Genomic DNA, 72,089 nt, shown 5'->3' on the forward strand with positions numbered 1-72,089 from the left:
GCATGCCGCGATGCGAGCAGCGACCGTCGGATCGTCCGGTTGAAATGACAAGTAGAGTTGTGTGTCGTCGGCATTGCAGTGATAGGCGAAGCCATGCTTCTGAATTACCGAGCCGAGGGATGTCATGTAAATGGAGAAGAGTAGCGGTCCAAGCGCTGAGCCCTGTGGCACCCCCGTGTTGAGCTGTTGGGACGCGGAGACCTCATCTCTCCAGGAAACTCTGAAAGACCTACCCGAGAGGTAGGACTCAAACCATTGCAACGCCATTCCAGAGACACCCATAGCACTGAGAGAAGCCAGGAGGATGTGATGATTGACAGTGTCAAAGGCAGCAGACAGATCCAGTAGGATGAGCACAGATGACATGGATGATGCTTTTGCCAGTCTCAGGGCTTCGATTACTGAGAGCAGTGCAGTCTCTGTGGAATGACTGGTCTTGAAACCAGACTGATTGCTGTCCAGGAGGTTGTTTTGCATGAGAAAGGAGTAGAGCTGGTTGAACACAACTCGCTCCAGGGCTTTGGCGATGAAGGGAAGAAGGGAGACAGGCCTGTAGTTTTCTAGCAGTGTAGGGTTCAGGGTGGGTTTCTTTAGAAGCGGTCTGATGCGGGCCTCTTTGAACGCTGTGGGAAATGTCCCAGTGGTGAGCGAAGAGTTGATGATGTGGGTCAGAGCAGGCACAACCGTTGGAGAGATGGCCTGGAGGAGATGGGTGGGGATGGGATCCAGTGGGTAGGTGGTAGGGTGGTTGAAATCAATGACCTTGGAAACATCAGCTTCAGACAGAGGAGAAAGGGCGGGGAGCACACACGTGTCAGGGATGTGGGCAGGTTCGACAGGTGGTGGCGTAGAGAACTGGCTGCTGATGGTAGTAGTTTTCTTTACGAAGAACGATGCAAAATCAGCAGCTGTTAACTCCGATGAAGGTGCGGGAGCAGGTGGACAGAGGAGAGCAGAGAAGGTTTTGAAGAGCTTTCGAGAGTCCGGAGAGTTGCAGATCCTCGAGTGGTAGGAATCTGTTTTTGCAGAGGTGAAGTCTACAGAGAAAGAAGAGAGAAGAGATTGGTAGAGAGAGAGGTCTGCAGGGTCTTTTGACTTGCGCCATTTTCTCTCAGCTGACCGGAGGCTGGCGCGATGCTCACGCAGTACACCCGATAACCAGGGAGCCGACGGGGATGCACGGGCTGGTCCAGATACAAGAGGGCATAGGTTGTCCAAGCAGGATGAAAGCGTGGAACACAGAGTGTCTGTGGCATTGTCTGTATTCAAAAGAGAGAGCTCATCAGAGGGGGGGGAGTGCAGGGAAGACAGCAGAGGAAAAACAGGAGGGAGGGAGAGACTGCAGGTTGCGCCGGAAGGTGACCATCGGTAAGACATCTGCGATATGAAAATACACAACCTGATTAACTTATCTAACCAATGAGTCCTACCTCTCGGGTAGGTCATTCAGAGTATCCTGGAGAGATGAGGTCTCCGCGTCCCAACAGCTCAACACGGGGGTGCCACAGGGCTCAGTGCTTGGACCGCTACTCTTCTCCATTTACATGACATCCCTTGGCTCGGTCATTCAGAAGCATGGCTTCTCCTATCGCTGCTATGCCGACGACACACAACTCTACTTGTCATTTCAACCGGACGATCCGACGGTCGCTGCTCGCATCGCGGCATGCCTGAGTGACATCTCGCTTTGGATGAAGGATCATCACCTGCAGCTAAACCTTGCAAAAACGGAACTGCTTGTGATCCCAGCCAACCCAAAGATTCACCACAACCTTGCCATTCAACTAGGCTCATCAACGATTACACCGTCCAGCACAGCCAGAAACCTGGGAGTGGTAATCGATGATCGGCTTAACCTCACAAGTCATGTTGCCAGCACCACCCGGTCCTTTAGATTCATCCTCTACAACATTAGGAAAATTAGACCTTTCCTATCGGAGCACTCTACGCAAGTCCTAGTCCAGGCTCTTGTCCTGTCCAAACTGGATTATTGCAATGCGCTTCTGGCTGGACTTCCTGCTTGCACAATCAAACCTCTCCAGATGATCCAGAATGCGGCGGCAAGAGTGGTCTTCAATGAACCGAAGAGAGCGCATGTAACTCCGCTCTTCATCAGGTTACACTGGCTCCCTGTTGCCGCCCGCATAAAGTTCAAAGCTATGCTTCTGGCCTACAAGACCAACACCGGGTCTTCACCATCGTATCTTCACTCGCTAATGCAGATCTATGTTCCTGCCAGATCACTGCGGTCTGCAAAGGAACAAGGACTAGTGGTACCATCCCAAAAAGGAAAAAAGTCACTCTCCCGTACCTTCTCTGGATCTGTTCCACATTGGTGGAATGATCTACCAGCTGCTACAAGATCAGCCGACTCGGTTGCCATCTTTAAAAAACGCTTAAAAACGCATCTCTTCCGTCAACACGTCGCTGATTGATTTATCCTAATTCTCTTCCCTTTCCTTCTTTAAAAAAACTAAAAACTAATAAAAAACCTTACTAACCTCACTATTCTTAGCTTTGTATACTGTGCTAGGCTTTAATGGACTAGTTTGATGCACTTATGTATTTTGTTGCCTATGTTGTTATAATTGCTTCCAATGTTTACTCATCTGTAAGTCGCTTTGGATAAAAGCGTCTGCTAAATGACTAAATGTAAAATGTAAATGTAAACCACTGTACTTACTGTCAAGCAAAACATTTTTGTTGAAACTTTATAAACTTGGATAAATATAACTTAAGATCAACCATTTATATTAAATTGCTGGTGGGCGCCAAAGCCCCCCTAAAAACCAATAATTTGTAGAGAAACTCTCATTGACATGATAAAATCGACAGTGTCAGGCGAGCGGGATTCAGCAACCATTCAATTTATATTCATATGCAGCGATAATAAATCAATTCACACACTCACTTCACACATTTCACTGTAATTAACTTTCCTCTCTGTGAACTGCATGATTGTATGTGACTCATTTTTCTCAGATTGCTAACAAATGAACTAGGCGTGCTAAACTGCCAATGATTTTACTGGCCAGTATTGAAATGCACTCACGCAGTTAATATACTGTATAAGGTGCACGCACGCATGCACACCTTCATCTCCTGACTCAGTTGTTCTGTGTTCATGTCTGTGGAGAGACGTTTGACATTCTCTGCCATTCCTCTGGCCTCCATTAAACAGTCTCAATTAATAACCAGAAACTAAACCTTTTAGGAGAAACTCAGAGAAAAACTATTAGCCAATAACAGATGCACACAATATAAAAAATTAATCAGCCAAATACGAGATATAAACTCATAAAACTGTGTTGAGAGATGTTCACTTTACAAAGTGAGGTAATTGTTACAGTACATTACCTCATAATATAAAATGCACAAACAAGATATCATCTGGACAATTTTTAACGATTCACCCAATGTGAATGTGCGATATTCATGAGACAAGAGTTTTCATGCATTGTGATTTAAAGATACACATACACAGATGTGTCATTGTTGTCAGTTTTCTATCTGTTTCACATAAACACAGTTTTTTGGTCTTTCATAAAGTTACCCGTTGTGTAGTCTTTAGATAATGGATGTGTTGTGTTGGAGCTTTACAGAGTATCATATTTTATGTGACTGCCGAAGAACTTTATACCAGGTACTTGAGTTTCCATGACAACACTACATGTTCCAGTAGTGCAGGATATCTAGGAATCATCTATAGATTTGTTCTGATGTATGCTCACATGAGATGAACTAGAAATCCCCAGAGGAGAATGTTATTGCTTGGATGTTTCTCTTTCAAAGCTAAGGAGATTTTATTTAATGAGGATTTGTGTACATTCGATGAGAAATGTTTGAGTACATATTGAGATATTCAATAATATTGACTGTTGATTGTAGACTTGACAAATCTGAGCTCAGTTTGACACATTGTTGACATCTCTTCTGAAACTCTAATGACAGTGACATTTCTGACTCTTTTTATATAATATATGAGACACAGATGAGACTTATGCTAAAGTTTAAATTTCCTTTAAATTTAGTCTCATTGATAACTGAGAAATGTCGAAATTTTCATAGTGTGTTAGTGATGAAATGGAAAAAAAGTTTATAATAAAAATAGCAAAGTTTAATTCGCTCTGCAAATACAAGAGCTGAAGTGAATGTACACGTCCTGACTAATGCTCTCTGACGGTGTCGGGTCAGATGCAGGACTCACGGCCTGTTTCTTTCATCGATCATGTCAACACTCAACATACGGCCCGAGGAATCCGCTCACAGCGTGTCAAGTGACTGTTACCGCATATATACCTCACGCACGTGACACGTCTTTGCTGCCATGGTGACAGTCAGAGGAGGAGCTGTGCTACCTCAGTGGGATGTGAGCTTTAATCAGAATGTCATGAATTATGCATGAGCTCGTTCTCATCTCATGGGGCTAATGACTGAATGCTCACATGACCTCATAAAACTACAGCTGCTGGGATCAGAACGACACCTTGTCTTTATCCATCCCATAATTCACAACCATTCATTAGACTTTCTCAATATCTGTCACAGCATATATTCTGCTGTTTCATGAGTTTTAGAAGCGTTTTTTCAAGTGTCTTTAAGATTCGATCTTCGATCTTACAGTCTGCTCAAAATAAATGACATCACCCGTGTTCTAGACCACAAACAATGAAAAGATTGACATGTGTTCAGCACACATACACACCTGTTAGCTTCAATCCCACAATCCATTGCTCTGTGTTATGTCTGTGACATCAGACCAGTGTGTTCACAAGCAGACGGGATGGATCGCTGCCATTTAATTCCACTCTTATCTAAATTGAAATGACACAGAACAATAATGAAGTTATCTGAGTGTCTCAAAGAAACTGATGAACAGTGCACCTCCATTGTATGAATGAAACAATTCTGAATGTGTCAAGCATTTGCAAGATACAATAAAATAATTTCTCCTGACGTTTGTCCCTTTTAATAAAATCAAAGCTTGTGTTCACTTGATTCACTTTAGGACAAATGTGTTACATTAAGACCTGAACCCAAAAAGTTTAACCTCTTAAGCGCTTCAATTCTTAAAAAATAAATGATGCAGAACACTGATAGATAAACTGATCACAGCTGATATCATTGGCCAAAACATAATAGATGACTTGAGAGGAAAACTGTAGAAAAAATCTTAAAGGGGTGGTGCAAAGGTGTGTCATGCATTCTGACTTCTTTCCAATGTTAAACGTGTTGTCTTCTCATGCTTGACATGGTCAACTTGTCAAAAAATGAGTTGGACGTATGATGTAGTATTTCTGTGCTCAGGAGCATGTGCACAAGTCACTTACATTTGTGTACAGGAGAGAGAGAGAGAGAGCACTATGTTCGCGAAGTTCAGCTGTTTTTTTTTGTTCGCTGCATTTGGATAATGAATGTTATATAAATGGTGGATATAACGCTGGATTTGGAGATCGTTTAAACCTGATAGATGGAGCAGCAGTCCCAGTGCTAAAAGACTCTGGATATGAACCGTACACGGTAAGTGAAACATGCTTTAGTTCTCCCAACACACGTAACATGTTTTCGGAAATAATCGTACAGCTATATCTGTCTTTTATAAATGTGATCAAACTAAAGACTCTGCGGTATCTGAAGGGTGCGATACGATTCTGTAAGTACTCAAGATTAACATGAGATATACAGAAACTGTCTGAATTAGGGCCGCTTTAAGGAAGGATTTGGCACTTTTGTGATTAGATGTGCGAGATAAATCAAATTGAACAATTTTGACACATTCTTCGAACAGCAGATTTCAGAAGCTCTGAAACGGCTTCTCGTGATCTCTGGACCCAGCGGACATGTTGATGCGGACTGTAAGTTTTGTGACAGCTGCAGGATTCAGTCATGAGGCTAGTAATATAAGATAAGGTCAAAACATTTTGCATCAATACAATGCAAATGATCTAGAAAACTTAAACATATAAACAGGAACAGCATTTAGGAAAAATGCTATTTTAACAGAGAACATATTTCAGTTTTTCAAACTTAAGCGACTTACAAAACACATTTGCGAGATAAAGATTTGCCGTGTATGAGTTTTAGGCTATGGATATTTAAAATACCTGAAAAACATGAAAAAAATTCAAAGGTAGTCTGTCAACATATGTTCGTAAATTAGTTTTTAATGCCACAGAATGTGGCTCCAGTAGAGCTGCAATATTTATTGCAATTATGAAAATACAGCAGATATGCATAACGCAATGGTTTGCAAAAATTTTATTATTTTAATAGTCTACAGTTAACAAAAAGTTCAAAAAGCTTTATGTGAATCAAATAAATGTAGTTTTTAAATATATTTCAATTTGATTCAAATTGATCTTCATTATCATATAGCATATCACATTTTTCTTCAGTATGGTTCAGCTCCACACCGAACTGGAGAGGTTTTTAGTGATTCATTCAGGTGTCACTGCAGGAATAATCCTGGAAAGTCAAATTGAAATTTGGCACCACCAGAAGAACAAGGAGGAGGTCAAAGACAAACACCTCCTACATCACATCATCATCTGAGCCAAGAATAAAACTGAACCCATTATGGCCTATGAATGTACTTCTCATCATCGTCTGTCTGTGAGCTGTGAGTCGTCTGACGCTGATGTTTTGTACAAAATGCCACTCTTGATTCCCAGCATGCACCGCTGCTGTCTGAACCTCAGTCGTTTCATTCACTACACCAGATCTTCTATTAATTTGAAAGAAAAACTATAGTTCAAGAGTCAGACGCTTCATGAAGGATTCCTCATATTTTACTAAACTATTGCTTAACCGTTCCAAATGTGCTTTTTATTCTAAAGGACAAAATATTTTTTCTTAGCCTCAGAAATGACTTTGGTGTCTCTTGCTGTTGATTCTACAAACAGCAAAAAGTAATTCTTTTACATTTTCATTCATTAATTTAACAGACACTTTTATGTCAATGTCAACACATTGATAAGAACAGTCTACAAAGCCATGTTTACACATATGACAAAATTTGAAGCTATAGAAAAATGAACAACACAGTAAATTATTTTGTTTTTAAAAGACGAAGTTAAACAGTGAAAAACTTAAGGTTACTTATTCAATTTTGTCAAGGTTTGCAGACCGAACCCAGACGCAGGCAGCAGTGAAGGGTTAACACAAAATATTTATTAAAGGAAACCAAAAACTTCCCACTAGGGGGAAAAACAAGAACTATGCAAAACCAACAAAACTCACCATAAAGGGATAAGGCAGGAACAAGGCAAGGCAGGAAGGAGGCGAGGCGAGGCAAGACATAATGTCTAAACTCTTGCGAACAGTTAATGCCAGTTATTGTCTTTGCAAAATATGAATAGAAAATGAAGATAAATAAAATAAAGTTTTACTGGCATACGCTCCAGAGGGTGAATTTAACCTTTATATCTGTGCTGCTGCTGGGATTTCTGGAGGCCGGTAAATCTCCCAAAATCCCCTACAAATTCACAATTGGTAGATCACTGCTTTAGCAAAATGGTAACTTTGATTCCTACACAACACAGATACTGATAGAACAAACATATACATTAAATCATTACATCCACCGTATGTCACTTTGGATAAAATCATCTGACAAATGCATAAACAGTCATTTAGTGTGTTTGAGTGTATTCATTGAAAGTGTCAAACATCATCTTTTTCTCCTCCTTTTGTGATACAGTGTTTGTAAGAGCGGTAATTGTGTCCCGGCTGTTGCCATAGAGATTTGTGTTTGAAGGAAAAGGCTGTGCATCTCTCAGAAGGATGGAAGTGAACCATTATATGAGAAACTGGAAAAGCCTCCACTACATCATGAAAATTTATGGTTCTAATCAGACAGATTGAATTTCACACACTACTTCCTCTTCCATGCAGGGAAAGATACATAAAAATACCTGACGCCCCATGAAACGTGACACCCCCTTAACATATCAGCAAGAATGTTTTGGTCTGGGGGTTAAGTGCATGTCTGGAGGGGTCAGATCTCTCTGTACACTTCAACACTATCGATTCAACTCCATTTAGACCTGAACCAATAACACTCCACACGAGAAAGAGATGAGCAAAATAACACTCTGATCTGACTTTACCAGACATGGAAATTCAGATTTAAAAATGTTTTTTTACAAAGTGTAAATCTTCTTAATATATTTCTGAGCAAGCTGTTCTATAAACGCCGCAGGCCTCTGGTTTTATCAGCGCAAATATTTGCTTTAGTACTAAAGAGGCAAAGCCACAAACGTATCGTGAAATGTCTCTATTTTAACATGAAAAACTCACAGAAGAGAGATGCTGCACAACATTGACATATTCTAGAGCAGTGTTTCTCAGTGTTTCGTTAACGACAAAAAAACATTATTCTATCGTTATTTTGTGATCTGAAAGGATTTCAAACAGATGCAGGCATGACTTTATTTCTTCTGAAAAGGTAAGACATTTTAATATTTCAATAGATAACACAAAAACCGTATAGCTCGTTTGTTGTGTTAATACAGATGGGTACAGTTTTATCGGTTGTTCTTTCTCTATTTGTTATGTTCATTATGATAAATGTCCCTATTCGCACGGGATTAGTATTATCTGGGGACCTCGTGTGATTTAGAAATGACCTCCCCACATCTGTATGGTATGTGGCACGAATTAGAACGAATAAGTGAAGCCTGTGATTTTACTCAAATTTACGGATTTATATCCCGGATATGATGGCAAGGCTTTGCATATAGTATATATTGTTGTATGATTTACAATGATTTATGATCCTACTTGTCAGCATTTAAACCCCGTGTTCTGGGATTTTCTGTCCGGTTCGCATTACGGGAGACATAAAAACTGGAGACTCCCGGCCAAAAGGGCAGGTATGGAAATGACCCAGCACCCGAAATAATATCAAAACACTTCAACACAGCCCCCATTTGCGCAATTTGGACTATTTATGTTCTTATTAGTTTCGTGTTATATCATCTGCCTTGTAATCTGTGTTTATTATGCGCTACTGATGTACAGTGAAGATTCTCACTGTTGCACTTTCACAGGCCACGACTCCACGTGATTAAAAAACAATCTTTCATTAATCTCATTTTGGAGTTTTTTTGTGCATATGTTAGCAAGGTTAATTGTGAAGCTCTACTGGAGTAATTGACCAAATTATGACACTTTACTTTCTCCCAAACAATTCTGAAGAAACACCAGAGACCTGGCTGATTTTTAAAGAAGAAGTTCTCTGCAAACAATTACGCAAACAGAATTTTAAACTTGCTAGCCAGTTTTTCAAACTAGGGCAACAACACGCAAACAACACGCCTGAAAAAACAACAACAACAGTCTTTGTGTAATTCAAAGAGAGAGAAAGAGAGATAATTCTTGGTGTGTACTGACTGTCAGGCTTGCACGCCGCGAGCCTTCGAGCTGATGTACGTGACCCATCTGCCTGCCACATTAGCAAAATGACCATAAACATGTTGTTTATGCTTGCAGCCATACCCTTCAGTTCATACACTGAAACAAATCTCTGTGAGTCAGAACACATCGCACTTTTCCATCTCACTGCTCGAAACCCAAATAATTTTACGTCATGCATGTTTAATGCCTTCTTTATTGCAGTGAGAAACTTGCATATCGCAACAAAAGTTAATGACTCTTGAAAATGAGCAAGGAGGATGATGGACGTTGCTATTGGCTAAGAGACAACAGGATTGACTTATATTAGAGGAAGAGAGAGATGGAGAGACGACAGAGTCTGATTCCTGTGCCTGGGGACAGCACGACATTCATCCTGAGGCCCTGCGGTGAGGATGAAATGAGACGAAGCGTTTTGCACTCAGCACTGCTGACCTGAGAACAGATTCAGACCTTGTTCAGAGTTTGCGCAATGCAAACCAAGCAGGTGTGTGATACCTGGAGAGAGCCGGCCATTAGCTTACTATTCATCTCAATGACAGCTGCTCACCTGGAAGCACAAGACCTGCTCACTGCCATCTGTGTTCACGACCACTCATATTCAATACTCTGTTCTTCTACATTTAAATTGACTCATGGCAATATTTCTATATATACATAGAATATATATATATATATTTTTTTTTTCTCTCTCTCTATATATATATATATATACAGGAGCCTGAGTCCGTCCATCCGAGGGGGAGGAGCAGGGGGCGGAAGAGCCGGGAGGGGCCACCGCCTGCCAGAGGCCGGAGCCTGCGCCTGTCTTATTTCCACTCTCTTCTCTCTCATTCCAGTCGCTCTGAGTGCTCCCATCTCCATTCTCTCGTCTGTGCATATCCCCAGGGGATAGTCTGCCGAGGCTGGGCGACCACAAGCACAATCTTGGGGTACCCCCGGCCTGTGAGGGGCGATGTATGTAGTGAGGTAGGCGGGACGAGAGCCGGGATTCGTATCACGGAGGAGATTGGGAGCACAAGTACGAGCGACCGGACCGTCAGTAATAGAGGACCAGGCCTGGACTTTATGTTATGGTTTGTGTGTGGGCTGCCGGCTGTCTATTTACGTTTGATTTTATAAAGTTTAAAAGTCTATTTTGTGTTCTCCGGTTCCCGTCTCCTTCCTTCCCTTTTTATTGAACATGTTACATATATATATATATATATATATATATTTTTTTTTTTTTATGTATATATATATTTTTTTTACATATACATGGCTAAAATATGTCTGCCTAATTATTTTTCTATAGCCTAATGAAATAATATTAGATTAAAAAATTTTTTTTTTTCATCAGGCTATTTTTGGTGCCAGAAAAACAGCCCCAAAGCATGATGTTTCAACCCCCATGCTTCACAGTAGGTACGGTATTCATTGGATGCAACATTCTCCCAATCCTCTTCTGGATCATCCAAATGCTCTCTAGATGGGCCCTGACATGTACTGGCTTAAGCAGGGGGACCCATCTGGCACTGCAGGATTTGAGTCCCTGACGGCGTAGTGTGTTACTGATGGTAGCCTTTGTTACTTTGGACCCAGCTCTCTACAGGTCATTCACTAGGTACCCTCGTGTGGTTCTGGGATTTTTGCTCCCCGTTCTTGTGATCATTTTGAACCCACAGGCTGAGATCTTGCGTGGAGCCCCAGATCGAGGCAGAATATCAGTGGTCTTGTATGTCTTCCATTTTCTAATAATTGCTCCCACAGTTGATTTCTTCACACCAAGTTTCTTACCTATTGCAGAGCTAGTCTTCCCAGTCTGGTGCAGGTCTACAATTTGGTTTCTGGTGTCCTTTGACAGCTCTTTGGTCTAGGCCAGGGCTATTCATTTGGCGGCCCGCGGGCCACATGCGGCCCAGAAGCAACCTCAGAGTGGCCCCGCAATAGAAAGTATAAAAGGGAAAATAGGGTCCCGTCAGCGATATTTTTCTCCCCACTATGGCCACGCCAAGACCCGCCCTTCAATAGCATTCACACACTACTATTGGCCAGGTGTCCATGTGAAATGCCTAACCCCAACCAATCGAGCTGCTTCGTAGGGCGGCTCTTGGCGTGGCCATAGTGGGATTGGTAATTTTGCGTCCCGCCAAAACTACCAACATGTAAACAATGCAGAGCGTGCTGTGCCGGTAGTAGCCTACATTACTATCAATATGTCTTTCTCAACACTGAAACGTAAAATTGACAATGAAAACCGTCAGTTTAACCCTGCCTGGACTGACAAATACTTGTTTATTTTACCGCCACATCCAAATGCCAAACCGATGTGTTTAATTTGTAATGAGTGCGTTGCAGTAAAGATTACAATCTGCGGCGGCACCACATTGAGAAACACCAGACTTTCCGCAGCAATTTTCCTGAGGGATCTCAAGAGAGGGCTGCAAAAGTGCAGAGTTTGATTGCATCTTACAACCGGAGCAGTGTTACCATGGTACGGTCATTTACAGCCCAAGAGAGAGCTACCGCAGCATCCCTTCGTGTTTCCTGGATATTGGCAAAAAAGAAAAGGCAATTCACAGACTCTGAAACCGTGAAGGACTGTATGCTGACCATCGTGGATGAGGTGATAAATGACGATAAAATTAAAACGAGCGTGGCATCTGCTATAAAAAACGTACCCCTGTCAGATACTTCCAACAGTCGGAGAGTTGAAATTCTTGCTGCAGATGTGTATGAAACTCATAGCAGCGGCGAAGCAGCTCGTAATGACACATTTTAAAACCAACACAAACAAATTTATTGAAAAACATGTAAGGCTTACATAAATTTGTTTGTGTTGGTTTTAAAATGTGTCATTACGAGCTGCTTCGCCGCTGCTATGAGTGGCCCAACTAACCTTTCTCGGTTTGAAAATCTGGCCCAACTGAATTTGTAATTGAATAGCCCTGGTCTAGGCCATAGTGGAGTTTGGAGTCTGACTGTTTGAGGTTGTGGACAGGTGTATTTTATACTGATAAGGAGTGGAGGACAGAGGAGCCTCTTAAAGAAGAAGTTACAGGTCTGTGAGAGCCAGAAATTGAGCTTTTTTGTAGGTGACCAAATACTTTGTGATTTTCTGGATTTTTTTTCTTATTCTGTCTCTCATAGTTGAAGTGTACCTATGATGAAAATTACAGGCCTCTCTCATCTTTTTAAGTGGGAGAACTTGCAAAATTGGTAGCTGAATAAATACTTTTTAGTATATATAACACTTTATATATATATATATATATATATATATATATATATATATATATATATACACTGTGATTTTTACTTTTGCATCTCATAAATTATAATTATAACAAAATAATTATAATAACAAAAGAAAAATAAACTGTACAATATCTACAGGCTTGTTCAGCTAAACCCTATGGACCTGATAAGCTTCTGTAATTTCCAGTTCAAAACTATCTTGACAAACACTCCAACCTACTTTCACCTCCCTGAATCAGTGTTTGGGAGCCATTTTATATTCCAGGCCCAGCCCTTGGATCATACCATCTTGGAGCAAATGGAGGTAGGTATATTTAGTACATATAACGTTCAAACATTCTAAGTTATTAAACCAAATACAAGCTAATAAAATAAACATACACTTTAACATACAACTAGCCATAAAACACATATGCATATAAACAACTAACAAATTACTTTTGCAGGTATGGATGTTATGACCTCGATGATGTAACACCTAAAATGGCTGCTAGTGTTGTATAAAAACCCCAGAAATTATATCAAACAGGTTGGTTCTGCAAAATGGAAATTCGTGAATGTATGCAATTTTCTTGTATTTCAAATAAATGAGGATAGATGAATGAAACATGTGTCTGTGGTTATTTCAATGTGCTATCCGTAAGTATGCAATGTAGTTTGAACTGACATGGTTACAGAAAACACATCACATGGTCACAAAGCAACATAAAGTAAAGCAATTAACAGACATTAAACATATATTCATTACACAACACAAATCCGTATTTGTATATGGGTAAATGTGTCTGTGTGTGTGTGTGTGTGTGTGTGTGTGTAGTCAAAGTGCAGTCTCAATGTAGCACTGTGACAGTGATATAATACATTTTAGTTATTTTTTAAGAGTGGACACTTGTGACTGTTACTGTCAAGTCCTGGTGATGATTCTAAACTATAACAATAAAAATGTCAGGGAGTGAAAAATATACAAAAAGTAAAAAAAGTAAACCAATTATAAAACAAATAAATAAATGAGACATAGATTATTAACTATGACAATACACATGGCAGAAAGCTAAAATTATCCAAATCATCCTAAAAGTAAAAAAGGAATACAGCGATTAAAAATTTGCCTTCCAAAAACATGCTTACTACACTTCTATTACAATAAAACCATGGTTAATTCTCAATATGGAAACGACAGCGACTCTTACAGTAAATGTCAGATGTGTAATATCAAAACACATTAGGCAGCATAAATGTCCGGGTCATCCTCAGTTCAGACAGAAACAAAAGAGAGAGGTGTAAAGGCAATCCCTCCACTCCTGCAAATGAACTCATACACTTCACACGTGAGAAAAAGAGTGGCCGATATGGAATTTAGCCCAAGAAATTATACATGTGTTCCACATCAGTAAGCTGTCTCAACTTCATACACATTGACCATTCTAACTTAAATCACCACACATACAACACAACTGTATAAGATATTATATTTCTGGGTATTAAATTAACTGGATGTACATTAAAAAACAACGCTGATGAAGATATATTCTGTGATGTTGAGGAGTCTGTGGACTTCAGATGCAGTTATGTGTATTTGTGAGGGATAAAGCCTGAAGGTTGACCTTCAGAAAGCATTCATGGGGGCAGCTTTGATCTGCTGTGATACACACACACACACACACACACACACACAGTATGTGTTTATACTTATTCTGTCATTTTATGAGATGTGTACTGTATCTGATCACAGGTTAAGTTAATGACAAGAAACAAGTCACTTTAATAACATTTCATTACCCGAAGTCAGCTTCTAACATCTATAAAACTTTCTTTAATTTTGTATTTATGAACTTATTTATCACTTATTTTGTTTTCGCCATCTGATTCTTCTATCTAAGCCTGGGAGTCATGATGCAACACAATCTCAGCGTTGCCAGTATTTATTTGTACTTTTACTGTCATGATTTTAAGTGCGTCAAGATTAAAACCTTTAAACCATTGCAACCTTGAGAAAGAATGTGCCGTCACTTTAAATAAAAACAACACATCTACTGAACGACATCTAACCAATAACCATAACTGTAACGTGAAGAGAAAAGTAATTTTACCTCTACAGTGATAAAGCAGGTGAAGAGCAAAGTATGCTGGCTAATGTCCAGAGAGATGAAGGTTACTGAGATGTCTATGTGCAGACTGTTGAAAAAAACACAGAGACGTTAATGCATTTGTCCTGAGCCACATCACTCATACAACACACCACAACAAACTGACATTCAGCATTAATGAGTGTGAAGGTGAAATCCCACACAAACACACACACTAAGTGAAAAACACTTGTACACACTCACATTAGTGATGATACACAAACGTGTGTTATTCGACTGCGGTGTTTTGCAGAGCTTTACTTGAAACATTTAACACGAAATTCATAATGAAAGTAAACAAGAACAAAAACACTCAGGGTTTTAGAGTGACAACTTAAACAAACGTTACTGTAACTTACATGCATGCGTTGGTGGGCTGCAGTTTACTTCCGATACACATTCACAAACAATAGAGTGCCTGTAGATAATTTCCGATAACAAGCAAAAGAAACAGAGAAGAACCGTTACTTGGCTAAACTTGTGTCTAACATAAATATGAACATAAATTAAACAAAATATAAATAATTAAATGATTATATGTTAGGTGCGGGTCAGGCGCGTGCATCCGATGAAACGGTGTATGTAAGCACATTTAAAACATACTCTCAGATTCAAATATCAGCATAAAATTGTATCTGAACTGACAAAAAAATATCCTCTGTTTATACAGAAAGAGATGATGTACATGATCTTCACATGTAACAGTTTAACTTAATAAAATAAAGACGGATCTTCCTCAGAAGTTCTTTCCTATAAAGCATGTGAATGTTATCCATCTGATTGGCTGTTCTCCCCACAGAGGAAAGAAGAACTTGTTATATTGCAGTAATGAGGGTTTAAGGGCAGTGCATGCTGGGTAATCACAGATGAAGTCAGGTGGAACGGAGTGGTCGGTGCTGCAGGACTCCGCTGATGGTTACAGTAAATGAAAAGCTTTACATCAACACACCGACTAATAAACAGAAAACAGCAGGAGGAGAAACGTCAGGAACACATTCTGTCATCTTTAACACACCTGCGTGATGCTTCAAACGGCAGGATTGTTCAGTTTAACTAATTTAATGCAAGTTCTCATTTTTAACAGAAAAATTGCTTCAGTTTTGACCGCTTCTAGGGACTCTTTTTAAGGGAACAGTCTTTTGAAAAACAGGAGTGTATGTCTTTGTCGCTGTGAAATAACAACAGCTGGAGTACAAAAATAAATCAATCCGGCTTTCTTCCGTCTGGATTATGTTCAGCTTTATTTTAAGACAGAAAAACAGGAGAGAAACGGATCAGCGTGTCAGGAGACAATGACTTTAACGCAACAACACAATAATTGACACGCTTGATGGAATATAAACACTGTGTGTAATCAGGCCATGATTCTTCAACACAAACACACAACCACACACACAAATGAGTGAGCTTAATGTGACTTGTTAGGAAATGAACAGTGTGTGGCACAATGTCAGAAACGTCTCGGTTACGTATGTAACCTCCGTTCCCTGATGGAGGGAAGGAGACGTTGTGTTGAACCGACAGATGATGTTTGACTTGAGAACCTATCATCTTCTGACTATTTTGAAAAGGCCAATGAAATTGGCGAATGAAATTTAAATGCCGCACTCCGCCCCCGGATATCCGGGTATAAAGGGGAGACGGCGTGCTGCATTCATTCACCTTTTGTGCCGAGGAGCCTGAGAGCATCTCTTGACTGCTGCAGCGGGCGACAAGTGTTGTGGCATGAGGGACACAACGTCTCGTTCCCTCCATCAGGGAACGGAGGTTACATACGTAACCGAGATGTTCCCTTTCTGTCGGTCTCTCGACGTTGTGTCGAACCGACAGATGGGGTTCCTATGGAAAACGCCACAGCACTATGCCACGTCACAATCTCTAGCGAAGCGACGGTGACTGGCCTAGGCGTGTCAGACGCGAGCGATAGCGCGAAATTGTAACCATCCAGTGGGTTTGGCAGGGCGTCCCAGAGCTTTGGCAAAGATGAGAGGCACCTGCCCTCGGCCACCACAGACGCACTGCGTGTCACCGTGACGCAATGTCGAGTCGCCGAACACCGTCCGCAGAGGGTGAAAGCGGCTGTGAGAAAGACCCAGGGGGAACGAAAGCTCTTGTGAACATGTGGGCACCAAGCCCCCGAAGGGGCCCAGCAGATGTTGGGATGGGGCAGGAACCATCCCAGTCTGACCCGGCAGTGATGGAATGGCTGGGGTCAGGCCCAATCTTGTTCTCCTTTGGTTCACCTCATCAGGAGCACTTGTGCTTCCGCGGCGGCTGCTGATGAGACAGCGGACCTTTCCTTGACGTCTTCCTCCGGGGGGCCGCCTGAGGAGGGGGCGCCAGAACCGGGGGCGACGACAAAGGTGGCCGGGGCTGTTTAGGAGCAGACCCGAACGGGACCTCGACAGCCGGAAGGCGGCCAGCCCGCAGCCCTGAGAGCGCACGGCCAACTTTTCGACGTCCGTTTCATCCCGAGCTCAACCTCCCGTGGGAGGGAGCTCCAAGGAATCATCCGGGTCGGAAGCCAGTACGTCACCCTCCGATGCTGCAAGGGACATCTCATTTTCATCACGCATCGTGTCCGAGTACGTGGGAAAGGAGCAAGACGGCGAAGTGCCGTCTTTTGGGGAGTGGCCAGACGAGCAAGACGGGGCATGAACGGTCCGCGAGCCGTTGGCTGACGGATTAACGCTCACGGAAATCCCCATGTCACCCACGCTGCTCGCTGTCGCTGACGGCGTGGCCGGAGCCACCGCGGTCACAGGACGGGAAGCAAACGAGGTGGTGCCAGGCTCTTAAAAGAACACAGCCACCCGTGACTGCAACGTCTGAATAGCCATCCGCCCACAGTGTGGGCAGGATTTATCCACAACTGCTAAGTCAGCGTGTTGGACCCCCAAGCACGCGAGGCAGACATCGTGACCTGCTAACACTGAGATTAGAACCGGCAACCTTCTGATCACAAGCCCAACGCTCTAACCACTTCGTCTCTGCTTTCTCAAAAACGGACTTTTCAAAAACCACTTCTCTCAAAAACCACTTCTGACCCCAATGAGAATTCTACATCATTGTGTGATGTATGGTTTGTTAGGATATGGCGATATCTGGCCGAGATTCCAAAATCTGGAATCTGAGGGTGCAAAAAATCTAACTATTGAGAAAATCGCTTTTAAAGATATTTTTCAGAAGATATTGAAGTTTTTAGCATAGTATATTACTGACAAAAATAAAGTTTTGATATGTTTACCCTGGGAAATTTACAAAATATCCCCATGGAGCATGATCTTTACTTAATATCCTGATGATTTTCGCCATAAAAAAATCTATAATTTTGACCCATACATAAGTATAATAATTGATTAAACCAAACCATCTGAATGAATAAGAAGAGTTTCTATTTTTGGGTCAAAAGTAAATTTTCTTCTTAGAAAGAGCTGAAGAGTTTGATTTCTCATTATAATTGTTCACATATTTAATGTTTTTTTACATTATTTTTCTGGCAGCGTTTGTGCGATTTAAACGTGTCTTAAAAGCACATTAAAAACTCTCTGCGTGATAAATGCATCTCTTCAATAAACAAATGCTTTCGTTTCAAGATGACTTTTTAGCACAATTAAATGATAATTGGGGACACAACTGTCAAAAGAATCATTACCATGTTAATGGATGCACAAATTGTGCCGGAGTCTCTGGCTGCATGTTCAGATGTGTGTTCACTGGTTCATCACTGTCTCATAAACAGAAGAATCATTCCATTAAACAACAACAGCACATGAATTCAACAGCAGAGAAAAATCTCACCCACATTTGGATGATGAAGTTCTGGGACATCAATGGAGTTTATCTAGAGTTCTGCTCCTGTGAAACCTCAGACAATCTGTGGATGTTGTCATAGTTTGTGTATCAACTCTTTCATGCCATATGATACCATAAATATAAACTGGGACTAAAGAAAAAGTTGAGATATTTGAATTACACAATTGCATAACTTCAGCCTGATCTCACAGGAATTTGTGGATAGCGCACAGAAACTTGAAAATAATCATCAAGGCCTCACTGAATTCTGGAACAAAACAATATTCTGAGTGTTTGGTGTGAAACTACATGAAGTAAAACCAGAGAAACGATTGATAGCATGATAGTTGTCAGACAGACCTTAGACCCTTGTGAGATTTTTTCTAAGATATCCTTAGAAAGGTTTTGGAAGAAAACTTGTGTGCAGAAAATGTACAAGCACATAAAAAAACGACAAGACACATTTTACAGTCAAACCACACAAAAAAATTTAATCCCCTTTTGCGGGCATAAATGATCCAAACTGTAATATTCTAAGCGATGACTGTGGTTTTTAATGTAAAAACCGTACGCCAGGACACTCTGAACGTTCCGTAAAAAGTCATGTCAACTATGACTGGCTTATATATTTATAACACATACACTGAGAGATTTTAATATACTTATATATGTATCCCGGCTGTCGTCATACGTGTCTTTCTCTTTTTCTTATCTAGACCAGCCAGATACAAAACAGATTTTCAGGACACAGTCACATCAGCATAACATTCGTCGGAGAACAGACCTGCCCGTAAACATCAGCCATTCTTCCTGGAAAACGTCATTTGTATAGATCTATTTTGTAATTGTTTTTAGTTGTTATTGTTGTATAGACTGGTGCAATCCGTATATATCTCGTGTCTTCTGTGCAAAAGTCTTTGAAAGTGTTCGACAAACACACACACACACGCACGCACGCACGCACGCACACACACAGCTCACCTGCATGAGTTTATTGTCATCATTACTGTATTTTTTAAAGGACAGAGGAAAACATACATGTATTTAGTCACTTTCTCCTGCACCCTTGGCATCAAAAAGTAAACCAAAAACAAACATAAACAGAGAGACTGAAACACAGGTGTGTGTTTGAGCACAGGTATGAGTAGAATCCTCCACAGGTCCATCTATTAGATAAGGCACCGCTGCAGTAGTGGAAAGGGCGTGATAACCGACACTCTCTAGGACCGCAGGAGGACGCAGGACAGGGTCGAATTGTGCTCTCACATAGGACACCAAATTCGTTCCAAAACTCAACGAGCTGCCCTGCGGTTCACCGGGGGAAACACAAACCCCACAATAATCCCACACAATGAGATTTGGCAGCTCTTGGTGCACTAAGATGTCGTCTATTCAGGCAGCTCGCTGGGTTTAAGAACGGAGCTAGCGTGTTATATCTCACGTGTGTTAACTGGATGTAGGGATCAATGTGCGACCACAACAACGTCTATATGTAGACACATCAAAACACGTGTGCAGACATGCCTTTGTTTGTCCATCACACTGTGCTCTCCAACATCCACTCTGTACTGCTAAACGTCACCCTTCGACTGCAGGGCGGTGACACGTCAGCATTAAGCTGGGTGGTGGATTTGTGCCGGCGGGTTCTGGCCCGTCGCGGGTAACTATGGCTCTGGAACAGAGCGTAGTCTCCGTCGAAGGAGAACCTGTGCCGAGTCCGGGCCAGCTCGCTGGGCAGCAGCCCCATGTTCGCCAGCGCCCCCTTCCTGTCCTTGAGACGCGGCGCCTCCGAAGGGCCGGCAGCGGGCCCGATCAGGCACAGGGACATGGTGGAGCCTGTGAGACTGGTGTCCGTCTGGGTTTCGTCAGAGGGCAGCCCGCCCAAGCTGGCCCGCCTAGAGGGTGGAGCTTTCTCCGAGCAGATGGGTGGCAGATCCACCTTGAGCTCCTCCTGCATCTCCTCCATCTTCAGAAGGACCAGCGCCTTGCAGTCCTCCCCCGTGGGTGAGGGCCGTTCCTCGACCGGCTGCAAGCGCTGCTTGGACCTACTCCTTCCCTGACTCCCGTTGGTCTGCGAGTGAACATGCACGGCAGATCTGTCGCATCGCGCTTTGCCCTTAGCCGCATCGCTGGCGCTGTAGGCCTTGTAACGGATCATGAGGATAATGATGAAGACGAGGACGGAAGCCACGATGATACCGCCGATGATGATGATCATGGTTCCGCCGAGGAACTGACTGTGGATGAAGCGACACTGACCCGCCTCTGCTGCCGTGTGGAACTGAACGCAGCCCACCACACGGGTCGCTGTCAGGGACGTGATGCCGTCGTCGTATACGGCCAACACGCACAGCTCGTACTCTCGACCGGCGGCCAGATCGTTGATCTTAAATGTCTTGCTCGCGAAGGGAATCATCCTGCAGAGAAAACACAAGAGATGAAAGTTTATTGCAGGAACGTAAACTGTAAAACACATCAAGAAAGATGGAGTAGCAGGGCAGTGGACAATAAATTACACAGACAGTTAAATATGCAAGATACAATATAGTAAATCAATAAAGAACAAAGAAAAAGAAATAATAAAAAATAAATAACCTGTACCTGTAGAAATAACTGGGAATAAGTAACAAAAGGAATATATATATATATATATATATATATATATATATATATATATATATATGTTAATTTAACAGATTTTAATCAAAGCATTATATAAATTGGAGAGCGTTTAATGTCGCTTAGAGCCGGCCGTGTTATTTGTAAACATTCAAAAATAACATGCATATAACCATAAAAAGAAGACGTCACATATCATTCTGTCTAAAATGATTTACATCACATGCAAAAAGATATTCATATGGGAAAGTAAATCCAGAATAAGAAAGCACTGGACTGGATCCAGAATGGAACATTAAATTAAATTAAATATTTGAAAACTTTCTCACATTTCAGAGATTTCCCAGATCAATAATTTGAACAGTCTGTAATTATGAAAACGAACAGATACAGAGTGTGTATTCACTTGTGTTATATATGCTTTCCTTACTGGAGCAGTTCTGTTGTCGGTACCTTGTGTGGCATTCATTGACTCTTGGTTTGTGCTTTGAAATTTTTGGGCAGAAACAGGTTCTAAATGAAACGTCGAGTTGGATTTACACCTCTCTTCACCTCAGCGCAGTGCTCGACCCGGCGGGCCGTCGTTCTCAGGTCAGGGTGCTGATTGGCTTCTGTGAAGCGAGATGTTTTCAGCGCTCGGTGAGGCGTGAGATGGTCCCGGAGGTCACAGTGACAAAACGCAATGTCATTATAAGTGATGTGCTTACAGTCAAAGGTTAAAAGGTGCGGGGGCTAAATATCAGACGTTCATTGATAGAGACCTCAGTGACACAGAGCGGGACGGAGAGAATTGTGGAATAAAACGGGCGATAAACATCACACGTACATGAAGAATATAAGTCTAGATGAGCTCTATTGACCTAGGAGACACCTAGCGACAGCACAGAGCACCTACGCAACCACAGAGCAACGCTCTGTCAATCATCCACAGCACAGTGTGTTTTACACTGACATCTTCCGTCAAATCTCACACGTTCTCATCCCAGCTGATAGCTCTGAATGAAGAGTCTGTGAATAATTTCTGTGCCGCAGAATCATCCGGCATTATTCAGACTAACTTCAATCTGAGCAGAATTCATTTCTTCTATCACCTCCATCCTAAAGTGAAAGAGTGTGTAGGCTGTGTGTTCAGAGAGCAGATAAACATATGGATTTGTTGACAGAGCTTTAACTTCATTTACAGCCCTCTCTCTCTCTCTCTCTCTCTCCGTTCTTCTCTCATCAATTGTCCTCCCTCACTGAGCCTCAACAAACAAACAAGCTCGAGCACAATTTTAAAAAAGTGCAGATGGGAGTGGAAATTTCAGCGGGGATTTACTTAAAAGGCACATGTTAAAAACACAGACGCAGTATCTAATTTCCATAATGACCAACGCAATCTACCTAGAGTAGCGCAAATTAGCGTAGGGTTAAGAAGACTTGGGCTGTGCAAAAATATCAATACTGCAAACTATCGCAATATAATTTTTTTACAATAGTATATCGATCGTTCAGCCTGTACTTTCGATACATTCTTTACATCACGTTTTAAACGTTACAATACAGTGCATACGGCCATTTTCACAAGCGGGAGTGAGCATGGTGCTCCAGCTTTCAGAGCAGATGCGTGGGTAGCGCAAAAATGTCCTTAAACACCATGTCCATGTACACGTCCATGCGCGTGAGTAAAACTTTATTTTTGTCAGACATTCATTTACTTTCTGCCATATTATGGTGCAACAGCGTAGATGGACATCTCAGTTGTTCTTTTTTAATGGAAGGACACAATGAGGTAGGGATGAGGCACAAGACTATAAAGTTGCAAGCCAAAGTGAAACTATCCTTGTGCTCCGCTGCCAAACAATAACTGCGAGTAATTAAACATTTAGTCTTATAAAATGAAGTCTAAACTTTGCACCAACTGACATTAACGCTATTAAACTGAAGAGCAGACTAAACATCCTTGCTGAAAAAACAATAGAACCCTGCCCCAAACACAACAGAAATTTTAACGGATTTATTATTATAATGTGAATTGTTTTGGTTTTATTTGAAACTCCAATAGTGTCTACTGGTATGTCATGGATTCTTATGTTGTCTATTGATGTTAAAAATACCATAGGTGGTCCACAGCATGTTATATTTTCAGCTCTATTTTCTTTTAAATTTTTTTACTTTTGCAATATGAATCGTATCGCAATGTATTGTAGCGTGGCCATCTACCAGGATATGTATCGTATCGCGAGGCCCTCGCCAATACACAGCACTATTTAAGACTAGTTAAGATGTGGCGTTAACTAATGCCGCAAATACCAGTGCAACGACCTTAGTAAATTACGTGATTCGTTTTTTGCATCTGAAGAGGAAACGCATGCAAACGCATAAGCAAAAGGGTGTCACAAAATCAGCCATGTCCACACCTTTTCAGGGCTCATTTTCATTGCGTATCTTTAGGTAACACTGATGGGAGCTCTTTTTACACCAACAGAGGCACAACATATTTTTTTTCACCTTCTCTTACACACAAGCAACTCAAATGAGCACAAATATTTTTTAAGCAAATCACCTTGGACTTCAATCATGTGACATGGAGCTGAACCAGAATGACATCATGACAATGTTGACATCATCATAACACCACAACAAACAGATAGCAGACAGAAATCAATCTGAGACATACGTTTTCCTCATCATATGAACATTTCATTTGTGAAGTCTAGGCATTTACTGATCTTTAGTACAGATCTTTAGTTGGATATCTAAAATTTAAGGATGGAAATATGAGCAGATGGATTGATTTCAGTTATCGTGATATCTATGAGATTGCAGTTCCATTTGAAGAGGATGGGAAGTTTTCTCTCAGAGGCTTCAACAAGTTCACTTGGATTCAATTCTTAGACACAGTCTCTCTCTCTTTCTTCTATCTGCTGGAATGTGTGTGTTTTTGTCTACAGATGTGTGTGAGTCTCACGAATCATGCACATAATGCTTGACTTTGTGTCAGAAAGAATTCAGAATGTTTTCTAGACAAACACAGAAGGAATGACCGACTGCAGGTCTGGATCTCTGACAAATTTTAAAACAACAACCATCAAAGACAGAGTGAACCTCCTGAAATCTATCTGCAAATGTCCAGCGTATAGGTCATCCCCAAATTGAAAGAAATAAAAGTCACACATTTTTATGATCATTAAAATGATTGTGCTTTGTGACATTAGGGTAAACACTGTTAAACTTCTGTTAATAACAATACATGAATTAATTAAATAACAAATAATTTGCATTACTGAATTTCAACTTCTAAAGAACCCATCAAACTTAAAAAATATATAAAAGAATAAATAAAGTATGATTTCCTTTTCGGATTTTGGGATTAAATACAGCACAATAAAGTCTTTACGTGACTTATCTAACACACCATTCACCAACACAGACTCCACTGACCGGCTCAATATCAACTTCATCAGAGCTTGTAACATTTACTCCATTTGACCTTTAAACCTTAGAGAGAGATAGAAAGAGAGGTGCAGTATTGTGGCTTTAAGAGTCTTCAGGGTTATCTATAATTCAGCTGATCTTTAACCAACCTGTTATTATGTAAATGTACTCCGCTTCACAATCTGTCTGAAATCTTTGTGCTCTGTGCCATTCTTCAGACCGGATGGCTGAAAATACTTTGACCACTCGCCACACATGAGGTACATAAAAAGGCTTAACATTAAAAAAATAAATCAACAAATGGTCTTCAACATTTGGAGGTCAAACAGAGGATATTAAATGCGCAGGTTTTATTTTACATAGATTGGAAGATTTGATTTTTTGTTACCAAACTGAAATACAATTCAATACAGTTTAAACGCAAAATATATTTTTTTAATGCTATGTACATTTCATGTTAGATTACAGTTTATCTATCATATTGTAATTTCGACAATCTCACAACAAAAACATGAAATGTGCCTCTGTGATGCTTTTAACAAGTAAAATGTACCCAATCTGTGGAATGGGCTTTGAGTGAGATTTTAAGTCCCGACTGTGGACAAATCACCCAACACAACCACATCTCACAAACACAAAAGCTCTTTAACAGTAAATGTGTTCCAATAAACCAAAACCAATTAATCTCAATGCTCATGTGAAAATGTGTCCTTGAACGCAGTCGCTTCTCTCCTCTTCATTCACATTCCATGTGTTTTCTGTGTTTTACCGAAGAGGGAAGGCTATTTTCATTTCAAGCTTTGTCACCGTCTAATAGAGGCTGTGTTATGTTTGTTTTTTTGTATGTAAGATGAATATGTTGTGTTTAAAAGCAGTGTAACGTCTCTCAGCAGATGCAGATCAGTCGTGTTTAATGCGCCTGGAGCCTGCGGCGGAGCTCGGCACGCAGGAATAAATGTCACAAATGTTTTACTGCTCGCTAGCTATGCCACTGCTGCAAACGTTAAATTCCATTATGTGCCATCTCAGGGGCCAAGGGCAGATCCGGTGTCGGTGGGAGGAGGATACTGTACATCTCAATATATCACAGAGACATCATCTGTTCTTACTGACACTGTAAATCACCATAGAAACTCTCTCTCCCTCTCTCTTTTAGTCTGTCTCTCTGTCTAAAGCTTTACCCATCACTGAAGAAGAATCAACTCTATTTATTAACACACCTGTCTGTCTGTCTGTCCATCCACTTGCTATCCATCTATTCATTCTATCTATCCGTCTGTCTGTCTGTCTGTCTATCCACGCATTTGTCCATCTGTGCATCCGTCCATCCATCCATCCATCCATCCGGCTGCCTATTCATCTCTCTGTCTGGCTGCCTATCTGTCTGTCTGTCTGTCTATCCGTGCATCCGTCCATCCGTTCCTTCCGTTCCATCCATCCATCTATTTGACTGTCTCTCTATCACTTCATATATCTTTCCATCTCTCTGTCTAATGACATACATCTATCCATCTGTCTGTCTGTCTATCTATCCAACCATCTACAGTATATCTCAATCTTCATCCATCTATTTATATGTATAATATATATTTATCCATCTATCTCTATCCATCTTATTACAGTTTTCTCAAGCGCTTTAGCTAATTTCTCGAATGAGACTTAACATTCTCTAAACTGTACGTTCAATCATCACAACCGTTTGCTGGAACATCAAAACTCGTTTGCATGTCTGCAAAATATAGTAAGTGATTCAAAACATTTAGTTTTTGCTTCAAAAGCAGGCTATTTTGTCAGACAATTCGCCACCAAAATAGAAATGTTTTTCTTATCGCGCGAGCCGTACTTATCAAAATGTTTAGATTATTTTTCACAATGGCAACATGGCAAAATTAATTTTATATAGAAAATTGTATTTATGCTCAATTTTATGACAGATTTTTTACTGTAATCCCAAATTATTTTATAAATCTTACAGTAGGTAAAGATTTACTGGGAATAATCAGTAATGTTATACCCAGAAAAATATTTACGTACAGTAAAACAAAGATTTATTGGTGTGTGTTAATAAGTTTTGTATACTGAAAAAACAGTAAACACCAAAATGTTACACAAAAAGACATCCACGGAAATCTCCTTAAGTGGCCTAAGCATCCCCTACAGTGATGACTGTACCTGTAATGTCTTCACAAGCAGTATTCATGGCATCTAACACAGATATTTGATTTTGTAAACTTTCCACCTATATATAATATATATATATAATATATAATATAATTTTCATATATTTTAATAATCTTTTAATAAGTCCCACTGAATGTATTAAGATAATATAAGTATTTTTTATATTTACTAAAATATAGTAAACACTTAATTATTTTTTAGAGTGTCCATCCATCCGTCCACCCATCACTTTAACCTGAACATCAAACCTTCTTTAATGACATAGAGACTTGATATAGACCTTGAATAAAATGTATCTCAAACGAAAATGTAATTGTGTAAAAAGTGTCTTTACCTGTACACAAGGGTGTCATCTACGGTGCTGTTGTACTGGATCTGATACATTCTGATTCCAGGAATATGGCGTTCTGAGGGCCAGTGGATGACAGCCGAGCTGGACGTCAGTTCCTCCACCACCACCCGTTTGTTCTGAGACTTGGTGTCATTGTTGCCAGATTTGGTGGAGGTGGTGATGTCAGAGAGCCCCGGGTCTGCCTCTCTCATGTGACCCGTGTTGTTCACAAACAGAGGTAAGGGGATCATGTTGACCTCAACGGCAGCCGTGGCGATTCCGGCAGCGTTGGACGCAACGCAGTTAAACGCCCCGCTGTCCTTCAGGGTGGTTATGAGGATGTCCAGAGTACCATTATCATACAGAATGGTACGAGAATTATTGTGCACCAACTTTCCATCTGGAAAGCGCCAGTGTATAGCGGGTTCAGGGTCACCCATCGCTTTACATTTTAACGTGACCCCCTGACCTTCCATGACGTAGGATTTGGTCACCTGGTGTTTGGTGATGAGGGGCGGCTCACAGATGAACTCCTCCTCCTGAATGGACCAGAAGTATTTATCCATCAGATGTTCCGGAGAAGCGCAGGTCTCCAGATCATCTTCTCTCGTCAGCCGGCGCAACCACAGCAGCTCGCAGTTACAGTGAAGAGGGTTTCCGCCGAAGCTCACCGTCAGTTTGGAGGAACTGGACATCTTTGGGTCGGACAGCACCTGGGCTTGATGAAACAGAGTGTCTGGTGGTAAGTTCTGTAGCCGGTTTGACGTCATATCCAGCCGCACCAGCTTCGTGAGCAGCGTGAAGGTCCCCGCTCCGATGTAGTCGATGAGATTGTGGTCCAGTGTCAACGTGTTGATGTTTGTCATTCTTGCTATTGCCTCCCATGGTAATGTCCTCAGGTTGTTGTACGACAAATCCAAGTCCTCGATGGTGGACACGAACTCGTCGAATGTGGACGATTCCACCTGATGAATCTGATTATTGCCCAGTATTAAGTGTCTCAGGTTTATCAAACCTTTCAGCTGGTCGCTGTTAATGAGGGTCAGACGGTTCCCGTCCATGTGAAGCGCTCTCAAAGCCTTGAGTCCCACGAACGCATGCGGGGCAATCTGGCTGATGGTGTTGCGCGACAGCGTCAGGTGTACCAGACTGGTCATGTTCAAGAAATCTTTTCTGCGGACGGACGTGATGAAGTTGTCGGTCAGCCGGAGCTCCACGGTCTTGCGGTCAATGATCGGGGGAACAAACAGAAGTCCGGTTTTAGCACACAGGAGGGTGAGCGTGGGTGAGATGGTCTGACAAATGCATCGACCCGGGCAATGCTGAGCCTTCGCCAGCGCGCCGAACACCAACACATAAAACACCAGCCTCTCCATGATGCATCAGCTTCCAGGACCTGCGCAAACACACAACAGAAAACTGTTTTCATACAACATTTAAAAAAATACACTTTGGGACTAGATTTATTCATCAGAAATGGTCTCTTTATGACAGGCGATTGAGGGGAGTGAGAATTAAGAGTTCGGTGACATCCACTGCCAAGAAAATTCAAAGGTGTGGATAATAATTTGAGGATCACATTTTTTAAATCATAAAAACCATGAAGAAAGTAAATCACAAAGACCATTGCTTGATATTATGTAATAAATGTTAACCCAAACAGTAATAATTTGATAAAGACCTTCTATAACTTACTGAAATTCTTCATCTTTGACCTTATACAGTATGTGTTTACATTTTTTTGAAATGCACTGAAGAAATCTTTCACACAATACAAACACAGAGACTTCACACCGTAAAGTAGCTCATAAACACGCTCTGTGGGTTTTGATAGTAATCGCTTTTCTATGGTCCGAGCTGAAGAAACGCTCTGGAAAATTAGACGTATAGGAGTGTGGTGATTGTGATATAAATTGTGGCAATAAACCTGCTGTGACATGAGAAGGGGGAGATTCACATCCATCAGGTTTTGATCTGGTATGGTGGTCCATGTGTGTTGAGGATGATATTCTCTCTTTTAATCTCCATTTAGCTGTATTGATTTTTGTGCTCACTGATTCAGCTCAGAGGCTAAAAGGGTTGAAGGAAAAAACAAACACTGGATCTGTTATACGCACAGAAGCCCTGATGGAAGTCAAAGCCTCACATCAGTTTAATCACGTTCATCTCCGTCAGACGTAACGGCTAAACAATGACATGTTTCTGGCTCTTTCACATTTATGATGAGCAGCTCAGATGTGCTGTAGTTCATACGAGTTCACACATTAAAATGTTTTTAATAGAATAATATCTTTAAAAAAAACTTCTGTTAGGTTCAATACCGTAAAAATTATTAACAATGAGCATACAGTATAGATTGGCGGTATGGTTCTGTTTTGGGCAAAAACTCTCTGCCCATCCATGCAGCCAGCATGAAAAAGAGCAGGGAGCGCAGCGATAACCCCCTAAGAATATACAGAACACAACAACAGATGTCATTAGTTCTTAATGAAATATAAGTGTAACAGATTATGTAAAGTAATCGAGATTTATGGAAAGGAAGAACAGAAGTCGATTCCCGATTGTAAATGCCATGTGGAGCTGGGGATGGAGGGGGGTAATTTGCTCCTGAGTAACGCGATAAACTGCTGTTACCTTTATGACGCTATTTTTAATCTGTAAAATGCTTTTTGAATTATTGAAAAGGATAAAAATGTGTAAATAAGTAAATGAAACGCCAGCATTATGTGCTTTAAGATCAGATTTCTGTAACCGGATAACAAAAAAAAAAAGAATGAAATTCATTGACTGAACGAACGATAATTCTGAACGCCATGTTTGTGACCAATAACAGAAAGTAAACAGAAGCTCCAGTAATATAAGCGATTTAACTTTAAAAGAATCAAATCCATTACAACTGACATGAACGTAATATTGTCAAAACAAATATGGTGCATTACAGTTTATGTTCTCTGTTCTGACATAAATTACTCACAAAATGTGTTAAGTCTGAAGATGTTTGATAGAGGAAATCCCCTCAGGGTAAAAAAAAAACCTATAAAACAATTCGGTGTTGCCAGAGATGTGATTTATTCCAAATAGAGAAAATGGATAGCATCCAGCAGGTAGTGTGTTGGTCAGAAGCTATGAAAATGTCACAATGAATCACTTTACCGTGTAAGTGCATTTCTTCAGCTTCATTATTTCACAAGGTTTGGCAGAAACACAATATCACAAGATCACAATATCTGCTCAGGCCTTCAGTATAACAACACAGCAGTGGAAATACAAGCGTGTGAAAGCATACAAACATGACATCACCTGCCTCATGCCTCATTCATCCCCACACACAGGCAATGTTAAACATTCACTTTTAAACAAAAGGCATCAATACGCAAAAGTTCTTAAACTGAAAATCAGAAATCAAGCTAAAAAAGATCATATCTCAATAAACAGGGCAGATGTCTCTTGTTTTCTATAGACAACACAAACAAACGTCCACTTTTGTGGCCCAAACTTAACTTATGGGACACATACACAAACATTGCCTGTGTGGGGGCAGTCGAGGCCTAATGGTTGAGCATGGCACCTTACCCCTACTTGCTCCCCGGGTGATGCAGTCATAGCTGCCCACTGCTCCGGGTGTACGTGTGCTCACGACTTGCTGTGTGTGTGTTCACTACTGTCTGGGTAGGTTAAATGCAGAGGTCACATTTCGGGTATGGGTCATCATAACTGACAAATAGGTCACTTTCAAAGAAAAGAGTCCCTTTAGATTTTTCTGAAATAACAAGTAGATTAGCAATCAAGAACGAAGTATGTCTGCAATGTTATTTTGGCTTACCAATAGAAGAACCGCTACTTGGCTAAACTTTAATGTGGTAAAGTTACACAACCTATTCAACAAATTGTTTATTTAATAAAACTAACATACAATAAAATTCAACAAAATGTTTTTAAAATACAATTATTATACAATACAATATTAATATAAATTAATATGAATATAAGTGAAATAAAATATAAATAGTTATATTAGCCACTAGCCAGACCGATAAATAATGACAGGTCACAGATTTACATTTATGCCATATAAATATTCTCATAATTTGTCAAAACATCAGTTTATTAAATCAGTTTAACAAGTATGCAAAATTATTATATATGATCTGTTTATATCTGTTTATAGAAACTACACTAGGAGAGTACAACGCAAAGCAGGACGGGTGGTCAGCCTAAATTGGGGATTTAACCCAAATTGTTGGGGTTCAGGAAATAACACAAATCTAAATGTGTTTTTAAGGAAAATTAAGGTGTTTGTTGTGAGCTTATGTTGTTGAATGCATTATAACATTTAACACAAGTCCAAACTCAGTAAAAAAACGCAAGGCCTGTAAGAGAGTGAGCATTATTCTGGTGAAAACATGTAAGACAGCAGTAGCAAAACTTTACATCAAAAGTAACTAAGTGCTCAATTCGTTATTATTTTTAAGGTGTAACACAATATGTATTTCTTTTAAAAGTAACTTTGCTACTGCCAGTGTGTGATAAAATGAATTTTTCCAAGTACAAATATAATCTTGTCAAAGCCAAATCATGGTTTGAGATAGTTACGTCACAGGACAACATTCTGAAAATATCTTAAGCAAGCACTCTACAAATAAATGAGTAAAGCAAACAAACTCTCTCTGTATTGCCTTTTAGTGGAAATTAACATGTTCATCTCAGCTGAATTAGTGAATCTAATTGCTAAAGCAAAGATGGTATTGATACACGTGCTGAAGTTACTGCGGGCACGTAAATGGCATCTTGAAGCGATATGTGTAATGCTTTATAAATTCAATAACCGCATCTCCCAATCTGCATCTGACAGAGGAATAATGGCGTGTATATTCAAGTCCTAACTGGGACACAAACGTCTTTTCTCGCTGGAGATTGTGTGCTGGAGCATCTCCTGTCTCCATCTTGGAGGACTCGCTCCATTGATCTGCTGCATCTCCGGTAACAGGGAGAAAAATAAAAGCCCAAAGAACTTTGTTTCCAAGGCAACTCTGCAGAAGAATGTAGGTCTCAGAATTACATTAGGCTGCGAGAGAAATGGAGGTGTTGATGGAGATAAGATAGCTATTGAATATTTACAAGTCCCTTAATCGGTCCCAAGAGCAGGCGAGCACATGTGACGCCATACGCTGATTCAAGAGCTGTTTGTCTTTAGGTGAAATATCTCTCATTGACTTTAAAGTGCAACATTGAGATTCAAACGCCACACTTTATTTATCACGTTGCTGTTGTGAGTGTCTGATAATCTACATGACCGCCCACCTCTACAGTATATCGCATAATCTGCTTTCTCCATATGCTACTGCAGGTGCTTGGTCCGTTTCAGGATTCGGAAAATGAGTTTCCACTTTATTTACATCAAAACTTTGTTAATAAATATTATTTAAAAAATATAGCTGCAAGCAGCAATACTGGGCAAAGGCCCTGCAAGCGCAGCGCGGAGCTGCGCTGCCACAGAGCAACAAGAGCAAAAAAAGGCAGAAACAGAAAATCTGTTTAGAAAAAGGGACATTTTGAAAACAAAAGTGTGAAAACAAACTCAAGATTTACAAACAAGCACAGAACACACCCCCAGCCGAATTAAAACCACTGACCCCAAAGACTTGGCAAATCTCACCACTGAGCCGACATCCCACAACCAGGCTGCTGAGCAAAGTTGATAGAGGTGTAAGAAGCGATGTGTTACAATAACCACAGTTGCAGGTATGACAGCGCACAGTCACATTCTGTACGTGAAAAACGTATGTTTAAAGAAAAACCGAGAATGTAATCACAATGTATACTTTATATAGAAAAGCAACACACGTGCCTCTCGGGATTCAGAGACTCAAGGCTTGTGGGTAATCAGGTGAGCCACTCAGTTAATGTGCTTGGCCAAGGATCCCAAGGAGAGCTTTCAGAGTCCCCGAAAGAGCTGAAATGACACAGTAGAGCAAAAATAACAGAATTTCAATGTACAAAAGAAACATATATCAGAAGTGACATTGAACGCAAGAATATCACTTGTGTATAGTAAAAAAAAATGTTAAATCAAGTCAGAATAGTTTTTAAAAGGAGAATATTACTTGAGACCAATACAAAGAAAGGATTTTTAGAAATCTTGGCCAGCTGAAAAGTATGAACATTAAAAGTATGAGCATGTTCAGCACTCAATACTTAGTTGGGGCTCCTTTTGCCTGAATTACTGCAGCAATTATCCCTATTGCTTGTACACTTTCTTCTACCACATCTTTTCCTTCCCTTCGCCTCTCTATTAATGTGCATGGACACAGAGCTCTGTGAACAGCCAGCCTCTTTTGCAATGACCTTGCCCTCCTTGTGCAAGGTGTCAATGGTCGTCTTTTGGACAACTGTCAAGTCAGCAGTCCTCCCCATGATTGTGTAGCCTTCAGATCTAGACTGAGAGACCATTTAAAGGCTTTGCAGATGTTTTGAGTTAATTAGCTGATTAGAGTTTAGCACCAGGTGTCTTCAATATTTAACCTTTTCACAATATTCAAATTTTCTGAGATACTGAAATTGGAATTTTCCTTAGTTGTCAGTTAGAATCATCCAAATTAAAAGAAATAAACATTTTAAATATATCAGTCTGTGCGTAATGAATGAATATAATATACAAGTTTCACATTTTGAATGGAATTAGTGAAATAAATGACCTTTTTTGATTATATTCTAATTAAATGACCAGCATCAAAAATGTGTAAATGTTTTATAATAAATACAAATCTGTAGTAAAACAGGGAATTAGACCACTTTTGTCAAATGAGCAGTGAAAAAAATATTTTATCATATGCTTTACAATTAGTTAGGAACCGAATGTTAGAAAAGACAACTTAGGTATCAATAGTATCCTAATGATTAATAATGATGAGACATAATGATCGTCAGAAAACATATTTCAGACAAAGTGTTCAAGAGTTATAAGCACTTATATAAAAGCGTTACATCTAATGAGCGCTAGGGGGTGCTGTCTTGAAACTTCAAGGGTACATTTGGGACTGTAATTAAATGGCGCAACCCAAATTTGGTGCAGATATATCATACGATTAAAAATATATTACGATTTATGACTAAATTCAAAATGGTGGATGTTCTTCCAATCGTGACAGAATAATCATATATAGACACAGAGATCAGGATTTTCTGACAAACATTTCAAAAATTAAAAGCAAAAATAGCATTTTTTCAAATCTCGCCCATTGGTGGCGCTGTTCCCAAATTTGGATGGACCCCAGTCCGAAGTGTTGGCGACACGTTCCAAGTTTCGTATTGATGAATAGAAGATTGGCAAAAATATGGCCTCAACAGCGAAAACTGCATGTCTATCGGGTCTGTGAGGCTCAGTCCAATGAATGCAAATTTTTATAACAATCGTTCACAATCTCTAGAATTAGTAGCGAAAAAACGCAATAGTGTACTTTTCAAGAGTCTTAATGTTTCACATGGAATGCGATGAGCGTGACGATAGAATTGCAGGTGCCGAGTAGAAGTTCTTTACATCGATGGGTTCAAAGTTATAGCTATTTGAAAAGTGCTTTTTTTAAAGAAAGCTGATAACCAAACAACACCGAACCCCATGGACTTCCATTGTATGAACACAAAACCACTGAGACATTTTTTAAAATATCTTCTTTTGTGTTCCACTAAAGAAAAAAATAGAGTCACATCAAGACAGTCTCGTAGAAATTGTAAAAAATGTGCAAATGTGACCCTGGACAACAAAACCAGTCGAAATTGAGATTTTTACATTAACTGAAAGCTGAATAGTAAAGCTTTTTATTGATATATGGTTGGTAAGATGGGACAATATCTGGTGGAGATTCAAGAGTGGAAAACTCTGGAAGTAAAAGGTGCAAAAAATCTAAATATTGAGAAAATCGCCTTTGAAGTTGTTAATCCGAGGCACTGTAGCAGGCCATCCACTCACAAAAATAAAGTTTTTATATATTTTGGGTTGAAAATTTCAAAATATCTTTATGGAACATGATCTTTACTTAATATACTAATGATTTTTGGCATAAAAGAAAAATCTATAATTTTGACCCACACATGTATTTTTGGCTTTTACTAAAAATGTTCAAGTGCTACTTAAGACTGGTTTTGTGATCCAGGGTCACACATTTCGTTCATGTAATCTTCAGACAATTTGACAGACTGTTATTTTATATGCAGCAAACGTCTCGGTTACGTATGTAACCTCCGTTCCCTGATGGAGGGAACGAGACGTTGTGTCAAACCGACAGATGGGTTTGACTTGAGAACCTATCATCTTCTGACTATTTTGAAAAGGCCAATGAAATTGGCGAATTTGCATGCCGGACTCCGTCCCCGGATATCTGGGTTTAAAATGAGACGGCGTGCTGCATTCATTCACCTTTTGTGCTGAGGAGCCTGAGAGCATCTTTTGACTGCTGCAGCTGGCGACAAGTGTTGTGGCATGAGGGACACAACGTCTCGTTCCCTCCATCAGGGAACGGAGGTTACATACGTAACCGAGACGTTCCCTTTCTGTTGGTCTCTCGACGTTGTGTCGAACCGACAGATGGGGTTCCTAGCCGCGGACGGGAGTCTAGATCGCCCCCCCCAGGTGCCCGCCGTCTGCAGCACAAGTGCACAGCGATGGCACGCGCCACCCGGGGTACGTCGACGTTGTCCCTAGCTGCCCCCCCATCGCGGTAAAAGAAAGTGACAGAGTCAGTTTGACGGAAAACGCGCCGAAAAGGGGGCGTTCCCAGTCTTACCGAGCACATCATACACCTCTGGGACAAAAAGGCACCGGGGCTGGGCACGGCTTATAGTCGCGCCCCGCCCCGCCCCGATGACCAATCGTCCAGCCGCGAGCGCCGGGTGGGTGGTGCCGTGCATCGCCTCCGAATGCTCGCGGCAGCCCTAGAGCCGCCTTTTCGACATCCGTTTCATCCCGAGCTCAATCCGTTTCATCCCGAGGGAGCTCCTAGGAATCATCCGGGTCGGAAGCCAGTACGTCACCCTCCGATGCTGCAAGGGACATCTCATTTTCGTCACGCATCGTGTCCGAGTACGTGGGAAAGGAGCAAGACGGCGAAGTGCCATCTTTTGGGGAGTGGACAGACGAGCGAGATGGGGCATGAACGGGGCATAAACAGCCGGTGGCTGACGGATTAACGCTCAGGGAAATCCCCATGTCACCCACGCTGCTCGCTGTCGCTGACGGCGTGGCCGGACCCACCACGGTCACAGGATGGGAAGCAAACGAGGTGGTGGCAGGCTCTTAAAAGAACACAGCCACCCGTGACTGCAACGTCTGAATAGCCATCCGCCCACAGTGCGGGCAGGATTTATCCACAACGGCTGCGTCAGCGTGTTGGACCCCTAAGCATGCGAGGCAGACATCGTGTCCCTCCCCCTCCTCAATGAGTGTGTTGCACCCGTGAGATCAGCGAGACATGCTGCGCTGTAGAAATTTGCTCTTTTAGAGAGAAAAACACCTGCTGAGACGCCAGGGGAAGTCACTGATGAGGGACAGTCCGCTGCACCACGTCGAAAAATCAGCTCTTTTAGAAGGATTGTCATCACGCCGTCTCCCTTTTATACCCGGATATCCGGGGGCGGAGTCCGGCATGCAAATTTAATTTGTCAATTTCATTGGCCTTTTCAAAATAGTCAGAAGATGATAGGTTCTCAAGTCAAACCCCATCTGTCAGTTCGACACAACGTCGAGAGACCGACAGAAAGGGAACCTGTGATATTCACCTGTGAAGTCGGATATGAAAGTAAAAACTCATAAACATATTAAAGCCAATGACATTTTTCTAACAAAGCATTATCATTTTGCAAGATTGTCAACGATTGAAACACGATTCAAGTAACTATTGCCTTATAAACGTCTCGGCTGGATTTCTTTGAAAGCCTCTGGGAATTCAGTATCAAAGCCCACACTGATGAACTATAACCTAAAAAAGAAATATAAAATTTCCTGGATCATATTTTCTGATTCACGGGCTCTTGTTAAGAGACGACTCCTCTGTGGAACGTGGGAGTTTGTGTCCGAGTGTGTCTAATTCATCAGTCACGGTTTATTATGAGGGTAAATGTAAGCAGATGAATCATTCTCTGAAGTGTAATGAGAGTTTTAATAAGCGACTGCTCTCATCCAGAAAACACTGCAGTGAAATTCAACTGCAGGACGCTTCAGAAATGACCTGAAACAAAACTTCAGATGTTTCTTTATCTGCATTATTCACGACCCCCTGCCCAGAGACACGGATGCGTGTGGGACTCGTGTCAGAGAGAGAACAGAACTCGTTCCTCTTTCACAGGTCTATTAATGAGCAGAACGATCGCTTCTACACAGCGGGTTCTTCCTAATGCCACTCACTTCAGAGAAGCGCTTTTGTTTGAGAGTTGAAGCTCTCTAACATTAAAAAGTACATTTCACACTGCATTATGGGTATGAAAACATGACAGGTCTACTACAACACTATTTTTATACAGTTTGTGTAATGATGTTTTTTTAAGAGCTGTGTCTAAACGTGTTTGCTAAAACAGACATACTGGCTCAGTGATCTGAAGAAAGTAATTCAAGTTAATTTATAAACCACCACAGTTCTGTACATTATAATACAAATAAGGTGTTACAGACTTAACTCTAAAGTTACGTTATGTATACAATCCATATAGTATAGAGCATCGCAACATGTGAAGGAAACCATTATCTTCCTTCCCCGTAACAGAGATTTTTTACATATAAAATAATGGACAAAATTATGTCCGGATGGTACTTGGTTATTTGCTTTACATGAATCGCTTTTAATATCATATAATAGATTATTGCCAAACGTATGCTTGTAATATATTGCACAATATTTGCTCTAATTTGGCAAAAAGGCAAATTATAGACGGTTTCAAGGTGACAACAAACATTACTGCGCATTCAGGGGGCTTAACTTCCAGTACACATTTGCAAACAACAGAGTGCCTGTAGATTATTTCTGATAACAAGCAAAGGAAACTGAGAAGAACCGTTACTTGGCTAAACTTGTCTCTCCAATATTTTGAATTTAGACTCTAATACTAAGCTCAACCGCTAGATGTCTATGAACCGCACGGTTTCTTTAAATGCGAAATGCGAAATAATCCCTTCTCTCTGTTATGAGTGTGAAACTGTCCATTTTCAGTCACATGTTGTGAGATTGTTGTGTAGTTTAAGAAGCTTTGATAACGGCTGTCTGACCCATCAGATGTGCACTGATACTGACAGCGATTGTGCACGTGTCATTCTTTGTGTGAATAATAAACACACCTCAACACACACAAAACAACACTTACAGTACAGAGATAGCCACCCAAAAACATCAACAACCTATCATTTGTCAAAGCAAAACAATACACACAACATATAATCTGTTTACATGTAAAATGCTCAAATAATTCAGAGGAATTTAGGCTACATGGCTTGTGTTTAATCATCACAGGCTGATGGTACAAAGATCTGTAATAAAACGATTAAGGTTAAACACAGAAAATCATTTTTTTATGTCAATCTGAGTACAAAAATCTGAAGATCTGTTATCAGGAATATCTGTCTAGTTCACAATCAAGCACTACAGATGCATGAGTGCTCTAGGCTAGACAGATTTAGAAAACTTCTCAAGAATTCTGAAAGCACTTCCAGGATGTGCTGTAGGAGAGAAAAGCTTCCATGTGTTAGTTTAAATCGTGTTACTGTGAACGCTTGTTTCAGGCAACAAAAAAAAGTTGTCAAGGAGCAGGATTTTAACTTTTCTCTTCTGGCAGAGATCAATTCAAACCTAGTGATTTCACAGCTCATTGTTTTTAAATACTGAGCAAAGTGTCAATAGTTTCACTACAAAATGTGCTTCACCTTTATTAATAAAGGGTATACAGTACAATTGTTACCATCAGTATTTGCATACATTTTTTATATCTCTATAATATTGTGCCCTCGGTACATTCCTCACTTCAATCTTTCAATGTAATTTTGGGATATTTTTTCCAAGCACCACTAATGACTGAACAAGAGAAAAAAAAACGCAGCAAACACTGCACGTGCTACCAGATAAGGTTACATTCTGAAGCGCAGCGCTCCGCCATCTGTCAGTAATGACTTCATAAAACCTTTTTACTTTATTATATCTCGCTCCATTTACCCCGGTTTTTAAAGGAGAAAAACAGAGTAAACACAAGAGCCAAATAAACTGCTTGAAATCACTCGCTAACATAACAGTGATGACATTACGAGCTTGTTAAACACTCAGTCATTTATACACACAACTCATTACATCATGATTTTCAACTCTTGACATTCAGACGCATTACAGTTTTTCTCAAATGCTAAAACACAAAAGCCAATCCTCTAAACCAAATGACCAGTTGTCTAAACACATTTACTAAATCTAGCCATCATTTTCCAATATCATAAACACATTTCACATGAAGACACAATTCACAAAACACAATCCTCGGTTCTCATAAATCTTAACACATTTTTCCTTGTTAAAACACAAGTTGCAAAATAACTCTGCTCATATTCTCAGATGAAAGCTCATGTGATGCAAAAAACTTGACACAGTCAGCAATATTGGAACACAATGAACACACCTGGCGTCATTCATTACACACAACGACTCAAAATTGAAGACACTTGTTGCTAATGCTGTGACCGCATGTATAAAAGCAAGTTCAGAGTGCACAGTTTGCTTAAGATTCCAAACAAACACAATGGATGAAGGCAGAGTCAGGGGAAGAGGAATTCGAGTCAGAGGAAGAGGAATTCGAGTCAGAGGTGGGAGAAGAGCTGGCCATGGAAGGAGAGGAGCAGGCCAACAAGGGAGAGGAGCAGGCCAACAAGGGAGAGGAGGAGGCCAACAAGGGAGAGGAGGAGGCCAACAAGGGAGAGGAGGAGGCCAACAAGGGAGAGGAGCAGGCCAACAAGGGAGAGGAGGAGGCCAACAAGGGAGAGGAGGAGGCCAACAAGGGAGAGGAGGAGGCCAACAAGGGAGAGGAGGAGGCCAACAAGGGAGAGGAGCAGGCCAACAAGGGAGAGGAGGAGGCCAACAAGGGAGAGGAGGAGGCCAACAAGGGAGAGGAGGAGGCCAACAAGGGAGAGGAGGAGGCCAACAAGGGAGAGGAGCAGGCCAACAAGGGAGAGGAGGAGGCCAACAAGGGAGAGGAGGAGGCCAACAAGGGAGAGGAGAAGTTCCAGGAGGGAGAGCAAGACAACCTCGCACCATCATTACGAACGAGATGCGAGCAACAGTCATTGACCATGTCATTGTCCATGGCATGACAATGGCTGAAGCAGGACTAAGAGTCCGTCCAAACCTGAGTAGGTTCACCGTAGCCACCATTAACAGGGCATTCAGACAACACAACAGGTATTGTACTCTATTGCTTTGTCACGATACAATTTACAAGCCTGTGAAAGTAGTCTATTGGTTTCAAATCAGTTGTTACTGTATTGTAAAACATGTCAATTGACAACAAATGTTTCTTTCTTTAGAGTTGAAAGAATGCCACATAGAGGTGGGAGGATTGCCATATTTACAGCGGCACAAGAAACCCTTATTGTGGATATGGTTCGTGAGAACAACCTCATCAGACTCCGGGAGATCAGAGACAAAGTCATTGCCGATAATGTCAACTTTGAGAGCATTGATGATGTCAGCTTGGCCACAATAGACCGAGTTCTCCGGCGCCAAAAGATGCGGATGAAACAGGTCTATAGGGTTCCCTTTGAGCGCAACTCTGCACGACACAAAGACCTACGTTACGAGTATGTGCAAGTAAGTATACATCCATGTTCACAGTACAGTTAGTGGACATACCGTGTTGCTCAGTGGCCTACATTGCTTCTGGACAATACTGTGCTACCTGATTGACTGTTGTTCTGAACACCTGTGCACTTTCACATTTTCACAGAGGATATTACAGTTGGACGCGATGGCCAGACCTCATGAGTACCTCTTCCTGGATGAGGCTGGCTTCAACCTGCAGAAACGAAGGCAAAGAGGCCGTAACATCATTGGCCAAAGAGCCATCACTGAGGTTCCTGGCCAACGGGGGGGTAATATTACTCTTTGTGCGGCCATGGGTTTGGAGGGGCTTGTCCACCGGCATGCTGTCCTTGGGTCTTACAACACCCAACGTCTCCTCACCTTCCTAGAGGAGCTAAAAGACATCCTACTGGACCACCAACAACACCATCCTGGGCCCGCACATCACATTTATGTGATCATTTGGGACAATGTACGCTTCCACAAAACAAACCAAATCAGAGAGTGGTTCACCACCAACAGTAACCACTTTTTAAACGTCTGTCTGCCACCATACTCCCCTTTCCTGAACCCTATAGAGGAGTTCTTCTCATCGTGGAGATGGAAGGTTTATGACCGACAACCATACACTAGAGAGAACCTCCTAAGGGCAATGGAGCTTGCCTGTGTTGACATCCCAGTGGAGGCCTTCCAAGGATGGATTCGCCATTCAAGGGCATTTTTCCCACGGTGCCTGGCAAGAGACAATATAGCCTGCGATGTGGATGAGGTGATGTGGCCCGATGCAGCTCAGCGACATGATGCCGCACAGTGATTGTGGTGTGAATAAAGTAAATAAAAAAACTTGACACCCTTATCATGTTTTCAAGAGTACTGTTGTGTGCAATAGATTCAGTTTTTGCATTGAGTTGTGTTACAGTAGTGTACATGCAGAATTTACTATTGATTTATACTCTTCATATGAAACTCACAAATCTAAATGCCTAATCCTCTGCAGAGATCTAAGAAGATCCATTACTGTAAAGTGAAACAAAGCTCCTTCTCACAAATTGAGCATTGTGTTTTCATTTGTTTTGCTGTAGTGTGTAATGATGTGTATAGTGTTTACATTTTTGAAAGCTTCGAGCTGCTCTTTTGGTGTGAAAGTTTGAGTTTTGAAGTGAGAAGGTGTGGTTGTGTTTATGTAGCTTTAGAAAAGGGTGTTGTGTTTAGACATTGGGGAACATGGAGGAAACGTTTGTGAAATGTGTTTTAGCATTTGAGAAAAACTGTAAACCAAAGTGAAGAATTCAGACATTTTAAGAGAAAAATCATCAGCCATTGGTCAACGAAACACTATTTTCTTTGGTCGGTGCGACCCACATTCATTTTATAAAGCCCCATTAAAAACATTATGAATATTTCAAAATTTTAAATAAATATATATTAAGTGGTATAAACTGAATATTTTTGTGTAATATCACAGTTAACCTCTCAAAATTGCATGTAACACAGCTGAAAGTGTGTGTAGCAAGCAAAACTTGGTGTTGAGTGTGCCCTTGCTACTTGTGTTTTGGACCGCCTTCCTTGTTGCGTATTGCCATATAACAGCCTCTCATTCGCCTATTTGGACAAATGAGGGGTATACATAGATGTCATAGTCTAAGCTTCCATTTGTATCTCAAGTCAGTTTTAACTATCCAAGCATTTTTGTCACTTTGACGCAGCACGTTGATGGGAGACATTGGAAGCAGAAATGTTACTTTTAAAACCACGAAAAGAGGTAGGCATGCCTTTATTTTGTAGAATACAACCTAACAAAAAATATTATTTTGCATTTGTGGCTAAGTGTAATGGTGGGAGGCAGTTATTAGCTTAGATATTCAATGGATGCGTTGTTTGTTTACAAATATCAATTTCATACATACAAAATTAATTCGACTTGCATTCGATCTGTGGTAAAATATCAATAAATCCAGCTGTAGATCTATATTCTGTAGAATAAGAGCTTCCATTTGATAGAGTATATAACCTGAACATGTTATGAAAAATGTTGCTTTTAAAGGGGCTGTGACGTTGGAATATGATCAATTTCAGCAAAAATAAGTTATTTTATGTACGATAAATGGCAAAATGGTGGACTTTTCCAGAAACTAGAGACTCTAAGCTTTCAAATAATACCACATATGATATTAAGAGTTACAGAAATACATGTAAACATTGAGGGGATACTTTTATGACGTAATTTAGAGTTTAACAGGTTAATACAAAAAGAGAGAGAGAGAGAGAGAGAGAGAGAGAGAGAGAGAGAGAGAGAGAGGTAAGGGTGTGTGTTAGTTTTGGTTAATTTACACAAAGTAACAGGCGAGATAGTAACACATACACCTGGTGATGTTTGAAAGTGTCAGATTAGTTGAGTGTTCGTGTATGTGTTCTCTTATATAGATCAGAAAAAAGCATCGTGGCCTGATATTGATGTTGCTCTGACAGTTTGAAGAAGATCAATATTATCTACACCCGTGTAACACACATCACCTCATCACATCATCCGAGTGAGAAAGCATTTCTAATGTTTAACCAAAATTTGCTGTGTCTGGAATCAAATGACTTGAACAGAAAACATCAAGTTATGCTTCAACAGTCTGAATTATATTTTTGTAAGGGCCAAACCTTTGATCAACGATCACAAATCCTGCTGCCAATGGACAATGACAACACACATTGTGCTGCAAAACGATAATGACATCAAACATTTTACTACCAAATGACTGACATCACAATCTACATTACTTCTAAATATGACCATCATTCCTTCCTTTTTTAACTGCCAAACAGCACACATTTCCGCATACAGTTACCTACACATCCTTGTTCCAAATGGCTATGACATCACACACACATTCTGCTAAGCACCATCTGTCCTCCCCCCTAAAACACTGTACATACTCCAAGCACGATGTTTCTGAACTTATGTGTTCCGTTTCCAACTTTAATTTAAATCTTTGCAAGTGGAAGGAATAAGTGTTCTTATTCCTGCGTAATATAAGTAAAGTCACCCAAAATGCACTCTTCACAGAAACGAGCCTCCACTGTAATTTAGCTTCTGTTAATGAGGAGGCTTGTAGAGACGCAGGGCTGAGCTCATCCCACATACAGCCCAACTGGAGCATCTTTAGCTGGAGTCCCGTGGTGTTGTGATGAGGAATCTGAGCGTCGGTAGAGCAGAACCAGCACGCCCAATGCTAATGATAACGACAGAGGAGTTTTAGAAAAATACAAACCAAAATAACAACAGATCCATTTAAAAGTGCCTACAGGCTTAATGCCCCACAATGTTTTTCATTTGTGTGTTTTAATGTATTTTCATTTTAATGGAAAAAGGAAGGTGGTCACTACAACAATGTGGTAAAACAGGGCAAGTATCAGGTTGAAATAAAGACTTACATATTCAGCATATCTTCATATCCATGGTATGTATACCATATATATATATAATTCACTAGCTAAGATGAATGTTTGCTGTTGTAGATATAAGCAAGGCCTGTTGAAAATGTCTTTCTCCTCCCTCTGTACAGGCAGAGGTCAGCGTTTATTTCTGTCCTGGTTAGAGATTCTTTGATCTCTTGATGGTAGATGGAGTTCTTGGCTTGTGTCCAGATGATATCATAGTGCAGGGAGTGTCAAAAACTGAATGATGATGTGTCGAGGCGAATCGTCCGCTCATAGCTTCCCTGTGCGATGAACCTCATCCACTACATCTTCTAGCTTGTTCCTAACATGAGGAACACCAGTAGCCAAGTGATTAATAGTGATCGAATGAAGATTTTTGTCCCCACTCTTTTATGCCCAGTAGCTTCACACACAGCTGTGACTGTACGTTACTATCAAAACCACAAAAACCCACAGAAATCATCACACATTCAACTGCCAGATCATGACATCACACTCCACTGCCGGATCGTGACATCACACTCCACTCCACTGCTGGATCGTGATATCACCCACTCCACTGCCGGATCGTGACATCACACATTCCACTGCCAGATCGTGACATCACACACTCCACTGCCAGATCGTGACATCACACATTCCACAGCCAGATCATGATATCACACACTCCACTGCCGGATCGTGACATCACACTCCACTCCACTGCTGGATCGTGATATCACACACTCCACTGCCGGATCGTGACATCACACATTCCACTGCCGGATTGTGACATCACACACTCCACTGCCAGATCGTGACATCACACATTTAACAGCCAGATCATGATATCACACACTCCACTTCCGGATTGTGACATCACACATTCCACTGCCAGTTCGCGACAACTCACATTCCACTGCCAGTTCGCGACAACTCACATTCCACAGCCAGATCGTGACATCACACACTCCACTGCCAGATCGTGACATCACATATTCCACAGTCAGATCGTGACATCACACATTCCACTGCCTGATCGAGACATCACACATTTTAGTGACTATAAAAAGTACTGAGAAGCACTTAAAATAAAAATGAAAGTATCTAGCCAAAATTATACTTAAGTGAAATTTGATGTCTATGTTTCTTATATTTAGAAATATTCTGATGAAGTCAAAGAGAGATTTTCACATTAAAGTGAACTTGATGCACAAACTGTGCGAAGCAACCGGTTTAATAACAATCTTCTCGATATCCAGACTGTTTCAAGCTCTACCAGATCGTGACATCACACATTCCACAGCCAGATCATGATATCACACACTCCCCTGCCGGATCGTGACATCACACACTCCAATGCCGGATCGTGACATCACACATTCCACTGCCAGATCATGATATCACACACTCCACTGCCGGATCGTGACATCACACATTCCACTGCCAGTTCGCGACAACTCACATTCCACAGCCAGATCGTGACATCACACACTCCACTGCCAGATCGTGACATCACACACTCCACAGCCAGATCATGATATCACACACTCCACTGCCGGATTGTGACATCACACATTCCACTGCCAGTTCACGACAACTCACATTCCACAGCCAGATCGTGACATCACACACTACACTGCCAGATCGTGACATCACACATTTCACAGCCAGATCATATCATCACACACTCCACTGCCGGATTGTGACATCACACATTCCACTGCCAGTTCGCGACAACTCACATTCCACAGCCAGATCGTGACATCACACACTCCACTGCCAGATCGTGACATCACATATTCCACAGTCAGATCGTGACATCACACATTCCACTGCCTGATCGAGACATCACACATTTTAGTGACTATAAAAAGTACTGAGAAGCACTTAAAATAAAAATGAAAGTATCTAGCCAAAATTATACTTAAGTGAAATTTGATGTCTATTTTTCTTATATTTAGAAATATTCTGATGAAGTCAGAGAGAGATTTTCACATTAAAGTGAACTTGATGCACAAACTGTGCGAAGCAACCGGTTTAATAACAATCTTCTCGATATCCAGACTGTTTCAAGCTCTACCACATACACCAGATGTTCAACTGAATCTAATATCCTGAAAGCTGACTGTGTTAAATGTTCAGCGAGGCAACAGCTGGCTGTTTGAAAGTCAGTTATTTAACATTCACAAGTGACTTAATAAGGGGATATTGTTGCAAAGTGATCAGTGACTATGTGCTTTATAGTCCAGAGGTCTAAATAAGACAACAAATGGGTTTAAAAGCACACATTCTACTAAAAAATTACAATTCAATTAATCTGTATAGATTTTCACAATACACATTGTACCAAAATCAAGTGCAGGCGGCAGATCCTTTTCCTATCTAGCGCCTAAACTTTGGAACAGTCTTCCCTGCAATGTCCGGGAGGCGGACACACTCTGTCAGTTTAAATCTAGACTAAAGACGCATCTTTTTAATCTTGCATACACTAGATTATCATAATATAAGTATTTCATAGATCTAGGCTGCACTAGTTAGATCAACCGGAACCAGGGACACTTCCAATAACAACTGATGCATTTGTTGCATCAAAGAGTGCAGAACAGTACTCTACTCTCAGCCAGTCTTGTCTCATTGTTCCAAGGTTACAAGAGCGGAGCGGGCAGGGCGCAATCCATTCCTAGACCTGACAAATGCTGGACGAAGGAAGTGACGTCCCTACAAAACTTCAGCCACTATTAGATTATTAATGATAATTTTAAATCTAATTTTTTTTTATTTTCGCCTTGTTGTGCAAGCACTGTTGAGCTTGTGCAGAGGCTGCAGTTTTTGCCAGAGGGGAACTGGAATCCCCTGGTTAGGCCTGGTTTCCCTCCGAGGTTTTTTTTCTCCTCCAATGGAGTTTTGGGTTCCTCGCCACCGTTTGCATACTGTTTTGCACTGTTTTGCCTGGCCGGGGGGGCTGCTAGAATTTGGTAGTCTTATTTAATTAACACTGCATATAGGAATTTATTGTGTGTCTGATATTTGACCTGTGTTTTGAATTCCATAACCTTTTATGTTTTACTTATAGTCATTTTTTCTTGTACAGCTGCTTTGTAACAATGAAAATTGTAAAAAGCGCTATATAAATAAAGCTGACTTGACTTGACTACCAAAACCGTTTTACAAACACTTTTAACCTTGATTTAAAGGAGGGGTTAAATAAGCCGGTTATGCAAATCTATTGTTAATCTTCAGCACCTTTAGAGTAGTATTGCGTTCTTCCTATCTCATAATAAAGTGTTTAGTTTTCTCACATTGACAGCAGACAGATACAGCTGTACGATTATTTCCGAAGAAAGCCGACCTCCCAGGGGCGTTCCAATGGGCAGAGATAAAGACCAGTACACGCAGCCTCTGCGTGACGTCCGCCAGCTGTTGCATGGATGTAAATACTGTTCCAAAAAGTTTTGTTGTTGTCATAAAGTTAACTATGGCTTACAGTTTGATCGAGCCTAACATATATGATCCAGAATCGGACCCGAGTCTGTAGTAGAACAAGAACCACAGCAGCAACGACTACAGATGGACGTCTCTATATGGTAAACATCATTATTCCTTGTTAGCTTTGCCACTATTTCAAAATCATATAAATCACCAAACATAATGATTTAATTGTCTTCTGAATTTGCCCGTTTTTAAAAGGTTTAAATGCCTTGGGTGCATTACAATGGCATGGCATGTATCGCTTGTAAAAGCTCATGTAAAAGATTACAACACAATTGAAATCCAGTGCCATAACTGTATATATTGGGAAAACTTTAAAAGCCATAATTTCATATCCATTATAGTTAGAAAATTTTATCGTTGGCACCGCTCCGTCATTCAGTTGCAAGCGACTTGAAAATCCAGAGTAAAACTGGTACTCGTTTGAGAACTAATCGTATTTGAAATGACGTTCACAAACAAAATAATGTTCGCAACTCTGTTGTTTTTCGGGAAATACAAACTCTGGTCATCCACTGCTGTCGTGACACCGGGTCATTTTGAAACCTGACACCAAGTCCTTTCCCCCTCACATCCAAAACACATGTCTTTGATGCCAAACTTAGCTCTATTTGCTAAAATCACTACAATACACTATTACGCACGGTGCTCACCATGGCTTCTCCAGCTAAAAACACGCTGATGGGCGTGCTCTTCAGCTCGCTCTTTGGTTCATTCATGGGCGTGCTCTTCCAGGAGAATGGCCAATAAAACCATAGGATCCTTGTCTCGAAGACCCAGCACGTTTAACAGTATAAAGAAGGCACAATGGCTGTAATAGCATGTTAGGCCTCCATTAGCCAAAGCTCAGAAATAATGTAGGGGAAAGATCGACCTCCTCGCATATTTACAATCTATGTTTGATTAATCAATAGAATATTGTATTCAATTGTAGGCTATATTGTACATAGGCCTACACATTTTTTCCTTTTAGTACGCAAAAAAGTCCAGAAGAATAGAAGTATCCTTTACTGTTTCAATAAGCATACAGATACATTATTTACCATCATAGCTGAAGTCTTGGGCTAAGCCAGATCAATGAAAGTGGTGTGTATGGGTGTTGTCTCAAATGATTATAACATCACAAACTGAGGACAATATCACACATCTTACTTATAAACACCACCACGTATCCTGACATCACACATCATCAGCACTGAAAAATGGTCATGTCATCAGCTCTTCACTTTTAAATGTGTATGACATCACAAATTCTATCGACAGATGGTCATGACATCGCACTACTGTTAAACCCCATCTGGAAGCCATTTAAAATCACTTCACATCAAAACAGTTTCATCATTCAGTTTTGTCTGGTTATCTGCTCATTACTTTAACTGCTAACAGATTTCACAAAGAATATTAGTCTTTTATGTTACTGTGCTGATGGTGCATGTACAGAACTACAGAAGGAATGTACTGCTGTGACATTATTATGAACTGCGATGACTGTTCCTCAAAACACGATCACCTCTGTTTTTACACTTTTGAAGGAAAATACACCAGACACCAACCACCATAAAGTTTTTCTCTCAGCGTGCTGTAAAAAAATAAGAAGGGACCGTTTCTCTGCTCAGATATGCATGTTTCTAGTTTTTTTACCTTCAGGTCAGGCGATGTGGTGCGTTGTCGCTTGGCCTCTTTTACACAGGAGACGAGAAATCCTGCCTACAAACACACAGACCCTTTGGTTTTCAACCACATAGCAATTCCCTCGAAACCATCACCTCAGAATCACTGTGCGCTCTGATGTGAGCCACTCACATCAGAACTATACATACGGAGTTAACATTTCGACTGGCTGAATGTTTTATTTCTGTAATAAATAAACTGTAAGGCAACAGCGTTGCTCTCGTTTCAATTATCAGCTTCTCTGCGTCCAGAGCTCCATTAAACATCTATGTTCTGCTCTTATTCCAAGTTTCTGTGTGTTTATGGTTTCATCATAGGTGTTGAGAGCTGTTGAACTGAAGCGGATAAAATCTGGTCCAAATAGTCTGGCAGGCGACCACGTTTTAATTAAAACAGAATCTTCAGTCTGTACTGACATGAAACCTCATAACTCATGTCATGTGAATTGCTCTTCACATGTTAAACTAATATCTAACTATATTTAAACACAGCATGACTAATGATGCTAAGCGAATTAGGCAAAACTTGAATAAGCATACAAATACAAAATGCACAAATAATGGCCAAAATTATCAATTATTAAATCTTTATGATTATTTAAAATAATATTACTTGAACATACTAATCCCACCACAATGCTGCCTACTGAACACTTTCTAATGTGGGAGTATGTTTGTGATGTGCTACAATGTTTTTGGTAAACAGCTCACATGACTTCAGTCCTAAGACATATCTGAGCTCTCAAAACCATTTATCTTTATAATTTAAGCACTAGAATATATTCACACTAAAATAAATATATATAAAACGGGGCCTTGAAATATCATTATCTGTATGCAGGATTCTGTAAGTCAGACTCAGTCGCACCCTCACACCCGTCTTTAGTTATTAAACTGAAAATGGTCACCCTGGCCGACCCGCAGGGCATCTGTGATCTCACTTCAATGAGGTGAGTTAGCGTTAATATCTCCAACCGTCTCTGTGGTCATCTCTCATCTAACACTACAGCGTTCAGTCCAGAGATATATCAGAGCTATAAATCAGTCACCATTTCAAAAACAATACGTAGAGACCACGAAGAGAATGTCATTAACAAGTTAAACTTACAGTTTGTGAACATTTAAACCCTGAGACTGTGCAGAGTAGTTTCCAGTCTTGGTAAAATACCTCCAGGAAGAGTATGTGATGTCACTGTGTTTACATGAAACAAAATCCAACCCACAGGAATTAATCCATAATAATCATCCACTCCGCCTGCTTACTGTTACTGTGAGTTTCTCTCGCTGTGATTGGCTGTCACTGATGTCAGAATCGTAATGAGGCAACGGTGACAGCTGGTGAACACCACCGTTATCATCCATGAGTCTGTAAGCGTCAACGCGCCGCACATTTAACACATTTGTTTTGGATTTGTTAACACATGACATTTTGAAAGCGAGCTCGGCCACCTCCCGAACACACAGTCAGCATCCGCTGCCCGCATGATGAAATACCACGGTAAGACTCAGCAACGGTGTGAAGTAAAACCTGTCAAATGACACGCAGGAGTGAAACAGCTTTAATGATGCTGAGATTTCAGCTCTGGCTTTGTTGAGTGCTTGAGTTTCTAAAGGAATGTTGGGTTAACAGTTTGCAGCTGTATGAAAGAAATATGATGTTTTACATTTACATTTATTCATTTGGCAGACGCTTTTATCCAAAGCGACTTACAAGTAGTTTTATACAGTGGCACATTACTGCAGAGCAATCAGGGGTAAGGTGCCTTTGCTCAAGGGCACTTCAGTCATGACCTGCTGCCACTGAGATTTGAACCAGCAACCTTCTGATCACAAGCCCAACTCTCTAACCACTTCGTCTCTGCTTTCTCAAAAACGGACTTTCGTTTTTTAGATTTACTTGTTATCGGTACCGCAGTAAAGTTGTTGCTGATTGTCCGTCATTCTCCGTACATTGACACGCGTGGATGTGAGCGCGCTGCGACGCTGATGACGTTAGATGTCTGCATGGACCGGGTGTGCAGTGGTATGCAAAATACGTTGGCTGAAAATGTGCACATGGCCAGTCACAGCTTTCGGACAGAACGTTTTGAGTGGGTAATGTTTTTTGGTCCTATGCCTTTCACAGATGATATGTGATTATAAAAATATTATTTGACCACTATACTTCTTGATTGCTATCAGGATTAAAAGAGATTTCCAACCAACATGAAAAACTGTGGTTATTCCAATAATTAATATGCCAAAAGATATGATTACTGCACTTTTACTATACTATAAAAATAATTCAATCTGACCCACATGACAGGGCTGACGTGCATTTCTGTTCCTATAATCTCACTTCTGCGGCATTATGTGTGCTGGACAGGAAACACAGCAGCCTTACACTTCAATCCACCAGCCGGCCTCTAGTTTCATGAGCTGTTTAATGTGTTCCCTATGATAGAGAGATGAGTCCTCCATTTTAGAGAATAAGGACAACATCTCTAATAAAGCCAAAGGCAAGAAATGTTTTATTTGGTAGGGACACGATGTGAATTGTATCGTAAGTGTCCCATCGGAAGGCTTTGTAAAATATTGATTACCATCGGGATGAATAATTAAATAAAAGTTAGCAGAGGTTGTTCAAGGCCACTACTATCCATCAAGAAGGCTCCTTACGGGACACAATAGATCCGCTTCAAATTTTTCTACTGACTGTCATAGACAGCTAGCGTAGCTTTTTGAAATGGTGACTGATTCGAAACGCTTTTCACACGCCACGGGACATAAGTCTGAGATAACCAATTACCTTACCGTCACAAACAACACAACAAAGAAAAACACCATCACAATGTTGAAAGGTAGTGTTTTTACTGCACAAGTTTAAAAACTTTTTTGACCTCAAAAAAACACCTGGTATGTTAGCTCGGAGAGATTTTTCACATGCAGTAAATCAGAAAGATGTAATTTCTGCATGCACAATTAATTGTGATTATTTTATAATGAAGATGAAGGGTTTGACAGCGTGACCCCTGCCGAGCCGACACAGAGAATAACTCTCACAAACACTAGAAATCACACTGACATCTTAAATGGAATTCATCACACACTGATGATTTCTGCCTTTAATTGTCAGAAAAAAACAACGATAGCACTTTTGACATTTGATGTGATTTGATTAATATAATGAATTCACTTGTGTGGCAACTAGCAGCACTGGAGCACACATTCATTTGTGGTCAATCTGAAAGAGTAACAAAGACGTGACGTCATCAGTGGTATATACAGTATATAACAACCGAGTGTAAATGGACCTCCCACTATTCGCCTACGCAATGATTAAATTCAGGGAAACTTTAGCATATGACCACTTTGGACAAACATGAAATGATGATATACAATTTAATATATTTGAAAATGGCCCTTAATTTTCTGTAAATTGATTTATCACCTTTTAATAATTTTTAAGACCCTGCGGACACCCTGCGTTACACGTACTTTAAGCCATGAAGCAACAGTCTACAGGCCATCCAGAACCCCTCACATCTTCAAAAACACTGTAAATACACTAGTGACCATCCATCCAGAATACCCAGCAACACTCAAGCTTCATTATAGTCGTTTTTGTACTGATATGTTTCATTCATATTGTCTTTGTTTATCTTGTACTGATATCATAACTAGTTCTATTTTGAGTTCTATTGGTGAGCTCACACAATGAAAGCCAACACAAAGAAACCAGCTCCTACACTGTGATTTAGAGTCTTGGCACTGAAAAAAGAAAAAGCTTTTAGCCATGATATCAATCATCTCTCATATTTAAAACATCCACCGCAAGAGTGCTACATTTCTTCTCTTTACATCAGAACGATAATTGCAAGAATGCTGCATTTATCTACATGTCAGAACATTCACTGCAATAGTTCTCCATTTCTCTACACGTCAAAACATTCACTGCGATAGTGCTGCATTTCTCTACCTGCAGAAAATGTACTGCAATAGTGCTGCATTTCTTCTCCTTACATCAAAACTCTCACTGAAAGAATACTGCATTTCTCTACACGTCAGAACATTCACTGCAACAGTGCTGCATTTCTCTACACATCAGTTCTGGTTTCTGTCTGCATCGCTGCCGGCAGTTTGTTTGTATCCTAAGCACTTCGTTTTGATATTAGTGTATTATATTATCGTTACTTATCACTGTCATTGCTAACTTATCCTGATATCTCAATAACCATGTCCATATGGTTTATTTGAAGATTCTGAACCAAAATAATAGTTCACTCAACGCCGTTAGCATAGCATTTACAGTGCTAGCTTGCTTTCCGTTTTCACTGTGGAATATCATCTTGCTTTCTAGTTTGTCTTGTGTGCTAACTGTTTCTCTTTTAAGCGTATATACTACAATTCATCGAACAACCTTGGTAAATCGGAATTATTTTTCAAACCCGGTAAATTTTGGCTTCTGCTCCTATTATGGTTAGTTGCACATCATGTCATATGTTTAGCTTAGCCTTCTCTGTCAGCGGCCAGGGTTTTACATGCGATAAATACAGGAAAATGGTTAGGAAGAAGATTTTAGAATTAGAGTCTCGCATCCAATCTTAATCTGAGGATAGTAAGAGTGTAAGGACCATAGAAAACACTTTGGATGCGAGCAACGTTAGAGCGCACAGCTCAGTTCCGGTTGAAGATCCCCCGCAGCAGGGAAACTTTGTGACTGTGAGACGGCGTAGTAGTAGGTCAAAACACCACTCAACCATTAATTTCTCTACACAGAAGAACGTTCACTGCAACAGTGCTGCATTTCTCTACACATCTGAACATTCACTGCAAGAGTGCTGCATTTCTTTATACATCTGAACATTCACTGCAAGAGCGCTGCATTTTTCTTTTTACATCAGAACGTCCACTAATTTCCACATTAAAGATTAATGGCAAGACGGCAGAACAAAGGATTCAGTGCGCGCACACACACACAACTGCACAGAGTGGTAAAGAAAGCCAATATCAATCCAACACTTTCGGATGCATGCATTTTAGGGCATGTATTAATGAAGCTCATTATAAATGCACATATATGATTGTTTCCATCACCTTGGTGAGAACCTTCTAGTGATATTGTAGAGAATAAACTTGTTAGCTTTTGCTATGAATAATACAATAAGCTGTTGTGTGTTGAAGCAGGTAATGAATACTTCATGACTGGTGTAGGAAGCGGACAAGCGCCTGTCCACCTAAACAACATCATCTGTCAGATGAGAGAGACCTGGAGTTACACATTATACGCCTTGTACTTTAAAGTTATTAGCCAGGTTTGCTGATATCAAAAGATAAAGACCTTGTCGACCTATAAATCGGCTAATGCAACACTATCTGTCAAAGTTAAAGCAACAGCAGATCTTTTATTAATGAAGATTATGATGCCATGTTAATCTGCTAGAAGATCTTGGCAGAGAAGGGATGACCAATTTAAAACCAAAGTTTAGAATCAATACATGGGTAGTGCAGACTTGATAAACTTTATGTATGCCTTTAAATGTAACTGGATCCGGCTAGCCCGAACTAACTTCTAAGATATTTTATAGCAACCCATTACATACCTGCTATGGTTCTACATTCAGCTTTGCATGGAGGAAAAAGAGCACAAAATGCTGTATACACAAATGCAACAACACGAAACCTGTGGCAAGTATCACTTCTGTATAGATTATATTTGCTCTATTCCCAGAGATGATTAGCCCTTCTGTTGTAATCCATTAAAGATGATGATGACGGAGAAGTAGAGGTCAAATATGATGTCACTGCTTTCAACCTCCAACTGTCTGACTGTCTTCTGTTCTCCACCACAGACCACTTACAGGATAACATCAGAATCCATTCCAAACATCAGACTCTCCTCTATTCGACTTTTCTCTAAGGCCACATTAACTGCAAAAGTCCTTCCGCACGTATCAAACCCATATTTGCCAGAATTCCAATGGCAAGAGAACTGAAAACAGATGCTATGTTCACAAATATGGAAAACCCTGAAAATCAAAAGCCTGAGAGAAAAAAGAGAAAGAGGGAGGATGCGTGTTATTGTGAACGATTGACACTCACCAGATATGAAGTTTGTTCCAGTGTCAGTCATCTCAAAAGGGCATCTCTCGTCTTTTCAAGGGCTTCTGGGATGCTGTAGTAATGCCACCTGTAGCCATGACAACAGAGTGAGAGAGAGAAAGAGATAGGGTGATGATTGTGGTACGATGTATATAGTTGTTTCTCAGACAATAACAAGAGAAAAAAGAAATGCACACTTTGCTTTTATCATCATCATTTGTTTGTGGTATCTAAAAGCATGTAGCTGAATGAGATGAGAATATAAAGAAAGAGACTAATGTAAGACAAGGAGAAGAGAAGAGCAATAAGAGAAGAAAGAAGGAGAGATGAAAAGAAAAGAGATGAGAAGAGAATTTTATTACCTGTGTTTTATTACCAGTGATGACTGAACTGATGGTGATGTTGTGTTGTGTCACATCATATCACATCAGTACCAACATTAGATTATCTTATAAACATTAATCATTACAGTGTTTTGTTCCAAGAAATATTGACAATAACAGAGCTGTAGAGGTGAAATATCCATCCGAATACATTTCATTTATATTTCATCAGAGGTTCAGTACAGTAAAGACCAAAGGGACAGATCATGAAAAATTCACACCATTAGTTTGGGCTCATCGCTTGTGTTAAGAAATATATTTTCCATGAACTACTATTTGTCATTGCTAAGGCAATTATCCATATAACAATAAGAATTTGAAAAAAAAACATTCAACCTGAAAGAAGTAGTTCACCTTCAAAATGAATATTCTGTCATACTTTACACGTCCTCTTGTCATTTCAAACCTGTATGACTTTCTTTCTTCTGCAGAACACAAAAGAAGATATTTTGAAAAACAGTACAGCCCCCCATTCACTTCTATTGTACCCAATGCAAGTTAATGTGGGGTTGCTAACAACATCCTTAAAACGGAAGGAAGGAAGCCATACATGTTTGAAATTACAAGACAATGAGTAAATGATGACATCATTCACATTTTGAAGGTGAAGTACTCCTTGAAGTATTAAAATCAAAACACACAGCAATGCCAAATCAACATCATACCAACATCACCTTGTAAACATCAATGAGATCGAATAAAGAGAAATGAAAACTTTTGCTTCCGCGTCTCAGAGTTCTCACAAATGTCTCTGTCATTAGAGTTTCAAGAGATCTGCAATCAAAAGTCAATATTATTGAAGATCTCGATATGATGTCTTTCAGGAGCAGACAGAAAATCTCACAGCAATTTCCGTGCAACGAGATGAAAAAGCTTGAAGGTGGTTCGAGACAGATCCGCTCTGAGTGTCATTACACAAACTGAGATGAAACGATGAAGTCATGAAACAACACAAAGCAGATGTCTGCGTGTACAGCTCACAATCACTCACTTAAGAGTATCCATTGCCCATGTCTCATGTGACTCTCCATCGTAAATCCAAACCGTCCACTTTCTCTCTCTTCTCACCTGGAACTCATCCTGTATTCTGTACATCTGCTGAGAGTAGCCCATGTAAAATGCATAAGTGCGTTCTCTCTAAAGTGATCCGTTTAGCACGCTCATCTTAGACTCTGAATGTGTGGAAATGGCTCATCCTCTGTAACATCCCTCCCGCTGTTGAGCCAAAGCTCAGGGAAAGAAGGGCATTTTGTATTCTATTCGAAGCGAGTGCTGGATATTTCTTCAGATGGGAGGGATTCTTTTTCTGGGTCTGTTCTGAGAGTGAAATGTCAGCAATTTGAGTAGATCAGTGTTCGATCTTTGCTACTTATCATGTTATCATGCTACTATCTAAAAATCCTTTCCAAGTTTAAACAAATTAAAAAAAGAATACCTGGTCTAAGCTGGTTTATCAACCTGATCATGCTGGTCTACTGTATAGTTCTTTTCTTAATATACATCCCTGGTTATATTAACAATAACACAGGAGCTGGAACAAATTAAAGCTGTCTTTACACCAGACGCAACATTTTAAAACAGTTTAATATATAGAGTCCATGTATTGATGCTTGCAAAAGTATAAAAAACACAGAAAAGATCGTTCTTTTCTGATGTGTTGCAATCATGCGCGCAGATGGCACTAGGGACACTATGAATCTGAGGGGGTCATATCCCTCCTGGATCGGGTCACTATGAATCTGATACAGTGAGGGGGACGGATTGGGTCACTATGAATCTGAGGGGGTAAAATTGAGGATTCGTCAGGGTTTCCGCTATGTACATTAGCCTCAGTAGTGGCGGACAGGCCTGCCGCTCCTTAGTTATTTTGCCCATGTCATCAAAGGGATCCTCTTCCCTTTATTGGCCATTCTCCCGGAAAAGCATGGCAAGGCAAAAGAAAGAGCCCAGCCATGAGCCAACCTTCGAGCGAGACCGCTTACCATCAAGATCAACTTGTTCCTCTTGTGATAGTGAAGTTTAGGTGTGTCTGTTTGTTCACGGCATTTCAGTGGCGGAAGTTATATAAACGATGGATATACCGCTTTGAAACTGATAGATGCCACAGTCCCAGTGCTAAAAGATGCTGGACATAATTTCAACAAAGTAAATCAAACTAAGTCATATGTCTCTGTTTTGTTGGATTAATGTGATAATGTGCTGCTTGCTCATGCTGGAGTTGCATCCCACTCTCACCACTAGTCCCACCTCCAGCAGTTCGCGTTTTTCCGGAAATAATAGTATAGCTGAATCTCTCTTTTATAAATTCAACCAAACTTAATACTCTTTGAAGATACGACATATGCAATACTACTGTATAGGCATTCAAGATTAATATGAAATTGGCAGTTTCTGATTGTGATACGCGTTGTGATTTAAATGTTTCAATACATATTTTGCAGGAGGCATGAAGTTTTGGAGGTTATACTAGACAAATAACAGTTTGATCATGCGTTGCCATTGTTGATAGGTAGGGCTCAGTTCATTCTAGTTTATCCATGATTTCAAATAAGAATCCTCCAATGGCTTTTTAGTGCAAACCATTAGCCCAAATTACAGAAAGTAAATACTTGAGCACAGTAGTTAAAACCCAAATCACGCAAAACAACTAACGGAGTTGAAATCGTTTGGTGACAACTTGGTCCCCCCAGTTAAAAAATCCCATACGTGCTCCTGGTTGCAATGTCATGTCAGATCTGTTAATTATAAATCCACAAGTGTAGTCTATATCAGCCCTTGTAACAATGACTGTCAGGTTGCACATTATTCAAAAAAACATTTTTTACACTATTTCAACAAAATGTATTAAGATGTGATCAAATAAAATGCATTCTGTGTCGTCTATTTCAACTGTTTGTAATAGGGATGGGCAATATACCTAAAAACTGTTAGCTCGATTTTAAACCACAAAAAAAATTAGGAGACCACTCCATAATTGTTTTCAGTTTTTCAAACGTAAACTTATTATTTTAGTTTAATTCCGTGAATATAGTGACAATATTTCTCCCAATATTTCCCAGTTTAACTTTTGAAATTATTTAATCTAAAATTCCAAATATGATTTGCCTGGCTCAATACACATGAAAACAGTACATTGCACCTCTAATGTGTATATGTTACTTGTTATTATTGAACAGTTTGAGTAGTTTTAATAGCACAAACACAATGAGGTCTCTCATACACTGCTGTACTGTGAATGCGGAAATCCTCTAAAATCACCACATTATACTCTCTTATCCAGCTCTCGTAATAAAGGGCAAACCTTCCTTTGTGTTTGCCGTTTAAAACTCTCCTCAGAGGTGCACCCTACAGCTGGGACACTTGAGAATCTGCTTTTGCAGGATTAGAGCGAATATCTCTATGATTTGGATGGTAAAAATGCAAGGGTTTGCCTCTGTAGAGGAACTTGTGAAAATACAGCTTCGGGCTGCAATTACCAGCCGAAGGTCGACATCGAAGGATGTGTGCAGAATCCAGCAAACCACACGACAGCAAAAATATTATTTCAAAGGTTTAACCTGCTTTAGGACCATGCTGGTCAATAGCTTTACTGAGATTTTCATCCTGACACCTCTGTGACAGTTCAACATCAACTTTTATTCCTATGTTACAAGAGAAGATTTTACATCAAATATCCATTTGGTGAAAATTATATTTAATGGAAATCTAAAGAAAATCCCTGCTGTACCCAAAGCTCTCTCAAGGCAACAATAAACAAACATAAGTTTTTATTAAAAAGCAAGTCATGTCCTGACTCATTTCTTATTTGTTTTACAAACAGTTAAAAGCAGAAAGAAGTGCCTGTAGGGGGAGCTACAGGGTTTTACTAAAACTTCAGAATGACATTCACAGTTTCCCATCCCAAAGATTAAACAATGACTTCTGCAATGATTGTGGCTGTGGCCTAATGGTTAGAGCGTTGGGTTTGTGATCAGAAGGTTGCAGGTTCAAATCTCAGTGCCAGCAGGTCATGACTGAAGTGCCCTTGAGCAAGGCACCTTACCCCTGATTGCTCTGCAGTAATGTGTCACTGTAAAAAAAAACTACTTGTAAGTCGCTTTGGATAAAAGCGTCTGCCAAATGAATAAATGTATATTGTAAAATGACCAATAAAATGGTCACATGACCTTTTCACCTTGTAGGCTTAGTTAAGCAAGGCGGATCCAGTTGTCATGACAGAAAATAATGTCAGTTAATATCAAAACTTTAGGGGAAATGACAAGACAAGCCGAAATTGATTCAGTATTCTTTGAGAGAATGTTGTAGGTCACGTGGGTGTTCTACATACTGACTTGAGTATTTAATTCCCGGCAGAGCCCCGCCCATCCTCTCATACAGCACTATTACTGTAGAGAAAAGTGCTGACATCACATGAGAGAGCAATACTACTGACATGTTAGACTGCGCACGCGAGCACACACACTTGTGTTATATTGACAGGGCCATTCAAAACTCAGATGATGGAATAAGTTAATCTGGTGTAGCTCACAGACACTGAGGAGAATCAATACCTGAAGCTCCAAAACCATGTATTAATTACCAGAGAGAGAGCGAGAGAGAGAGAGAGAGAATTACTAATCTTTTGAGATCCTAAAGAGATCATCATTCAAAGTTCATCCAAAAATGTAAATTCTGACTCTTTCTTAAGTAAAAAAAAAATTATTTTGAGAAAAGTCTCAGTGGTTTTGTGTTCATACAATATAAGTCAATGGGGTTCAGTGTTGTTCGGTTACCAACATTCTTCAAAGTATCTTCTTTTTTGTTCTGCTGAAGAAAGAAACTCATACAGATTTGACGCAACATGAGGATTAAGAAATGATGACAGAATTTAATTTTGAGGTAAACTGTCCCTTTAAAGAAACTGCACTTTAATTAAATCACTGAATAATTATATTTGCTCCTATGCATATCATAAACATCATTCGAAAGCAGTATTAGTAAAACACACTTTTCACATCACTGCACCTATCGAGAACAACTATTATCCTCAGTTTACATGTCAGGAACAACATCTACCCACAGAAAGAAAATCATGTCCTTAATAAAATCTCATGATTTATACCTGTTCTCATTTCTCTCCTAGTTAACATTGTTTTTGTGTTATGCTGTAAATACACGGCTGAAGTGCTGCAGTCATGACGCTTTAAGCCGTTGTAGTCTAATGGCTTTCTTTAAATTGAGCTGAAATTGTCTTTCTGTGCAGAATAAAGAAGTTTACGACCATTTCACTGATATAAAACCTGATCTCACATGCACAGTTGCCATAATTCATATTAAGTTCCACACGAAAAACGTTGAAACGCTCATTATGCACTACATCCAACACTTCTGTCCTCTTTTTTTAGTTAACGTTTTGCTTTGTGTTAAACGTAATGACACAAATGGGTTTAAACATTCATGTCTGTACACCGCTATATGACCCACATGAATGTTTTATTTGCCCGGGAACGCATTGAACATTAATACTAGAAACACATCATTGATCTGACCAGTGTGTCATTCAGATGAATGCATGTCACTCAGACTCATGTCAATTTGTAGAAGGTGCTGGTTATTTTCACATCTCAATGTCATCTCATTCCGCTGACTGCATTATAAAAACATAATCTTACAACACACTTCACAACTTTCACAAGTAATAGACTTTCCAAATTAATAAACTCCCTCATCTGACTTAAGCAATCGATGGCTGCGAAAGGAAAGGACACATTCTCTTAATAATTTTCATTTTACTGGACAACAACATGCACATTTATTAATTTAGCAGATGCTTTTATCCATGGCCACTTACAAATGAGAAACATCAAACAATTTGCCATACCAGACTTTGAATACCTGCAAGCGCGGAGGTGATGGAATGATTCAGAAAGTAGATAAAAGATGTTTCTTCGTCAAGGACAAAACTGTTCATGTTATGATTTGTCACGATTGAAATTAGCATATACGCTCTAATTTATGTGATATTTATTTCTAAAGGATGAGCAGGTCAGTAGTGATGGATGACCTGCTCATGTGTGAAAATGTTCACTTCTCATATTGCGCCAACATCAGTACCAGACACACATGCATACACTCTTAAAAAAAGGTGCTTCAAAAGGTTCTTCAATGCCATAGAAGAACCTTTCGGTTCCATAAAGAACCTTTAACATCTGTGCAGTGTTGCATTTTACAGACTCACAACACATCAACACATCGCAGACACACTGTAAAACCGAGTGCGTCCATGTGTGTGGTTTTATATTGTCATTTGGCAACGGCTGAATTATAGAATCATATTTTTCTCTGAAGAGATTGAGATTTTCGAAGACCATTTTTGGGCAGATTAACACATTGAGCCCGACTCAAGAACATCAGGCAAAATATTCCTGTAAAGACCATTTTCTGCCGCGGATTTACCCCACCCACACTCACTTAATTCCCCAAAGATGCTTTTGTAATCTCCTGCAGATTATGTGTGTAATCTCCACAGGATTAGCATGTGTTCTTTCTGACGCTGGATGCCATCTGAAGTCATGATGCGGCATGTGTGTGCGTACGCCTGTTTTTGTGTGCGTCTGCGCATTTTAATAACTGGGCTGAATTTTAATTCAATGCTGCTAAACCCACAACAGACATAACAGACATTTTCTCTGTAAAACACGGGCTGCACGATATTAAAGAAAAATGTGATGTGTTTGACATATGATATGTTGAAATATGATATGTTGAGTTGTAAAACAAATATGAACTAAATAAAATTTATATTATGATATAATCAACATACACGATTGATGTTTTTTTCTGGAAAAAGAAAGCATCATTGTCTCGCAAGTCTCTCTGCTATCTGCATCCACCTAAATCCTTGACAAATTATAACTTTAAAGAATGAAAATAATTTATGGTACTACAATTAGCAGGTTCTAACCAATTTCTGAATGACAGAAAGAGATTATTGGCTGAACACCATGCCACATAATTAATATTCACGAGAAAAGCAGAAAAAGGTTTTACTGTCAAGACCACCAGTCACTAGCATCTGTCTACCTATAAGACTGTACACATACGCACACACAAGCACACGCCGCACACACAACAGCAAATTAAGAGGAAGGACAAACTCAACACACATAGTTTAACAAGATGAATATTTCCAGCAATGTTGTATTGTCAGTGCGATGATGAGTGTGTGTACGGTCTATCATCTGTAATCTGCTGAGCTCTACTGTATGCTAAACAGCCACCAGAAGGCACTGGGGTGGCATTTTACATTCTGCATTATATATTTAAATATATATTTCCTTCTATGTTTTCCCTTCCATTCATTTTCCACGGGAAGATAACCTTCAAAACAGACCAATGAGGTCATGACATGTAAAACTGGATTATGTTTGCATGTCTGCAATCTAAAATCTGTCCGGACCATACAACACAACTAAAATATTTACATGCTTACTATATCCATCACAGTAGATAACATTACTGCAAGTCAGCACTGAATCTATGTTCAGAAATCATTTGACACATTTTAGACATTGAATTAACCAGCTCGTACCCGCACAATAATAACAAATTCACTATAATGATCTGTATTACGGAAAATACTCTCTTCCTGGGATTTTGAATCAAATCTCAAACCTGGTTTAAGTCTATGTTTGTTTATGTGTAGAAGGCGCGAAAGCAGATTTTGCTTAAACCTCCTTAAACCCATCTGTCTGTATTGAACCGACATTTTCTGCTGGCTCTGAGAAACATGTACTTCAGTGTCATTCAGGTGACAGATTGCGAAATAACAGCCGAACAGGCCTGCAGGGCCGAATCGGTTTTACGTTCAGAGAATTTCACAGACAATCTTACAGCAATAGAGCCAATCGTTTTGAAAACAATTTAATGCCATGCACAATATTCTAAATATCAACAAACATGAAAAAATATGTATTTTAACATATGTTTGTAATTATGGCATGTTGATTTCTGAGCTGTTCTTTACATTTTGACGAGTTTATTACTAGACAAATATCAACTGTATAAAGTATATATAATAATATACAGTATCATCCAGCACTACGCCTCAAACACACTCTTTCAGTTTCAATCTGATTTTCTCACCCTCCTTCATTAATAACACCCGTCTGTAGCAAACGCTGGAGGTTTGGAGGCCGTCTGTCCTATCTGACAGAAACACTCTCTCAAAGCCGACAAGAAGTCCTGAAGGACGAGAGAAACATCTGCATCTGCGCGCGCTGCACTCAGCAGCAGGACCAATCCATTATGCATTAGAGCTGCAGAAACATGTGACCCGCAGAAAAACCTGCAGCCAACCTCCGATGAAATGTTAAAGAGAGGCTCTTTAAAATATTCACAGTCTCTCTTAAAAACACACTGTTTGATGCAGAAAACAATCACTCGATGCACATCATTTACATTTATATTTACATTTAGTCATTTAGCAGACGCTTTTATCCAAAGCGACTTACAGATGAGGAAACATTGGAAGCAATTATAACATCATAGGCAACAAAATACATAAGTGCATCAAACTAGTCCATTAAAGCCTAGCACAGTATAAAAAGCTAAGAATAGTGAGGTTAGTAAGGTTTTTTTTTTTTTTTTTTTTTTTAAAGAAGGAAAGGGTAGAGAATTAGGAAAAATCAATCAGCGAGGATCACATCAGAGGGGAAAAGAACGGCCATGAGAACCTAAGCGCTCTCAAAGCATTGTGGGATATTTCAAATCCTGCTGGGGCTAAATGTAGTAACAACCAGAAGTGTCATGTGATCTGGACTCTGGACAGTACATCTACAAAGCATTTAATGAAGCATGTTTTCATTCAGAAGTACAAAGATATTGCTGTTAAACATAAACTGAACAGAAATAATTAGTATAAGAATAAAAAGCTGTAAGCTAATTTGCTTTTACAATTTTTTAACCTTCAACCTACATTAATTCTAATCTCACACTATCACAGATGATGAACATTTCAATTGTCATATTAGAATCGATACAAAATATAATATATCGGCACCAGTGGACTGTGTGCCAACATTTGTGCAACAGCACTTCGGACGACCCGATTTCGAGTCCAAGATCGTGGTCCTCTCCCGGCTCCTTTCCCACTCTCATCCCATAATTTCCTGTCTCACTCTCCACTGTCCTTTCTATATAAAGATGCAAAGGCCCAAATAAAGTGCATACAGTATATATATAAATATATATTATATATACTAAAGAGACTGGTAAAGACAAGCCCCCATCAGGTTGTCTTAAGCATCATGGACACGTGCCGGAATGAGTAAGAGATGAAGAGAGTTAGCAGAAATGATGTGTGTCTCTCTCTCACACGGTCTCTCTCTAACGTGCAGCAGCAGCCATTTTGAGTTTGTCAGTTTGCTGGCCTAATATGAAAAACGGAACAAATTCAGTGTTAAAGACGGCAAACGAACATCTCAAGATTCAGCTCTGAATAATTTATTGGCCCTTTCTCTCAAACGTCAGCTTCATTTCAGCACGAGAGAAAGATGAGTGTCAAGCCTCCAGTTTCATCCCGTGAGCTGTTTTCTGTTTCTTTCGTCCTTATTTTCGGGTGTTAATACAACCATGTCATGTAAATTGAATTTCAACTAGCATTCAGACACGCAGAAGGCATACAGTTCCTTCTCCCTGCTTTATAACACATTACAGCAGGATTGGTTCCATCTCACAGTTTTCTACATGCACAGCACTTCTCAAACTCCTCCTGTGATGGGATGCTTAATGTACCGGCACGCTGGGACGGTGTATTTTAGGGATCTGGGCTGGTGGTAAAAGGAAGGTCATTGGTTTTAACATGTGTTGGGGAAGAAACATTGAAAGTGTAAACTGTAAACCACTCTTAATGTACAGAAATCGTACAAAAATATTGTTTGTTATTTCTATGCTATCAGGGTACATCGTTTAAACTACAAATGAGAAAGTACACTTCAATCTACCCTTTATGTACTTGTACGAAACACACACTGAAGTATACTTCCACTAATGAACTTCATAATTCAGTATTCTATGTATACTTGGCCTAGTAGTGTCTACTCTTTTGATTGAGTACGGTAGTCATTTAAACACTTTTCCCATATAGTTTAACATACTGTCTTATAAACTTACACGTTTAGTTTATATAGTTTAAATCAGCTTTGAGGTGAAATAGTTTAGAGTAAATAAAATGAGTGAAACAAACTTATTTTCTTTATACAAAGTGATCATATAAAATGACTAAGTGCAGTTAGTGCACTTATAGGCATATTTTGAAGAATTTAAAATTTATACCTAAATAGTGCAGCAATAATAAAGTATATAAATAGTCAACTATAAGCATGATGTTAAAAGTTCACTTAAAATAAAATTATAACCTGGCCAGGGCCGTCCCAAGCATGCGGGGCCCTACCTGGCTGGCGCTTTTTCTGTCTTAATATCAAATCTTTTATATGATATTAAGTGCATTGTGTTTCATTGGTCAAATACGCAAATAGAATTTAACTGCGCAAAGTCAATAGTAGTATACATTGCTTCATTGCATTTGTGTGAGGGGAAATTATCTCAATCTCTACTAAATTAATCAACATCTTATTTCAGAATACAAGTACTAGTAGGCTACAACAAATAAAGTTTACAAAAACTTTGAAAGCCATCCAAGCAGAGGCGGACTGAGAAGGGGTGGCAAATGTGTGTTTGATTGCATCGTCCCACTGTAAAATGTAACTGATGATCTTACTAATACAATTAAGTGAATATAACTTATTTTGAATAGGTTTGTTGACCTTACTAAGTTTAATAAAGTAAGGGCAACTTTTTAGCACGGAAAGTTAATAAACTCAGCCCAAATTCAAGTACCCTCTACTAATTAAATAAACTAGTGTTACACATGAACATTGGATGCGTTTTTATTTTGATCAAATTCTTGGATTGTGCTAATCGAAATGAGGAGTCTAGCATTAGCAAGTCGCTATAAGGTCCATAATCGTTAGGTCCATGCTTTCAATCAAGGAACATTTTTATGTTTTTTTAGGCTATAATGTAGACTGAGAAAAAAAATACAGATTTCTATATTGCAATAATAATGTAGACTAACAGCAAGGATAATTATTATATCAGAAGTTATATATTGGGAGTGGGTCTGAAATTTCTCCAGGATCTGTTTTAAAGAAATATAATATAGTAGACTATCGTGCTGCGCACATCATTTGTTTGTTAACAAAGGAGTTACACTAACAGGGATTGCAATTCACAAACGTTCATTATTTGCATGTGCTTTAAATCCTTGTCGATTAAATATTTAATTCGCTTGCTGTTCTGCCATGTGCTTATTTCTGAGCGCACCAAAAAGCCTGTCAAACAGCGCCTGATTAGAATACTGGAATTCGTTTTTCACGTCTTTTTGCGGTCAATTATACACAATATTTTCATTAACAAAGTTGGTCTAAAGTTATAGTAAACTTAACTTATTTTTTTAATCGAGTGCGTTTGTTTTTTAGATGCGTGCAGGTCTTAAAGCGACAGCAGTCTAGTGAACATGCCCCTTGTCCTAAAAGGGATGGTTCACCGAAAATATTTAATGTTGTAATTAACAAACTTTTATTTTGCTTCTAACTGTTCTCGATTGAAGAACTTAAATATAGTAACTTTAATAAGAGTCAAGTTATAATGTATACAGTCAAGCCTATGTAGTATTATATTTAATTTGTATCTTTGTTCTTATTGTTTATTAACAAAGATAAAATAATGATAACTTTTTTTTTTCTTCATCCATTATGGCCTAGCATGTCTGCTATTCTATTATCATTGCTAATATATTATGTTATATATGATATTTCTCTTTTATAGGCTGTTACTTTGTAAGTTTTTTATTTTTTAAATAGGGATATTCGTTTGGCTATATTGTGTTTATCTGAAGAATGTCTGTTACATTTGGGACACCATAAGAGTGAGTAAATGTGGCAATGTTCAAATATCACAGTAACCTAATAGATATAGCATTGTTCTTTTTCCTTTTACAGATCAATGCAGAGTTTTTACGCATTACAAGCAAAAACCTCAAACAAGAATTTTTCACAGCACTTGATCAACATACAGCTCGATTTCTGAAAATCTTTGAAACCAAAAAAGGGGCAGTTGGAAAAAAGCTTTCAGAGTTTCTTGATCAAATTAAGTCGAAGGTAAGTTTGTCATTTCTTCTTTCTTAAACTAAATTCTGTAAAATTTCATTCTATTTAGTAAAAGGTTTTTTTCAGGGCACTGTCATCACTTCATTTTAAAATAGGTCTCTTTTCGACTAATTTTAACTTTGTTTTCCAGGGCACTGACATCACTGCTAATCGCACAGCAGTTCTTCGTGGACTTCCTCTCCTTTTTGGAGAAGAAACCTCTGACTTTTTCAAAACAACATTGGCAAGTACTATTCTTTGTTTATTTCATTCAAAACTCTACTCCCCCTCACATACATCACAAATAGGCATTCATTTATGCTTCATTCAACAATCCCAGAAACAGACCAGACAGAAAACCCTTTAAATTTAACGGTACATTTTCTTGTGTATGTTCTACCATCATTGTACTGTTCATTCTGTTTTACAATGTCTAATTTTCACACAATATTTTAACCATTGTTTATCTATGTTAGTTGTATGTTGAACAGAAGGTGATGGTCCTGATTTTTTTAGTTACAAGTACATTTGTGAGATTTCCTATTTCTAATGTAACCAGAATCTTAATATTGCTGTTCCTTTTTTTATTAGGATTGTGATTGTGACACACCCCAGATTTCCATCGGGATTCTGACTGTGATAGGAGAAGACAGCCAGGATTCTTCACAAACACTGCATTTAGAGGATTCACACACAGCAATTGTCCTCGAAGGAGCCATTGTGATGGACAATATTGAAAAACTCCCGGATGCAATGTGGCTACTTTTTGGGCTGATATATGCTGTAACTTCCCCTTTCCTATTTAGGTGTTACTCTGAGGAGGTTCAACAGAAATTCGACTGGTACTGAAAATAAGAGACTACTTCATTCAACAAATATTCCTTTTTATTCAATAAGTGCATCTATATGATTCATCCAACAATTAACCCATGTACTGTATCAAACTTTGAGTGGTGGCGACAAAATAATAAAGGAAACTTAAAGTCAATGACCAGTCCTTGGATGAGCAGAGATGATGATGAGATGAGTCCAGGTTATTTGAGAGCGACGCAATGATATAATCCAATAATCCAAATGAAGGTGAGGTGAAGTTAGTCAATGGCTACTATTTGGTAACCCCAGATCCCGACCTCTCGTTTCTCAGAGAGGTATATTAGATCCTCCAAAACTTAGTGCATTTTGAGCTTAAACTCTATGAGTTCTCAAGAATGTACCTCCAACAGCTAACAGGTAGCATCCAAGTTAACCATGCGGCTTCCTTCTACCCAACTGACCTCTTGTTCATTGGTATTTCCCGATTTATATCTGGTCGTCCTCTTGCATTAGTGCCCACTAGCGGCTTGTAGTGACATTACGTTAATCCCTCCTACTCATTCTTACTCTCCAGCCAGAGGAAAACAATAAAACCACAGGTAACGTTTTATACGGTTACAATGCGCTCAATTTGGAGTACCCTCTACTGCTCAAGAACACCTTTGATTTTATTCAAAGAGTGTTTCTTTCGCTGGGACACAAATCCCTGAAACCAAAACTACAGTCCCTTAAAAACATGCTGCTCATGTAAGTGAAGGCTGTTTCAGATTGTTTTAAAGTGATAGTCCGCCCAAAACTGAACGTTCTATCATTATTTATACTCCCTCATCTTGTTTCAAACCTGTAAGAGAAAGGGACTAGTCTTAAAACAAGTCACAAAGACATCTTAATAATCTTTTTGGATCTTTTAAGTTTTGGTTACCTGGACATTTAATAGAGGGACATATACCGCTCAGGGTTAATTTGTATGTGTGTTTCAAAGCCTATCCAAACTTACAGGTTTGCTATGAGATGTGGGAGAGTAAATTATGACAGAATTGTCAGTTTTGGGGTATCCCTTTACTATCCATTAAAGCTTGTTGTTGCACAAAAAAGTTAAAAAAAAGTTTTATTGTTGAATGCTTTGTTTAACATATTTTTACACTGCAATTTTTTTGTTTAAAGAATTGTCCTGCATTAAGCTAAAATTTATGTTTTTAAAGGGCCAACTGTTCTGTTCATTTCAGGTCAATATTTTGGTTGCATTTGTACTGCACAACAAGAGAGATGTGCTTTTTGTGATTTAAAAAAGTGTTTTAATGATTGTTTGTTACAGTATATTTTACAATTGATAATAAATAATGTTCCCCTTCAGTCAGTCTCTCGACGTTGTGAGAGACTGACTGGGGTTTGATCTTGAGAACCTTCCTTCTCCGAGATAATTAATTATAAAACGCCAATGGGCTTGGCGAATGGCACGCGCACGCCAGTCTCCGCCCCGTGCATACGGGTATAAAGGAAGATGGCGGCGGTCATTCACTCATCCTTTGTTCTTCGGAACCTGTGTGTTTGCTGATGCTACACGCGATACTCGACTTCGAGAAAACTTTTAACCTGCTGGATTTATGACGCGGAGCAGCGGACTTCTCCTTTCGGTGGACTTCCCCTGGGCGTTTCGGCAGAAGGCTACAGACCTTAAGAGGTAAGTCCCTCCGGCTACGAGCATGTCTCGGGGTCCTCCGGTTGAGGACGCTGCCTGCCGCGTTCCATCGAGTCTGGGCCCTTTTCAGGGTCCGGCGCCCACATACTCACAAAGAGACAAATCTCCCCTGGGTTTTCCTCCACAACACTCTCGTCCAGACGGTGTATTGGATGGATCGGGCCGCCGACCGCAATCTCCCACCGGACATTGCGTCAGGCCGACTGAAGCAGGTAAACATACAGAGCCGTCAACCTCCCGGGGGGTCCCCCCTGTGCGAGGTGACCGTACTGTCAGCCACCGAACCAGCCTTCCCCGGCACGGTGAAGCAGATTGTCCCTCTGGTCCCGTTGTCGCGGTTCTTGGGCGCTTGGTAGCGCACCAGCCCATCACACTGGATAGAGAGGACAGTCCGTCTCGGTTACTCGATCCAATTCGCCAGGCGCCCCCCCAAGTTTCGGGGCATTCTGTACACCTCGGGGCGAGGAGAGAATGCTTCCGTACTTCGGCAGGAGGTCGTCGCCCTTCTGGCGAAGGGTGCGGTCGAACCCGTCCCTATAACCGAGATGTCGTCCGGGTTTTACAGCCAGTACTTCATCATGCCCAAAAAGGTAGGGGGCTGCGGCCCATTTTGGATCTGCGGCGCCTGAACAAGCACCTGCACAAGCTGCCGTTCAGAATGCTGACGCAGAGAGGCATCCTGGGCTCGGTACGTCACCAGGATTGGTTCGTGGCGACCGACCTGAATGACACGTACTTTCACGTCTCTATTCTCCCCCGACACCGGCCGTTCCTACGGTTCGCGTTCGAGGGAAGGGCGTATCAGTATAAGGTCCTGCCATTCGGTCTGGCCCTGTCTCCACGTGTTTTTTCCAAACAAGTGGAGGCTGCCTTAGCTCCTGTCAGGGAGCAAGGCGTGCGAGTGCTAAACTATCTCGACGACTGGCTTATCTTGGCACACTCGCGAGATGTGTTGTGCACACACAGGGACCTTGTGCTTCGGCACCTAGACCGTCTAGGCCTCCGGGTCAACCAGGACAAGAGCAAGCTCTCCCCCGCGCAGAGCACCTCTTACCTCGGTATGGAACTAGACTCTGTCCGTATGTCAGCACGTCTCACCAACGAGCGTGCACAGTCAGTGCTGCGCTGTCTGAGGTTGATCAGTCAGAATCCCTCGACGCCGCTGAAGAATTTCAGAGGCTCCTGGGGCACATGCCGTCCTCGACGGGGGTAATCCCTCTCGGGTTGATGCACATGCGGCCGCTTCAGCACTGGCTACAGAGTCGGGTTCCCTGGACCGCGTGGCACGCCGGCACCAGGCGGATTACGGTAACGCCTCAGTGCCTTCGCACTCTCTTACCCTGGTCAGACTTGACCTTTTCTTGAACAGGTTTCGAGGCGTGTCGTGGTAACGACAGACGCCTCCCTGCAAGGGTGGGGTG

The 72,089-nt window shown here is 40.3% G+C and overlaps 1 protein-coding gene across 1 annotated transcript; it reads right to left on the reverse strand.

The window, feature by feature from the left end:
• Positions 1-19,039: 19,039 nt before the first annotated feature.
• lrfn1 (leucine rich repeat and fibronectin type III domain containing 1) lies at positions 19,040-55,673 on the reverse strand. The gene is made up of 3 exons (XM_079480716.1): positions 55,586-55,673; positions 27,124-28,516; positions 19,040-20,989 (listed from the first exon to the last, which is right to left on the reverse strand). The coding sequence occupies exons 2-3, from the start codon at positions 28,494-28,496 to the stop codon at positions 20,110-20,112; spliced, it is 2,253 nt and encodes a 750-aa protein (XP_079336842.1). The 5' UTR covers positions 28,497-28,516; positions 55,586-55,673; the 3' UTR covers positions 19,040-20,109.
• Positions 55,674-72,089: the final 16,416 nt, after the last annotated feature.

This window comes from Barbatula barbatula, assembly GCF_947034865.1.
Source record: "Barbatula barbatula genome assembly, chromosome: 19".
Lineage (NCBI taxonomy): Eukaryota > Metazoa > Chordata > Actinopteri > Cypriniformes > Nemacheilidae > Barbatula > Barbatula barbatula.

What these genes read in the sequence shown, in the direction of transcription:
- lrfn1 (XM_079480716.1), bottom strand. Translation starts at nt 28,496, where the DNA reads ATGGAGAGGCTGGTGTTTTATGTGTTGGTGTTCGGCGCGCTGGCGAAG. An exon ending in GATGACACCCTTGTGTACAG is followed by an intron (nt 20,990 to 27,123) that starts GTAAAGACACTT and finishes TTTTCTCTGCAG; the next exon opens with GATGATTCCCTTCGCGAGCA.